Below are 72,089 nucleotides of genomic sequence, written 5' to 3' on the forward strand. Positions count from 1 at the left end.
AATTTTGTGTAGTTTTTGATTTGAATGTGTGATTTCTTACTTTCTTTCCAGAATTTTAAAGTTTAAACTTTGAGAATATGTCAATAATCTCATTGCCACATAACAGAACATTAGTCTAGTTTTTGAATCTAAACTAAGCTTGTGGATTTCATAGGTTGTGATAGAAAATTGATTTTTTGAATCATGAATGTAAGTAATCATTGTTTGAGGGTAACGACTGTAGATGGGAGTCTTTTAGACTCTCTATGATATATTTTTTGGGGTCATAGAGGGTTATGTATTTAAATTTTATGCTCTCCTTTGTATTTGCTTTTTAGGTTGTTTCTATTTGTGTCCGTGTGGAAGACAATTCATGTTTACAATGAATATCTTCATGTATTCATCGATGTGTTAAAATCACATAGCTAATATGTGATAATGGTAAAGGTTGGCTTGAACAATGATGTTGTAGATTTTGTTAATGATAGAGAATGCCATGATCGATGTTTGGTCTATGATCATGTTCTAAAACCATGCATGTAGAAAGGTGGTGTAGATTTCAAACATGGATTAATGTTGCTTGGTCATTAGTTTTTATTTGGTTTGGTTCCTAGTTTTATATTTGAAGTTGATTAATGTTTCCCATGTATTTCAATTTCAATAAAGAAGAATCTAGTTGGTTTAAGTTAAGTCAATGTAGGAGAGTCAATGTTGCTATAGGAAGTTGAATGGGTTCCTGTCGCACATCTGCACATTAGTTGGTACTAAGAGATTCATATAGATATTAATTTGACTTAAGTGGAATAATCGATCCTGAAGGTGCACAAACCCCTTTAAGTAGACTTAGTTGAGTGATTGATTTCCTCCTGAGTTTTCCAAGGTGAGGCTATGCATCACATAGCCTTTATTTTCTTCTTCCTTGGAGAGTCAGGTGATTCTTGTTTCACCTCTGCAAGTCTTATTGCCTTCCTCTTAATGTCAACAATTTCTACCTCCTTAGACTCCTTAGAAAGTGGAATAGCAAGAGTGATAGGTACTTTTTGTTGTGAAATTGCTACATAGGGGGCAATAGTTGCTGCAATAGGAGGTGCAACCACTATCATAGTGTCAATTGGTCTTGCTAATGTTAAGGGTGGAACATACACTATCCCTTGTTGACCTATCTATTACATACCAATGAGAGCCTTTCTCACTACACTTGCCTCCTCAAATGTCATCCTAGCTTGTTCAAGTGTCTTCTTCATCACTGCCTCTACCTTCTTCTTTGTAGATTTCTCTAGTTGGGTTTGACTTTCTGATTGCATCAACTCCTCATAGCTTCCAAACCTGTCAAACCCTTCATCTTTATCTACTTTAAGGATAACCTGGACATATCCTTCAATCTTTGCTTTTGTCAACTCATAGCCTAAGGGTTCAACATACATCATTCTAGGTTCAACTGCTTCAATGTAAGTGAAGTTAGTATCAACCACGAAGCAAATCGCTTCCTTATACTTATCTGCCATAAAGGGTGGCACTTTGAATCTCTCCTTCATTTTAGTCTAATCAGTTTTCACTATCAAAATTGGGTTGTCATTCACTTTTTCAATGGAATGTTTGTTGTATATCCCTGAAATCTTTTCCATGGGACATGAATCACTGCTTATCAAAGTTGATGTTTGTGTAAAAGGGAATCTCCTGATTAAATGGAAAACATGTATGTGATCAAAAATCCTTCAACCTGGGAGTAGCAGGGAGGCTTTGATACCATGTAGAAGTTGATGAAAGCCAACTTCACAGCTTGCCAAGATCACCTACATGCAAATAACCTATCAAAGTGAAACCAAAGAAGGAAGAGGTGGAGCTTGGAAAAACTAAATGGATTAAGAGAGAAGATATTGCAAAAAAAGAAAAAAGTATTACTATTAAAAATGAGATGTGAGTTGAGAAAATACAATGAGAGAGCCCGAATATAAAGGCCTCAAGGAAGCTTGTAAAACAAGCTAGAAGGTGATAGAAGATAAGGTTGACAACTAAGCATACGTCTATAAAAGGTGGAATATCCTCGATCAAGGTGAGGAGATAAGTATGACTTAGATGGGAATAAACTTATGTGTTGTCAACAACTCCTAGACTACAACTATTAGCTAAATGCATTAACCTAAGTAAACTTAAGTAAAAGAATAAATAATTATTTACTCTAACACCCCCTCCCCCCCCTTAAGTGCAACTTAGGAGAATGCCTTAAGCTCACAAAAACTAAGATGAAATGCAAAATGGGTCCCGGCAACGAGGCCATGTTAGGTACCCATGTACAATGCAAAGAAATACAACCTCTAAAAACAGGGAAAGAGGAAAAACCTCATGGGAAAAACCCTCCCCCAAAAAGAGGTAAGAAAACCTAGTGAGGGACTGAAGAAGCCTCCAACTAGTGGAATGTCCGTGAAAATAGGAAGAAAAAGAAGATCATGAAGAGCATCACTAAACCATGAAGAAGCCGCAAATTTTGTCATAAAAAAGAAACTACTAATCTAAAGAACTTTCATGGAAGAAGAAGGTACAAATTGAGTGTTTCTATATGGTAGATGATCCATCTCACTGAAATGCATAAGTAGCCAGCCACTGCAATCACCTAGTATATAAGATCAACCACTGAATACATAACTCACACTATCAAACCATCGAACCAAGGAAGCATTAGAACAACAGAATAACCCCCCCTTAATGTATACAAGGTGAGATGACAGGAAACTAAAAAGGTGGGCCAAAATCCTTACCAAGAATAATGAGAGAGTTGAAGAGGTACAAACACCTATAAAGGCATTGTCACCGACATTGCATGGGGCTAATGTTGTGGAAGGGACACTCATTTGACAAAGGAACAGGGCACAAAAATGGCAACTACTATCCCCCCCATGGTGCTTTATAAAATAGTGCAAGTACAACTATCTCAAAACAACCTTCATGAACCCGAAATGCAAGAGTGGCACTTTATCTCAGTGTGTTTACATAAAGATGTTTACAAATGATAGTTACAATGATTAGAAAAGGAAAAAAGTTGATACAAAAGATAGCACAACCCAAAACAAAAGATCCCATGCCATGAAAATGATCCTCGGACTCAGAACACCCAAGATATCCACCATAGAGAAAAAAATGCAAAAAACATGATAAAAAGAGCATGGGGTAGAATCTAAAGGAAATTATAGCATTTATGAAAAGATGACAAAACTAGCTTTCCAAAAATATAATGTTTTTAAAAAACAGAGATGGGACGCAAAAGATATGCTTATCGGAGTGAAAAATAGAACTTCAAACTTTGACTAAAAAAATGAGCAACAAAACTACATCAAAATTTTAAAATGCCTACACCAATGTCCCTATCTCAAAACCAACTTTCTAATGCTTCTTTCAGATCAAAAAAATACCTTTGCATGCTCAAGTTATGGCCAAAAAATTGCGAGTAGGTCAAAAAGGGACTTGGAGTGCTGGCAGGGGTGTTGATGTAGGATGACATCATGCTAATGTCAGCAAATAACTATGTTAAAATTGATGGCCTCGCAGTCATCGCAGCAAAAAAAGGGCCATGTGGCATGACACATGGTAGTTTCATGTGGCAGCCACATGGTAAGAAGCTGATGTAGCAGGTGACGTAGCAAGGGCCAAGTGGGAGATGCCAACGTGGCACCCATGCCACGTGTCACCTCCAAACTGGTGCCAAATGTCTGAAAAAAGTCCACGCAGCAAATGTGTTGGTAGGGCCATGGGTGGGCAAAGCAGAGGTGACAGATCCTGACAGAGGTAGCAACAGTAGGAGGCATGGTCGGTGGCATTTTTGTCAAAGCAGAGCAGGAGTGGTCGCAGAGTCGATGAAGATAGGGGGTGTCGTTGGGAGGGCGGTGGGCCAATCGAGTGATGGCAGTCGCACAATGGCTGCCCCACAATTGCCTTGCTAATGACAGTGATGTCTGGGCAGCATGCAAGCAGGGTCATGATGGCCATCGGGAAGCCCTATGGTTGCACAATTTTTTTTTTAAATGCCCAAAAAATCGTCCGTACGACCTCCCAGACAATTTTTTTTGCCTCCTGGAGCTCTTGTCACCAAAATTGACAAATTTTATATAGATCTTGACTATAATGGGCCTTTTGAACTCAATGGTAGTGTTCGTTTAGGCCCAAAGTGCTCCAAAAGAATGCTCTTCCCCACGATTGAAGAAAAATGCACAAACAAACTAGGGTTTGTGTCTTTGAATCATGGCTTCAAAAATCCTTCAGCTTGGAAGCAACATGGAGGCTCTGATACCATGTATAAGTTGATAAAAGCCAACTTCAAAACTCATCAAGATCACCTACATGCAAATAACCTGTCAAAGGGAAACCAAAGAAGGAAGAGGTGGAGCTTGGAAAAACTAAACAAACTCAGAGAGAAGATATTGCAAACAAAGAAAAAAGTATTGTTATTGAAAATGAGATATTAGTTGAGAAAATACAATGAGAGAGCCCGAATATAAAGGCCTCAAGGAAGCTTGTAGAACAAGTTGGAAGGTGCTAGAAGATAAGGTTGACAACTAAGCATACGTCCACCAAAGGTGGAATATCCTCGATCAAGGTGAGGAGATAAGTATGACTTAGATGGGAACAAACTCTCATGTTGTCAACAACTCCTTGACTAAAACTATTAACTAAATGCATTAACCTAAGTAAACTTAAGTAAAAGAAAAAATAATTAATAAATAATTATTTACTCTAACTGGACATACAACCCATCCAAGCTACATTAAAATGAAAGAACATTATTCATTCATTCCCAAAATTTTAGATATATGAAAAAGGAGACAAGATTTAGAGACACAGATGTTTGCAAAGCATTCCTTTGTATTTATTCTCCTTGAAAATAATACAAATTACCGGTGTCAACTCAAACTAACTCAAAACTAGACACTTAATGCTTCAATGTTCTATGTATTCTTAGATTTGCAAAGATGAATACATCACAAAAATTTACACACAGACTATTGGACCGATTGCAAATAGCATAATACTAAAATTGTACAGAATTCAAACCCTTCCTCTAGCCTCGAGATCTCATTTATATAGTATGAGATGCAACAAGCTATAGGCATAGAGGAAAAGGGCAGATGTCCTTACAAAAAGATTTACAAAAGGGCCAAAACTATCACTATCATAAAAGACAAAAAAAAGGCTCATTTGTAATTTTTTAATAGAATGTCTTTCTCACTAATCATTTTGTGGTGGAACCACTTTTGTTGTAACAATTTGTTGCTGAGTTGCTTCACTTGATGATTTGCCAGGTTGTATTTATTGTCCTTTGAACTATGGGACCATCTGATTTGCACTTGATGTATTAGGTTATGATATCTGAAAATTAATTACAACTCATTGCTCTCCCTCTAGATCATCAAATTGAATTGACATGTCCACAGCCACAATTAGTTGTTCTCTTGTCAAATCACAAGTTTGAGTAGCCATTTCTACTGTTGCAGTTAGTTGCTCCTCTTTTCTTTCCTCTATTTGAACAGGTGCATCAATTATCTGTACTTCATCCTAGTCGACATCATTTTCTTCAACCCCTTTTGGTAATGACTGGTTTTTTTGAGCATATTCTGCCATCCACTTGTTGAAAAGTGTATCATCTGGCCAATTGAAATTCAATACCTCTTATTGTTTCTTCAAGATATCTTCTCCTAATTTCTCCATCTCAGCAAAATCTTTCTTGAAAGAATCAAATAAAATATGCATCTGCACAACTTCCTCAGTTGTTTTGGCAAACCATATGTAATAATTTTCATTTATGACCTTATTGAGTCTAATGCTTATCAACTCATCTAACTCCTTAGCCCATTCTTCTTTATCCTTTAATTTACCTATAGCCTTGAGTGCATGAGGAAGAAGCCCAAAAATTTTACCAAGATATTTTGAAAAAAAATTACTAATTCTCCTTTGTAACATATTCCTCTTATTATCAAAATCAGACAGGTCATTACTCATATCAAATGTTTTCTCTACTTGTTCACAAGTAAGACTAATAATTGAACAACATAAAATAGTAACATCACTGTCCCTACTGCTCCATTTTCTCACAATTGGCCTCAAAGTTGCCTCATTATTCGTCAACTCATTCTACACATCTATTAATTTTGACAATTACAAATAAAATGCAGGCCAACCTACTCTATCCACTAGATACATAATTGTATCCCTTATCTTGTTTTCACATTGAACACCTTATTCCACATGCATTGACCATAATTTAGTCTTTTTTTCTTCAAGATCTTCAATAGTATACAATTGAGGCTCTTGTGAAGTACTTGGGATTTATATAATTGGAACTCTATTGAAAGGTGGTACTAGAAGACGAGGAGGATAAGTAATCCTGAGCTGACTGGATTCTACACCTACTTTCCTTTTCCCCAATTGTTTCTCCATTTGAGCAATCACACCTTCCAGCTGGTGTACCTTCCTTCCCCTTTCTTCATATGCTTCCAACACCCTTTCAAATTTATTATTTAATTTCAAAAAAGAAAATCTTATCCTTGGCAGCAACTACTACTCCAAAATTAGTCATTTCTTTGGTCATCTGAGCAACTCTATCGCTATCTACCTCATCTACCCTGTAGACCATAAGACTACATGTATGCTCAGAATCTGAAACCTCTTGAATTCTGGCTTTATCTCTTTTTTGAATGGACCATATTACCAAGTCTTGATGGTCATCACTATACCTTAACCCCTTATGGGATTGTAAGACTTCTTTCTCAGTCTTAAACTAGGTTTCTTTTGCCTTCCTTACTATGTCAAATATCATTGCATTGGAAATGTCCCATTTGGGTAATATCATAACCCCTAAATCCTTCAGCAGTTGCCTACCCCCTTCAAGGGATAACTAAGAAAATTCTTCTAGGAGTTAGCTTTGACCTGTTCCTCAATTTTAGAGTCCTGCCTATCAGGTTGCTCTATTTTAATCCTTTTGCATTTAGCCTCAAAATTGTTAATGTTTCTTCTCCACAAAAATTGAGTAAATGCTCTTGACTTTACAAAGCTTTCATCATCTAACCACAGGATCAATTTCTTTACCTTGATAGTCTCCTACGACAAGGGCTAATGTTGGCATAGGGGGCTCTTTGGGCACTCCTATATCTTCTGTAGTTATAACAATATCCTTTCTCATCCCATTTGTTTCAGTTGCTCCATTAAGGAGTCCTCATCATCTATACAGATTGGGGTTTGTGTAGGAGAATACTCCTCAACCCTAGAAGAGGAACCCTACTCTACTTTTTGCTTCTTTGCAACAGGTTCTACAAGTAGGCTTTTAGACAATTGTCTTTTATAAAGAGGTGCAGGTTATACACTCTTGGCCACAACATACCCAACCCTTTTTTATAATGTATATTAGCTTGGTGATATGATTGCTCTATTAGCCAACCTAGTTTCTACCTCAGTTGCCTTGTTTGGATAAGTTTGGGTTAGGATTGTTTTCTTTTCATTCAAGGTTTGCATAAAACCAACCAAATTGTTCGTAAGAAAATCCATTTTGGCACCTCAATATTTCTTATCAGCAAGGGGACTATACTTTGGCTCAAAAACATTGACAAATTTAAGCACTTTACTATACACCTTCCACTTTTCTTTCCTAACCTCTTGTTCTTGCAATGAGAATTGATTTCTGATTACATCATCTGGGAAGTAAATAATATGTTCATGAGATTTGACTCTTGTTCTCATCTTGAACAAATCATAAAAGCCCTCAAGATCTATGAACCGAGAATGGGAATGGGTCATCTGATATTTATCTAGAAACTTTCCTAAATGCCTCTAGCCCTTTTTGACAAAAACAAAATTATGAACAATACTAATCTGAGGAAAAAAGGTACCTTTAGATCTGTCAATCAGCTCCTTTTCTTCTAACACTCCTATCTTCCATAAGAGATTTGCAATCCCCACTTTTAAATATGACAGTACATGTAGTTTTCCAAGGAAACCATATACTTTGAAATTAGTAGATATTGCATATGGGATAATTTCCCCCCAATTATGGCTTACCTTCAGTCCTTTAGCATGATCCTTTGGTCTAATTAATTCCAATAAGGACTAAGGTATCCTAGGGTTATCTTTAGTCAGTAGAATTCTGAGCTTGGAAGCAAAATACCTATCAAATCTAATGAAGCTAGCATCAGTGACCTCCCATGTCATGTCTACGCTCCATAACTGAACATGGAGCTTTTCTCCATCTTTCTCTAACTCCAGCTTCATTTCCTTGGAGAACAAGGTGACACCCTTGTATAGACACATGTACATCAACATAGAATACTAGCAAAAAGGTTTTTCTATTTTTCCCTTATTGATACCTATCAATCCACCATGAATTTCTTTCGCTAAATATGTGGAAAAGTCAAAAAATGAATTCATGCCATATTGTAATGTCTAAGCAATGGGAAACACAATAGATCCTTGGATGTGCGCTTGCTCATCCATCCCAAATATCTTACAAAGGGAAAAACAGAGTGCCCGAGCCCTGGGATTCAAATACTTTCTTAATAATGGCTCTGGAGTACTTGTTGTTACTAATGACAACTATCCTATCTTGACAAAATGTTCTTGCAATGGCCCATCTCTTAGGTGTATTTTTTTGAGTATCATACCTAGCTTGCAAGTCTTCCAAGTCAATCTTCTCATGAATTGCATGGTTAGGGTTCAAATTGAAGACCTCCTTAATTACTTATGGTGAAACTTTGAAAAAGTTATCTCCAACATGATTTTTTACTATCCTTGAAATAGGGTCATACATCTTCACTATCATGGCCAATAAATCATCATTGAAGAAAACCCCTGGGACAACCAACTTGCCAATATCAAACTCCAACACATTACTTAAAGGAGTATCATGTTTTCTTTCTGAAAACCACTTATGAAAAAACCCTAAACCCTTGGAAAATGTTTTAGCACCCCTTAACCAATTTTCTTTGTTGTAGGAACCCTCATTCACCAATAACCTAGGTTTCTTTTGAATTAATTCTTTTCCTTTGGAGAATTCATTAGTAGATTATGGCAATTGTTCCAATAAATCATCATGCGCAACCCTTAGTTGGCAATATACATTTCTTGAGAAATCCCTTCATGGAGGCATCTTTTTTATATTATCTCAATATAACTACAATTTCTCAATTAACCAGAAGTATTATTACTTACCCAATTTTCATGTTTGCTTCACTGAAAAATCTGTTTGCAACAATTCATGACTTTTAGAAAATGCCCTTTGAGCTCTGAATATTTCCACTCTTTAAGAATTTTGTAGCCTGGTATTCAATAATGAGAAAGATCATAAATTCTATTGCAATTGGTCTATCTGAAGTCACATTGATCAAAATTAATTCTCTAATAGTCACAGTTCAGGCCACGCCGCAAAATTTGAAACCCAGTCATTGATCTACATCAAATCGGATGATCTAGCTTTTAAACCAAAAAGGTTGCATTATCTTTTGTGGAAATATGACACATGTGGAAACCTTGCTTCCCCACTTTTCTTAAAGTTTGATCAATTTAATAATGCGGGGAAGCAACGATCGTCGATCTCCAAATGATCGACGATCATGAAAGATTCTAATTATTAATGTATTTGCCTTAAGAATTTGAGCCCGTTAAGCCAACTCAATGTCCACCTTCACATACACATAATACCCCTGGCAAATCAGGATAAGACATTTGGTACATAATCCATCTCAACATTACCTAGCAACCTTTGAAACAAATGACCCCACCGTGTCCACGTGTCACAACCGTGCTTCCCCTCTTTTGTTTAAGTTCTTACATTTTTAGAATGCGGGGAAGAGACAACCATCGATCTCCAAATGATCACCAGCTCTGCAAGATCTTCTTTACTTTGATGTAGTCACCAATTGCATCCAATGAGGTAATGCCAATTTGCCAACTTTTTTTGACAACTTTGCAACTATTCTGACTTTTTTTTTTTGCGGCCCATAAAAGAAATGACCTCACCAACTCCATGTAGCATCACCATGCTTCCCTACTTTTGTTAAAGTTCTATCATCTCTGTAATCTGGGGAAGCACCAACTGTTGATCTTCTCAAGATCTGATAGTTAGGAAATTTTCTCAATCTACATTGTTTCAAAAGACTAAATGGGACCCGCAAGGACAAGTGTCACGACTACGCTTGCTCGCTTTGCTTAAAGTTTTGACAATTTCATAATGAGGGGATACACCCATCATTGATCTTTTTTAGATCAACGACCAGGAACTAAACTCCATAAAGGTTAAGCCTTTTCAAAATAACACTGCGTCAGTTAACTTAAAGTACAAACCCATGGTTAAAAAGAAAGACACATTGAGGTAAAAATATTTTCGAGAAAGAATTAAAAGATTTGCGCAAAAATTATGAAATAAAGTTTTTTCAAGGGCATTTAGGGATCACAAAATGTTTCCGTGCACTTTTGAAAATTCTAACAAATGCAACCCTATTTTTGAAACTTAGGGCACAAACAACATTAGGATATCACAAAATTAAAGGTTTTACTTAGTGCAAACAACAATTTGAAACATAAACTTTAATCACTAAAGGAAACTATATTTTTACAATAATTTTCAAGAAATTTTTAGAAGGTAAAAAACCAAGCCAACAAATCTGGCATAGTATTTCTAGCGACTAGATTATTTTCTGGTTGGGGTCAATTTTTTAGGCATTTTTCTTGCCTTGACAACCATTTGGCCATCAAATTTATGTTCATCACATGTTGACATCAACATTGCATTATCATTTATGTTTGCCCTTCTGGCTTTGTTTGGAACTACTTTCACATTTTTTCTCATATCTCGAGCATACAAACTCTATTTTTCGCAAATGAGATATCATCGAAAAGCTAGTTCTGAGCCCGACACAGTGGTACACATAATTTTTAGTTTTGATGCTTTTTTGGTGGCTTTTTCTATTGTCAAAGTTAATGGTATAGTTTTGCACTCTAGGAGACATATCTTGAGCATTCAATCTCTGATTTGAGAATTCTTTATATTGTTGGAAAGGTCTTTTAGATCTCTTTCTAGTGATATTGGTTGTTTATTCAGATTCTTCTCAAGACACGTTCTATTTAGTTTTTTGAATTTTTGCATTTTGGTGGATATCTTGGTTGTTTCAAGTTTGGGGATCAATTTTGTTGCTTCAAATGATTCGTCATGGTTTGTACTATCTATTGTATTAGCCCTATGTCTCTTCTAGTCTATTTAGACATCATTTGTATTCATTTTTGTAAACACACTAAGATAAAGTGACATATTGCATTTGTATTTTCATTGAAGTAGTTTTGCCTTCTGATTGAAGTAATGTCATTTGATGACACTCATACAAATTGTTGTATTCTTGGGATTCACCATATCTTGTGCCTTATTGTACATGCACCACTCTAATTAAAGTGTCATGGGGGATTGATGGTTTGCCTTTGTTTGCCATCTTAATTTGTCCAATGAGTGTCTCTTATATGACATTAGCCTCAGGACATCTCTAAGATTGATCAGTATTCTTTTTTGTGCATCTTGATTGTGGTTCTTTTACATGCAGTTATTTTGGCCCACTTTTCCAGTTGCTTGTCACCTCACCCTTGTCTGCATTAGGGGGGAGTTCTTCTATTGTTTCTCATGCTTCTGTAATGTCCACTTTTTTATTTTTATATCATATTTACATTCTCTAATCAAAATTTTAAATTAATCAAACAACACTCCGAAAGATTGTATAATTTCTCAAATAAACCCAAATCGTGTAATGCTTGAAATAGTGTCGAAAAACTTCACAGCTTCGCATACTATTTCATAAATCTAAAAGTAGAAATTTTTACAAAAAAATTGCCTACATAATGGCCTACAAAATGATGTTTCTAGATCTGCAAAGAGTTTACACAACAATTCCAAAATAGAGGACAAATACAATGCTCATCAGGCCCCCGAAAATAACACAAAATAGCCTTAAAACACCATAAAATACTATAAATCTATCAAAGAAGTAGAATCATGACCCAAGAAATATATTTAGATCTATTTTAATAGTAAAAAGGCTACAATACAATAGAAAACCAAACTGATATGAAAAACTCCACTGGAAACACCAAACCCTTACAAGAAACACACCTGGAGACTCACAAATCTGCACTGTTTAGCACAAGAGAAAACTCTGCATAAGCTTGCACATGGAAGAGCCTTAAAATATCATTCTTATCCTTCCTAGAAACCTAAAAAATCTCATCTTTAGGTCTCTTTCTCCACAGGTTTGGCAAACTCTGAAGAACAACAAAGAAATGAACAAAAATCAAGTTCTAGAATGAGCCTGAAATGTCTCCAAACCCATTTAAAGAGGGCATAACCCTAACTCACGACCAAGAGGGGTGAATAAGATATTATTTTATAATATTTAACATTTATTAATCCACCAATTTCCAAATATTAGCTCCTTGTCCTGAAACTTTTCTTTTGACCCCACCAGCCTTAGCAAAAATTATTAATTTTTTAATTATTTTGAAAAGGGGACATGACAAGCCCTCCCTTCCAAATATTGCTTGTACTCAAGTAATGAAGGTTGGAATGCTCAAGAATATGTGTTCCTTCCTAAGTGGCATCCTCCAATGGTAGTCTTTTCCATTTGACCAAATGCTCTATGATGCTCCTATTTCTCAATCTTTTTTCTCTTGTATCCAAAATCTCTTCTGGTACTAAAACTAATTTACCTTCACCATCAAGAGGTGGTAATTTTATAGATACCATGGTTTGTTGGCCTAGAACCTTCTTTAGGCAAGAGACATGGAAAACATTATGTATTTTTCTATTTGGTGGGAGTTCCAATTCGCAAGCTACCTCTCCTATCTTCCTAATAATCTTATAAGGCCCATAAAACCTTGGCTTGAGCTTCTCTGCCCCACTCCTCTTTAAGGTGCTTGCTTATATGGCTACAATCTAACAAATACCAAGTCCCCTACCTCAAAATATCTTTCAGCCCTTTTCCTATCATCATACAACTTCTACTGGTTTTGTGCATGTTGTAGATTATCCTTGAGGGACTTTAATATGTCTTGGCTTTGCTTAATGAAATCACCTGCTACAGATACTTTGCTATCTAAAAGAACTAGATTAGCAAAGGAAAAGGCATCATAACCATAGAGAGCACAAAGAGGAGGCATACCAATAAACATGTGATGAGATGTATTGTAATAATACTCCCCTAGGTGCAACCATTTCACCCAAGCGTGTTGTTGATTTGAAACATGGTTCCTCAAATATCCCTCAATCCATTTATTAACTATCTCTATTTTTCCATCTATTTGAAGGTGATAGCTAGTACTAAAAGTGAGTTCAAATCCTACCAAATGAAAGAGCTCCTTCCAAAAAGAGCTAAGGAATCTATTGTCTCAATCATTGACAATGTTTCTAGGCAAGCCATGTAGCCTGAAAATTTTCTTGAAGAATAATTTTGACACTTGTGATGCCTTGAAATTAGATGCAATGGGAAAGAAATGTGCATACTTATTTAGTCTATCTACCACCACATATATTCAATCCTTACCTTAAACCTTGGGCAACCCAGTGATGAAGTCCATGGAAATACTTTTCCATTTTTGTCAAGGAATAGGAAGTGGCTGCAACAACCCTGTAGGAAAAAAATTGCTCACTCTTGTTTTGTTGGCATACCATGCATTCCTTAATGTGTTTAAGGACATCCTCCTTCATACCCTTCCATGCAAACTGCTCACGAAATTGCCTGTATGTCTTGAAGTATCATTGATGACCAACCAAAGGTGTGTCATGAAAGGCCCTCAAAATCCTTTACTTAGTCTTTGACCCTGGCACTAAGAATATCATGTTCTTATAATAAATCATCTCATCAACAACCTTATACCTATTATCATCCACTAAATTATCCAAAATCTTGGTGGCAAAGGAATCTTTAGCATATTTAAAGATTATGGAGGCTTTCCAATCAACAATGATAGATGTTAAGGAACACAAGGTGGGCTTCCTTGAGAGAGCATCATCAACCACATTATTCTTTCCTTTCACATATTCAATATCAAAATCATAAGCTTGCAATTTTCTTACCCATTTTTGTTGATGACCATTCAAATCCTTTTGGTTCAAGAAGAACTTGAGGCTATTATGGTTTGTCTTTACAATAAATATCCCACATACCAAATATTGTCTAAATTTATAAAGTGCATGCATGATTGCCAACATTTCCTTATCATAGATGGAATAACTTTTCTTTGATTGATTTAATTTTCTACTCTTAAGTACTATTGGATGTCCCTTTTGAGTTAGGACAACCCCTATACCTTCTCCAGAAGCATCACATTCAATAACAAAAGGTAAAGAGAAATCTAGAATTGCAAGCATAGGGCATGAGCTCATTACCTCTTTAAGTTTATCAAATTGTTTTTGTGCCTCTTCTATCAAAATAAAGGTTCCTTTCTTTGTAAAATCATTCAAGGGGGCAGCAAGCTAAGAAAATCCTTCAGCAAATCTTTTGTACTAGCTACACAAACTGAAGAAGCCTCTCAACTGTGTAAGATTGGTAGGTGGAGGAAAATTTAAAATTACCTAAATTTTTTGTTGATCAACTTGTACTCTTTTAGAGCTTATTACATGTCCCAAATATAGGATCTCAGTCAAACCAAACTCACATTTAGATAACTTAGCATAGAAGGATTGTTGCTCCAAAATTCCCAAAATAGTGTCTATATGTTCTAGATGCTCTTTCCATGTTTTACTGTAAATCAAGATATCATCAAAGAACACCAAAAAAAAAATTCAAAGATGTTTGTTGAATACCTTATTCATACAAGATTTGAATGTTTCTAGTGCATTAGTGAGGCAAAATGGCATAACAATAAATTCAAAGTGCCCATAGTGACATCTAAAAGTAGTCTTTTCCACATCTTCCTTCCTCGTGCAGATTTGATGGTAGCCTGATCTTAAGTCAATTTTTGAAAAGTATACAACACCATGTAACTCATCAATGAGTTCATCTATGTGCCGTATGAGATACCTATTTTTTATGGTCTTCTTGTTTAGATCCCTGTAGTCTATACACATTCTCAATGTGCCATCCTTTTTCTTGACAAGCACTACAGATGATGCAAATGGATTAGAGCTAGGCCTTATGAATCCCATGTCTAGGAGTTCCTTAAGAGTCTTTTCTATTTACTCCTCATCTCCTCTTGGATGGTGATATGTAGTAGTTATAACAAGTTTGAAACCCTGCTCTATCTCGATTACATGCTCAAAACCTCTATCTGGTGGCAATCCTAGAGGCAAATCATTGAAAACTACACTATGCTTATCAAGAATATTTTAAATTTCAAAATGGAAATTACCTTGATTCTTTGGAGAGCTTGTTGGGTGGATTATGACTCCTATTGCCCAAGCTACTTGTCCTCTTCGAAAATTCCTCTCCATCCTCTTTGCAATGACCACCCTAGGTGCTCCATTCGATAAGCCTCTCAATAAGACTTCTTTCCCATTGGAATGAAATTTGAACTCCATGATTTTATGGTTCGTGTAGTACCCTCCAATAGAGTGCAACCATTGAACACCTAATACAAGATATGTTTCCCTAATGCCAACAATATAGAAGTCATCACATAACTCATAATCTCCTAAAGTCATCCTGAGTTGTTTCATGACTCATGTGCAAGGCATTGTGAGTCCATCAACTACAGTAACATTGAATCCCTCAAAATCCTTTTCTTTAAGCCCTCTTTTCATGACAAATCCCTCATCAATAAAATTGTGATTTGCCCCACTATCAAGAAGAACTGTCAACCTTTGCCCTGCTAGTACCCCTCGAATTAGAAAGGGATGGTATCTTGGGACTCCTGATAATGCTGCTAAAGTGCCATCCTTGTTGATTCCCTTTACTTTCTCTTCTTCTTCCTCCTCCTTAGTGTCATGAAATTCCTCATGCTCATCTAAATCAAATTATGAAGCAACCTCAATATAATGTAATTGACCTTTCCCCAAACATCTATGTCTTGGAACCCATGGCTCTCTACAAGTGAAACAAAGCTTTTTCCTTCGTAGTTCACTCCTAGTCTCTTCATCTACCTTCTTTTTTGCTAAATTTATCACATTCTTTGGTGGTGGTTCTGGAAAAGTATTCTTTTGAAAATTTCCTTTATGTTTCCAAAGATTTGGCATTTTTTGATTAGTGACTGGTTTCATAGGCACACAAGTTTCAAGCAACAAACTTCTTTTGATAGCTTCCTATAAGGTTGAAGGTGAGAAAGCCTTAACCAAGCCCTTAATAGAATCTTCCAAACCATCAAGAAAAAGATAAATAATCCTCTTTTCACTCATATCAAGTACCATAACAACCACCTTTTGAAATTTTTCTACATACGCATTAACTAATTTGGTTTGTCTCATTTTGACAATTCTTTAAAATACTCTTCATCATCCTTGAGATCAAATCTATCTATCACTCTTTGACTAAAATCATCAAATATAGTTACGTGATCATGACCTTGAGTAGCATTCCATGATACCACCATCATAGGCTACCTCTTCCAAGTGTAGACTTGCAAATTGAATGGCGTCACTCTCCTTCATGGGATTAAGTGCGAAGAAGGTTTGTAATTTTTGTAGCCATGCTCTAGCAAAAATTTTATTTGTTCTATCAAAAGTAGGTGATGTAAACTTGCTTATTTTATTTTTGAGCTCTCTTCCACTTATGTCCTGCTCCCTCCTATACTCCTTTCGCATCAAAGTGTTCATCATATCCACATATTCTCTAAAAGGTACCGAACTGTGAAAGTTATCATCTAAGCCATTGTAAGTAGCCCTTAATGCAACCAAGTTACCTATAACCTCTTCCATAGGATTAAGAGATGGATTTGGTATCAATGGCTCATCTACAGATAAGAAAATAGTCTTTGTTGATTTAGAGGGTGTGGGGTTCAAATTTTGTGGCTCCTTTGAAGTGCTCCCTCTCTCATTAGTAGATACAACTCCTTGGAGTTTTTTTGTCAACAACTGCAAAGCCTCTCTAGTTCCTACTAGACTATCCACTGTTTGCTTTTGAGTGTTCTAGATGTCCTGGAAGAATTTTTTTGCCATCTCATCTGGGTCAGCCGTACTTGTTCCTTCCTTGGGTTTTGTACTTTTATTATCAACTGGAGGTTTGATCAAAATTTCTTTATTCCTTTCTCGCTACAAATATCTCTTTTCTCTATCACTTAGTTGCATGCAACTTCTACAAACCCTTAGGATGGCAAGATCATAGCTCTGATACCACTGTAATGTCCACTTTCTAGTTTTTACATAATATTTGCATTCTCTAATAAATTTTTTAAATTAATCAAACAACACTTTGAAAGAGTATATAATTTCTCAAATAAACCCAAATTGGGTATGCCCGAAATAGTGCCAAAAAACTTCACAGCTTCACATATTATTGATAAATCTGAAAGTAGACATTTTTACAAAAATTTTGCCTACATAATAGCCTAAAAATGACATTTCTAGATCTGCAAAGAGTTTAAACAACAAATCCAAAATGGAGAACAAATACAATGCTCATTGGGCCCCTGAAAACAACAAAAAATAGCTCGAAAACACCATAAAACACTAGCAATCTATCACAGAAGTAGAATTATGAACCAATAAATATATTTAGCTCTATTTTAATATTAAAAAGGCTGCAATACAGTAGCAAACCAAACTGATATTAAAAACTCAATCGGAAACACCGAACTCTTATAAGAAGCAAACCCAGAGACTCACAAATCTACACTATTCAGCACAAGGGAAAACTCTGCATGAGATTGCACATGGAATAGTCTGAAACTCCCATCCTTAGCCTTCTTGGAAACATGCAAACTCTTGTCTTTATGTCTCCTTCTCCACAAGTTTGGCTGCCTTTGAAGAACAACAAAGCAATGAGCAAAAATCAAGTTCTAGAATGAACCTGAAATGTCTCCAAACCCCTTTAAAGAGGGCATAACCCTAACTCACGACCAAGAGGGTTGAATAAGATATATTTTAATAATATTTAACATTTATTAATCCACCAATTTCCAAATATTATCCCCTTGTCCCAAAACTTTTCTTTTGACCCCACCAGCCTTAGCAAAAATTATTAATTATTTAATTATTTTGAAAAGGAGACATGACAACTTCCTTGGTTCGATGGAGTGAGCTATGTATTTAGCATTTGTTCCTATGTACTAGTTAGATGTAGTGGTTGGGTACCTGTGCCTTCTAGTGAGATGGATTATTTACCATATAAACACTTTTCTTTTCGTTCCTACTTTGGTTGTAGCCTTCCATGTTCGATTGATCGACTCTTTAGACTTTGGTGTTTCATGTCATCTGTATCTTTGAGTTTAGTTGTTTTCTTTTGTGTGCCTCCTAATTTGATGCAGATTATGGCATTCTCTTCCTGGCTAAGTTCTATTTTAATGGAGGTTCTTCAAATCAATAGTTACTTGTAATAGAGCTTTGCAACTTATACATTCTTCAGTGGTGTTCTACATGATCATTCTTTTGTTCTCATCTTCTGGGACATTTCCCACCTTGGAGGCTTCTTCAATCCTTCACTAATTCTTTCAGCATTATTTCTATCTCTTTTTGGAGTAGGATTTTTCTCATGTGGTTTTCTCTATTTCTCCTCTTTTCAGAGATTTGGCTGTGTTTGGGTACCTCATCAAGTTTTGTTGTCAGGACCCAAATTTACTTTCAGTAGTAGTTTATAAGTTTTTAGCTACTTCCTAAGTTTATTTGTGGGTGGGGGGTGTTAGAGTAATAAGGTATTTTTCTTATTAATTAAACCATATTGATTTAATTATTAAGTCAATTATTATCTCTAGTTTGCTTAAGCTAGACTTTGAGTATATAATAATTGATTCTTTTATTAATTTTTATCCAACAATCTAGATTTTACCTTTTAGGGTTTTGATCTCCTTTATAAAGATTGATTTCTTTATAACTCATCAATTCACTTTTGATAATAACAATTTATCTTTTTGTTCATCAAGAATGTCTCATCTATGGATCTGATAATTTCAGCCTCCATAGCTCTTGTTCTATCTTTTTGTGACATGTGTTTGCATGCAAGTGATTCTTGGGAGTTGTGGGGTTGATGTTTCATCAACTTCAATAATTTTTTTTGACAACAAAACATGTAACTGACATTTTATACACTTTCTTTTATTTTGTAAAACTTCATTTATATTATCAAGTCAAACACCTATCGACATATCCCTTGCACCTCCTTTGATTGCAAGTGCTAGTTTATAGAGCTTAGAAGGGATGGATGGATGATTGAGACAAAATACTTGTGAAGGTTTAAGATACATTTTGAGGAAAACACATGGATTATGCTTCTTTGAACTCATAGAATGGTGACAAATATCGCCATGTTATAGCTTGAGAAGACTTGAGGGGATGGAGAAGATATAAAAGGATTTTCTTGTCTCACATCCCAAAGATCAAAGTTTCGACATATAACCATGTTGAAAAATGTGGAGAGGTTGCATAGGATAAGGAGAAGGAATTAAAAATCTTTTCATGAAGACATGTGTCTAAGAGATCCATGAGATTGATTGAATTGATAAAAATAATTAAATGTATTTGTTTTGATTAACAAGAAGATGAGGATTAATTAATTAAAAGCTATGGACTACCATTGAAATTGATTAGAATATAGCTAATTAATCAAATTAATTTGACTAGAAAACTATTATTAATACATAATTGTTTATTTTTTAAAAATAGATAAGATGACAAATTAAAATTCAAACTATGAATCAAATTTAAGATTCTAATAGACATTTTGTAACTTCAAATTCACAAAACTATATTAAAAAAAGTATAATTTTTATAAATTTTCAATGACAAAATTAAATATAATTTTTAATCTCTTCAACAACACGCTAAAACTTGATTTTTAAACTCTTTTTTTTAATAAATACAAGCAAGAGCCTACAACACAATGGTAAATTGTGAGCTTCTTATCGAAGAGGTCTAGAGTTTGAATCTACTTACGTTTAATAAATAATAATATTAATAATTTATCACAATACATAATAATTAATCTTGACTTCAGCCTTTTATCGATCCAAAAAAAAACAAAAAAAAACTTGATTTTAAAACTCAAAATGTTAAATAATAAAAAATGACTTTTAATCTTCTTCTTTTTTTCCTATATAATTTAGCCAATAGGCTATTTGTGGGAACTTTGTTCACATAGTTTGTGTATGCACCCTAAAATGGACGCCTAGACTATAAGCTCCCATTATTCAATTTATCAATTTATCAAATTTCTTGAATCAATGGTTTGCAATATTTTATTAAATCAATTTAAATCAGTTTCCTTGATCAAATTCGATTATTTCAATATTTCCTAAGGTTGATCATTTTATCCTAAGTCTTATTTAATTAAAAGAAAATCTCCCTTTTAATTAAATAAAATATGTCCCCATTTAATTAAAAGAAAATCTCTCTTTTAATTAAATTCATCCACATTTAATTAATTAAGAGAAAAATCCCTCTTTTAATTTAATTAAATATTTCTTATTTAATTAAAAGAACTTGCTCCCTTTTAATTAAATAAATCCCCACTTAAAAAAGAAATGAAACAAATGAAAATTAAATAAATTCTTTTTTTTTTCCTTCCCTCATTTAATTCTTCTCCTCTTTTCTTAGTGGTGGGATTTTGTTTCATATGGATCAAACTCTATTATCTCATATTGGTTGTGAGAAGCTTCCCACCTCCACATTTTTCTTTATAAAGGAGAGCCCTCTCCTCATTTTTGACATTCATTATTATGTTATTATTATGCTGTAGGTTTGAAGAGCAATTTTTGAAAAAGTTTGAATACTAAAGTTTTTTGTGGAGAACATACATCTTATTGTCTTCTTTTCTCATGCATCCATAGCTTCCATCATGAGATTTCATCCTTCTATTTTTATATTAGCTTAGATCTTGTATTGATAGATTAGATCTTGCTTTCATAGATTAAATCTTGCATTGTTTTGCATTGTTATCATATAGATTAGTTTGCATCTTCACTTGCATTCATATTAGATCTTTGAATCTCTCATTTTATGATGTACTTGCATGGACACAAATTAGGTCAAACTGAGGGCCTCCATTACAAACCTTTGCACTCCATAGAGCTGTGAGTCGCCATTTGATACCTCATTCTTGAGCAATCTTGGATATAATGACTCATAAAAGTGTGCCCACATTTTAGGCATACATTTTTTGTGCCCACCATGGGGCAACCCACCTTTACTTACTAGTTTTGGACATTTTTAGATCTAACTGCAGTTGTTCTGATTTGTTTGGAGACAAAAATCCTAAATCTGAAAGATTTGATCATATCTCTCAAACGGCTAGGTATTTTAATTTGATTTTTTTTTTGCAAGGTGGTGACATATCAAAAAAGCTTTAGTCCAATTTGCAATTTTTTGAGATATTTTTAATTTTTTATAATTTTTTCTTTATTTTTAATGAAAAATCATTTTAAGGAGAAAATTAGCGATTTTTTTTTAAAAAAGTCTACATTTTTGGAAAGCTCTCTGAATTCTAAATAGAGTTGGTTCTTTGTGTTTTGATTTTAAAAATCATATTAGAGCTCAATAATTCGATTTGCAAAGACTGATCTATTTTGACAAAATAGCTCCCTAGGGCACAAATTAAAAGATCTTTTCAAAATGTTGACATTTTTTGAAAGCTCTCTAATTTTTTTATAGGGGTCACTTTTTTGCATTTAGAGTTTTGGATTCAATTTCATATCATATAGGTCCAATCTTGATAACTAGGTCAAAAATCAATTTTAAAAGGACATTTAATGAATAGCTTGTATTTAATTTTTACAATGGATCAATGCATGGTGAGAGCTTTCATTTGGATTTTTTTGCTAATTATTATCACTCTTAAAAATCAAATTTTCAGATCTAACCCTAGTTTTGCATAAGTTGGATAAATATTGCATATCTTGTGTTTGCTTATTTTGCTTGTTACTTTATTCATTGTAAGCAAGCATTCAAGCGTAAACGAAAAATACAACAAAGAAAAGACACGTTGCGAGGATTACCAAGTATTTTGTTGGATCTCTATAACATTTGGATTTGTAAGTAAAATGAATTCTCTCATGTGTTTGGCTTGAGTGTTTTTACATGCTTTTATAGATTCACACTTCATTTGGTGCTCTAAAATTGGATCTAGAATTGATTTTACGCATATGTATTCCACATGGTAATTAGGTCCTATGAACACTATTTGAAAAATTTTGAGAGATTGAGCTTTATTCGCTTGCTTTACGTTCGAAGCTCCTCTTGACGACGAATCTCCTTGTAAGTAGGGAAGGATATTTATTATTATCTCACTATCCTGCTTGGATTTGTCCTCAACATCCATTAGTTATTTCTCTTTTGAGATTGGTGGTGTTTGTTATTGGATTTTCCAAAAAGTTGGTGGGGTGATTTAAAATTAGCATGTCAAAAAATCTTGTTTGCTATGTTTGGGTAAGGTGAAGAGGCTAGAGGAGTATGCTCTGTTCCCTTTTGGGCACATCAAAAACTTAGAACCCTTGAATCCAAACCAAGTTCTCATGTGGTACAACTTTGTGAGTCTTCCTTGATTAGAGAGGGTTAAACTATAGTGGACATTCCCTTTATTGGGTCAACCACGTGGATGGTACCTTAAGCGATAATAGCCATTTTTGACATAGTAGTAACAACCGCTATATAAATGTCCTTATGGGAGAAATCCTCATAGGTGTAGTCTTTTGTTGGGCTATCAAATCTCCTCGATATCTTTGATTGATTAAATTCTTGAAATATGTCAAAACCCTGGTGCACTAGGATTAGATTTCGCCCACTCTAAATTGCAAAAGTTGTAGAGTTGAACATTACCAAGAACCATAGTGCTGCCAATTTTTTTCTTCTAGGACTATGTGTGTGATTGGAAATTATTTTAAGAACATACACAAGAGTGGTTCTATGGATTAGATTGATACTACGACACTATTATTGGTCATATACAAGGTTGCTTTGTCCTTTGCTCATTTTTAGAAGACATTTACTTGAAATCTCTAATTGTTGTCTTGTGTGCTTGGTTCATGGTTAAAAATCTATTGATACACCTAGTTGGATATTTAAAATGACCAAAATTTGAGTTCTTGAGTCGAGACTTTACAATCAAACTACTTTGTTGTCCTATTATTTCCAATCTCCCTAGGTTGATCCAGGCTACTTACCTCATTGTTAGAAGATTGTTTGCACCTTGGGTTATTGTGCTTTGACATCTTGAATTAGTAATCATTGATTTCACAAGAGACCTTGTTTGGAGTTGGTGAGTTAGAGATCGTCCTTGTTGAGAAAGATATACCTTTGGATTCTTTGATATTATGCTTGGAGAGTCTTAGTAATTTCTTGTCCATCCACTTTCATAAAAATTCAATTTTAATTATTTATAATTTGGATAAATCATCTTCCTAGTCCATATGTGCTAGGGTATTCACCCAAAGTTGTGGGCAGACAAGTGAGTATTTTTTTAATCGTAATTTGGTACCAACGTTTCTTAGGGTTATCCTATCAACTAGTACCTTTTCTTTCATGTTGGTTACAAGTGCTATTACATGTTGCTCAACATTCAAATGAACTCAAATGGTATCAAATTTCTCAAAATGACTCTTGGTCTTCTTTCTTCTTCATCTTTCATGTCTTTCTAGTCCCCCATTTTTATTCTTCCTCTTCTTCATGTCTTCTTGATTCTTTTCCACCTAATATCAGATAGTCTACCTTCTTCTATTCATCGTTTTCTCTTCTTCCATGCTTGATTCTTCTTCTTCTTGAACCATGGATCTTGAATATCTTGTTAGGGATCCTCGTTTGAGCTCAACTGAACTTGACCTCCTTGTTGAATTTAAAAAGTGTTATTACTACAATAGATATATGGATGCTAACCTTATGACAAAATTGATTGAAAAAGGGGAGAAATCAGATGTTCTTGCTAGGATCATACACAATATTAGATCACAATATCCTTCTTCCAAATATTCCTCACCTTCGAAGTCTTATCACGATTCTTATAAATATCATTCACATTCTTCACCTTCCAAGTCTTATCATGGTTCTTCTAAATGTCATTCACATTCTTCATCTTCTAAGTCTTATCACGATTCTTCTAAATGTCATTCACATTCTTCATTTTTTAAGTCTTATCATGATTCTTCTAAATATCATTCACATTCTTCATCTTTTAAGTCTTATGATGATTCTTCTAAATATCATTCACATTCTTCATAGTCCAAGTCTTACCATGATTCTTCTGAATATCATTCGTGTAGGTCTTCACCTATCTCTTCTTCACAACATCATTCTTCTTCTACTTCTATCAAGAGTCCTATTCCTCTTATTGAGACATACCATAATGAATAACATGAAAAGTCTTGTGATATGCTTATCTATAATGCCTATAGTGACAATGATTATGATGACGATGACTATTATATTCCTATGAATCCCAAAAGTCCTCCTAGTCCTATGCTTGTGCTTAAAGGGGATGAGTCACAGATATATATTAATAGTAATCCATATGACTCGAATTTTGAAAACAACATTGATAAATTTTGAAAACAATACCTAAATGATAAATTTGCATTTTTTGAGGAAGAGAAAGAATTTTTTTTTTCACTAAAATAAAAGATCAATGGCATAAGAGTTCCTCTTCAAGAACACTCATGTTGAAAATAAAGATTACACTCTTGAGCGAGATCATGTTAATGTTGAACATTTGTCTTTTGATGCTTCCCTTCCATCTTCTACTTCCTCCCCTATCCATACATCTCTTAAAGATTCTGAGTCTCTTAAATCTTCTATCAATCCTTCATCTAACAAAGATCCTAATACTTTTCATGCAGTTCCCTATAGTTATCCTCAAAGGTTGCCTCTTAAAGAAACTCAAGCTAACCTTCACTTGGCTGCAAATACTTGTGATAATGCTAAACCTAAAGGGCCTAAGCCTTCATCTACTATAATGTCTACTTCAGCTAGTCCTTCATCATCTATTCCAAAGTCTTCCATAGAATTCCAACATGCTTACTTTTCCTTAGGAGTAGCTTCATGTCAAGAGGATTCTAAAAATGATAAAGAAAAGAATATAAAGAAAGATCAAGATCAATGACCCTCCATGTCATCCAATTATTTTCATAATGTCTCTGATCCATTTCATGGTTCTTTTGATCCTTTGTGCCCTTCCTCATTCATTCCACCATGTCTTAAGTCTTCTCCTAAGCAAGATCAAGCTACTACTTACACTATTGAGCTTATTGACAATCAAAATGACCTTAATACACTTGCGCCTTCCAAAAATGATATTTCCATTAAGGTTATTAAAAATAGTGTTGTTACTTCCAATGTTGAGCATATTGAAAATCAAGAGGAAAACTCTAAACTTATGCTATCCAAAGATCCTCGTCAAGATCAAAGTCTTCCATCTTCTTGTTCTACCACTCCATGTTCCCTTCCACTTTATACTCTTCCTAAGTCTTCTCAAGCCTCAAGTACTCTTGTCAAAGAAGTTGATGCTATTCAAGATGTTCATGATTCTATTGAAAATCATAATGCTAACTCTAAAGATGTTGATGTCCTTGATTGTAATATAGATGTTGATGAACTTATTGATTACCCTTTTGCATCTTCCACATCCATCCTTGGACCTCCCCCACTATATTAAATGCTTCACATCTTCCTTCCATCTTGGGTCCTTATGTCCCTTCACTTTCTCCTCCCAACTCTCCTAATTCATCATCCATCTTGGGTCCTTACGTCCCTCTCTCTCCTATCTTTCCTCAAGATCAACGTAGATGCATATCCTTGAATCCTTTTCATCCACCCACTTACCTAAACCAGTCATATCATCCTTCTTATTCCATGAGTCCTAAGTCTTTTGGAAGTAACATGAATGTTCAATACAAGAGAAAGAAGCAATTTAAGAATCCATATAAAAATGAGGATCACCATGTCTCCTTTAATCGACATGTGAGAATAAAGTCAAAAGAGATATCTAAGAAAAAAAATATAAGACAAGTATGGGTTCCAAAATCCATCATTGAAGATATTATCTCTAAATCATCAGAAGAAAATGAAAAGAGGCCTATAGTTATATGGATTCCAAAGTCTCTCTTAATAGAGTCTAATGTTGAACAACAATTGAAGTTGACATTCAAGCTTCCAAAGGATTCCACTTCATCTTCTTCCAGAAGCATTCTTCCATTCCATGCACCTAAACCACAACCTCTTCTATTCACTCACAATATTCCTTCACGTATTCCTTCATTCACATTTTCTCCATCCACTTGCCACCCTTCAAGGTGTGTGTTGACATTGATTTTGCCTTCATTTCCATCTTCCAATCTCACTCGCTTTGCATGAAGCCATATCCTCCATTTTTGTCTTCCATCTTCCTTTCCCTATCAACATCTTTGAGCATATCATTTCAACTCCTTTTCATGTCATGGTTTAAAATTTTCAAGGAGCATTATCTAAAAAGCTTGACTTCTTCCAAAAAATTTTTTAAAAAAAATGAAAAAAAAAAAAAAAAAAAGAAAAGAAAAAGAAGAAAAATTTGAAAATGTGTCATGGTGAAAACTTGGTAATCAAGCACCTTGGTAGCAAAAGTAAAGAGAAATAAATTCGTCCTATGGTGAAAACCACTTCCTTGTGGCGCCTTAGATAAGTACCATGATGAAAACCTGACAATCAGGCATCATGCGTAGTTCTTCTACATCTTTCATCCATTCTGTCTTCTCTTTTTGATCTTGACAATGTTGACCTATACACAAACATTTGGCTATCTTGTGAGCTATCTTATAATGATCTTGTTTTCATTCCTTTCATGTTTAGCCTTCATATCTATTTTTCTCCATTTATTCTAGTCTTTCACTATCTTTTTCCCATTTACCCCTTTGGTCTTGATCTAATAAAAAAAGAGTAAGATACGATGCTATGAAGCCTTTTGACATGTCTACTCCTTTGGATTGCATCTTTCTCACTTTTACATTATGCTTTTGTGAATATCCTATGTTGGCCTTTCATTTCTCGTTCAAATGTGCTTTACATGACAATTTTTCCCTAGCTTGGGTACTCTTGAAGAGTCAGTCCTTGAAGATCACTTTCCCTTGCTTCATACACTCCTTGCTTATTCATCATATCCAACAGCTTCCTCCACCTTGCTAGACATTGAGACTGCACGATGTGATCTTTCTTGAGAGTTTGGTCCTTGTTTCTGTCTAGGGGCATTGTATATTATTTGTATATATTTATTGATCTTGAAAAAATATTTTAAAAATGATATATTTCAAAAATCCAAAAAAATGATATATTGTGAAAATTCTAAAAATTGGAAAATGTCCTGAAAAAATGAAATCATTTTAGTGAAAACCTAGCAATAGCGCTTTGATGTATCTTCAATAAAAATTATATATTCCAAAAATACAAAGAAAAAATTAAAAAAATTCAAAAATTCACAAAAAAAGAAAAAGAAAAAGTGCCTTGGTGAAAACTTGGAAACAGGTGTCTTGGTAGCAAAAATACAAAAAAATTATAAAAAGTCCTAAAAAATAAAATAAAAAAAATTCAAGTGGTGAAAACTTGGAAATGGGCGCTACTTGAGGTCTTCACACCCCTGTTTCTTAGCGCGTGTCCTCGACACTTGGCCTTTCTCCATCATGCCTTGTCCTTGTTGCCTTGGTTTGGAATTGGTCTTGATTTAGGGGGCATAACTGTGTTAGCTTCGGTCTCTTGGATGTGTTAGTCTTTAGGACACCACACAAATGCTTCAACTGTATTTTTCAATACAATCCTTGGCATCGAGTGTTTTTTAACACTTATCAGTTTGGTCTTACCCAGTTTCGGCGTGCGATCTTACTTGCTTGGAAACATTTGATCCTTATCCTCAAAACTCAATATCAGTTAACACACTTAAATTTTAAACACAACACTTAATGGTTGACTTATGTCATGATCTTTTCTTTGTGTGCTGCCTGTTATTGATTTTTGTTGAGTGTCATTGTCTGATAAGTCTCTTCGGGATACATAGCTAGAGGACTTGGGGCATGAGACATGTTTTTATTTATTTTCTGCTTGTGGGTGTGGTCTTGAACTTTAGAGTGTCTCTTGTTGTCCCCTTGAAACACTTAAGAGATTTGAGGCATCATCTTTGACTATTTTTGCACAACCATTCTTTTGGTCATTTTGGCATCTATGCCTTGATGTGAGCATGGTTTTGCTACATTAAATTGGGTAAGCTAACATTGAAGTCATTTTGACCTTTATGTCTTTGATGCTTATGTTAGAATCTTTCCACATTCCAATCTGATATAAATCACATTCATTTTTTCATAGTTGCGCTTGTGACTAGTGATGATTGTGTGATTTTTCAATGTTTGTTAATAATGGCCCAATGATGAGAATAAGTTCCTTTACATTCTCTAATGAATAATGAACGCAAAATCCTATGTTATAGTTGCTCTTTTGCAAGTACACCATTGCATTTTCATGTAGCTTTCATTATTAGACTTCATGTTAGTTTGCATTTTTAGGCTGCATTATGACTTTGAGAGGGTTTTTCCCTTCATCTTTCTTGTGAACTTTTAATCAACTGTGGTCATGTTTTGATCTTCATTTCCTTATCTTAATTCGTGATCTCAATCGAAATTTCTATCTTAAACTGTTGATTGATTTTGGAGCATTCTATTTTATATGAAAAAGTTTCTTTTCTTCTTTCTATTTCTTTTCATCTCTTCCAAACTTCTGTCTTTCATTTTCTTTTACCCCACTTCTTTTCTTCTAAATCACTTTTGGGGCATAATATTTCACGCTTGATGATCTACCTTATTCTATGATTCTTATATCTTTCATCTTACATCAAGAACTTTATCTTTTGTTCGATTTGATCAAATTTATCAATTTGCGGTTTCTCCTCTATCTCATTTTGATATCGATCACGAGGGGGCAGTACTTATCAACTTCAATCCTTGATTCAGTTTTATTAATTTTATTCTCAACTTTTTTAAGTCAAAATTTATTTGTATTTTTTGTCTCGATGTGTTGCCGAATCAACCACACATTTGGGTTGTTTTGTGATCCCAAATCGATCTCACACTTCAATTTTTTTTTTGACTACATGTGTTCCCAAATTGATCACACATTAGTCAAAGAGGGGCAAATGTATGCACCCTAAGATGGTTGCCTAGACTATGGACCCCCATTATTCAATTTATCAATTTATCAATTTTTTTGAATCAATTATTTGCAATATTTTATTAAATCAATTTAAATAAGTTTCTTTAATCAAATTCGATTATTTCAATATTTCCTAAGGTTGATCATTTTATCTTAAGTCTTATTTAATTAAAAGAAAATTTCTCTTTTAATTAAATAAATCCCACTTAAAAAAAAATGAAACAAATGAAAATTAAATAAATTCTTTTTTTTTCTTCCCTCATTTAATTCTTCTCCTCTTTTCTCAGTGGTGAAATTTTGTCTCACATGGATCAAACTTTATTATCCTATATTGGTTGTGAGAAGCTTCCCACCTCCACATTTTTCTTTATAAGGGAGAGCCCTCTTCTCATTTTTAACATCCATTATTATGCTATTGTTATGCTGTAGGTTTGAAGAGCAATTTTTGAAGGAGTTTGAATACTAAAATTTTTTGTGGAGAACTTCTATTTTCTTGTCTTCTTCTCTCATGCATCCATGGCTTCCATCATGAGGTTTTATCTTTGTATTTTCACATTAGTTTAGATCTTACATTGATAGATTAGATCTTGCTTTCATAGATTATATCTTGCATTGTAATCATATAGATTAGTTTGCATCTTCATTTGCATTCATATTAGACCTTTGAATCTCTCATTTTATGGTGTACTTGTATGAACACAAACTAGGTCAAACTGAGGGCCTCCATTACATACCCATTCGATACCTCATTTGTGAGCAATTTTGGATATAATGACTCATAGAACTGTGCTCATATTTTAGGCATAACAGTTTGAAATTTTGATAGAAAAGTTGTGAGTTGGCCGAAAAATTGTAAATCATTTCTGGTAATTATTTACTGATAAGTTTTTATCTCACTCCACTTTTAACTCTTGTTTTGATATTTATTAATTATTATTTCCACTTAACTATTGTTTTTCTTTTTCTATTTATTTTAAAAATAATTACTTGTTATGTTCACATTAGCTCATGTTGTGATCTCTATTTATTTAACCTTTGACTTTTAAAATTATTTTAATTTATGTTATATTAGTTTAGTTTTTTCTTTAAATATTATTTTTTAGTTTTTATAATTTATTTAGTCAATAGAATATTTATTAGAGACAACGTTATTTTCCATATATATATTTTTGTATTTCTCTTATTAATTTTTCATAATAGAATTTTTTTATGAAATTTTTTTAAATGATTTTTTTTTAATATTTGATAAATTGAATTTAAATAAATAATATTTATTAATATATTTATAAGATTTTAGTAGATATTATGTTATGTAAATTAAAAATTATTAATAATCAAATTTATTCACATAAAATTATATTTTAAATCTCCACTTTTAACTATTATTTTTCTTTTCCTATTTATTAAAAATAAATAACTTGTGATCTCCACATTAGTTTATGTTGTGATCTTTATTTTGATTTAGGTTTTAGTTTTTAAATTATTTAATTTTTTTTATTAGTTTATTTTTTTCTTTAAATATTGGTTTTTAGTTTCTATAATTTATTTAGTCAATTGAATATTTGTTTGAGACGTCATTATTATTTTATATATATTTTTTGTATTTCTCTTATTAATTTTTCATAATAGATTTTTTGATGAATTTTTTAATTTTTTTTAATATTTAATAAATTAAATTCAAATAAATAATATTTGTTAATTTATTTAAAATATTTTAATAAATATTATGTTATTTAAATTGAAAATTAATAATAATCTAATTTGTTCACATAAGAATATATTTTTAAAAAATAATTTTATTATGGAACACCTATGCATTACAAGCACAAAAGAAAATAGGTTTTGATGCACGTTGAACATGTCCCATCATGGAGGTGGCTGAATTAGCAAGGGTTGACATAGATTAGATAGCTTGGCTGACAGCTGGGCATTAACCAAGGTGGCATTTTAAGCTCCTGACGTGGCACCCATTCTTCGTATGTGGCCATCTTCCAAATTAGGGTTTAACCGAGAAAGAGATTCCCCAGTGGCAGTTACTATACTCAATCCTAAACCTAAATCTATGTATACAAAACTTTCCCTGCTTGAAAGATCTTACAACTGGATTTTTAGGGGATTAAAGACTGTATCTCCTCTATTTGCGCCATTTTGGTGGGTTCGTCTGTTGTTCCTTCTTTTACAACTATGGTAAGCAAACCCTTTGATCCCAATTAAAATGTGTTTTTGTTTCTGTAAAACAATTATCCGGCGCAGTTTTCAAGTGGTTTCGCGTAGCATTGTGTTTATGGTGTGACTGCATTGTATACGATGTGTAGAAAAATGAATTCTTTGTGTTTTTGCAGGCGGACGCAGATTTGGATGTGGATGTGGCTGCTGCGCAGCCGAAGAAGAGAACGTTTAAGAAGTTTACCTTCAGAGGTGTTGATCTCGATGCACTTTTGGACATGTCATCTGATGATCTCGTCAAGCTCTTTCATGCCCGTGCTCGACGAAGGTACCCACAAAATTATATTTTGCAGCTAAGTTGCATATGCAAAATGCTGTTATCATGGCTCCGATCAGACCGTTGGTTTAGGGTCTTATGTTGTTTTACTAGCTTAAGGTCTATGGCTGACTGTGTTTTCATGGACTTTTTATTGAAGGTTCCAGCGAGGTTTGAAGAGGAAGCCAATGGCCCTGATCAAGAAACTTCGCAAAGCGGTAAGTGTTGTCGTTTTGAAGAAATTTAGGGTGGGGTTGTGATGTGCCCTTCCTAAATTGTCCTAGAGGTTGTCGTAAATAACAATTGTCGCAGATTAGTGCTAGAGGTTACCAAATAAATGGTTTGTAATGTGATCTGTAAGTTGAATCCCGTATCCACAATATAAACAGTTTCTTCGGAAAGAGGGACAGGGAAACAGGTGTTGGGATGGATTTTTCCCCCAAAGCAGGGGATGTTAGTAGGGACAGCTACATATAACAATATAGAAATTTCAAAATATATAAACAAATCTGAAATTTCAAATATTTTCAGATGATATAACATTGATAGATATAAAACCATTCATCATATAACATAACGGCTGAGTTGAAACTTGAACAAATCTGAAACAGGCTTTTGGGATGGATTTTCTTTCCAAAGCAGGGGACGACAGTGGGACAGCTGCATATGACAATAGGGAAATTTCAAAATTTATAAACAAATTTGAAATTTCAAAATTTATAAACAAATTTGAAATTTCAAATATTTTCAGATGATATAACATTGATCAAGTTAAAATCATTCACAATATAACATAGCAACTGAGTTGAAACATGAAATGAGAGTTCAAGAATTCAAACAAGAGTTCAAATTTCAATTTTTCACATTCATAAATTTTGACACATTAATATGTGTGTATATATATATATATATTATACTCATTGAGTCTGGAATCAAAATGCCCAAAGACTGCAAGTTTATAAGATTAAATCTACTTTTAAGGACCAGTCTCTTCAGAACTAAATACATTATGAACTTGGTTTGATTGCAAAGAACATTTTCTAAGATTATAAATGGCATATTGAGAGTCATATTTTTAATTTATTGATGCTCTTGTGTCTATTGTCCCATCGTTAATGTCTATGGCTGTTAAGAGGAGTTATTATTTGCAATTCTTGATGCAATCATTTATCAACAGTTCCAAAGGGTTTTGTTCTAACAAATGATTTTCTCAACTTAAAATTGAAAACTATTGCAATTCATTGTAATCTTTTGAAATTTTGATTGTGCAATTTACCTCATGTTCCCATGTGGCTGCTTAAGTGTCATTTCTGCTTAAATTTAAGCAGCAGAAGTGTTCCCGTGTAAATTTTTAATTCCAAGAAAGGGAAAAATTGGAATCTTTTCCTACCTAAGTGGAGCAGCTATTATTTAGGAATTGAAAATAAGCTATGGGAGAAAAGGGGAGGCTTAAAATAAGCAGCAGCTGCTTATTGAAAAAAGCTAGAAGTGACTTCATAAAAAAGAGTTATCTTGTTTTTCATTGGCCTAACATTTTGCATCTATATTTAATTTACAACAAATAATATTAATTTTTTATTCAAAAAATATATTTAAGAGTAATGCTAAAAAGTAAGCAAAAAAAATTGTTTTCATAGGGCCATCAGCTCTACAATATTACTCCTAAAAATATTGAGCAGCTACTGTTAGCCAAGATAAGCTTAGCAGCAGCATGAGAACATGCTCTTATTGTTTAAGTTGTGCTGAAACATTTTTTGTAATTTTCATCTAACTATAGCTAATTACCTAAGTTACCATATTTGTCCGCCTAAGCCCAAAGTTGGAAGTCGGTTCGTTGGGCATTCAAAGTCTATTCAAAATTGACCAAAAGTCATTTGCAGGCTGTCAAATTTGGTGGAAAGTCGTCAAAAGGGACTTTGGACGACTTGGGAGAAAATGAGTGTGAATGTTTGTCAACCTGGGCGAGCCCAAAAAGACTTTCCAACGACTATGTGACGACTTTCGCTCACTGGCTGAAAAGTCACATAAAAATAATGTTTTATATTAAATTCTTTAACTTTTAAAAAGTTACTTTGCACACGACAAGTCACACCTAAATGCTAAAGTTTAATTTGATAAACCTAAATGCAAAAAAATTGTTTGTACATGACGCCACTAGAAAGCATTCCACACACAACTTTGGGAAACATTGATGAGAGGCATTCTGGGGAACATTTTGGGTTTGGCAACAACAAGCAACACAACATTCTTTAGAGGAAACAACAAAGGCAACAATAATAGACAATAGTTATGAGTTTGGTGAAGTTTAAAACAACCACTTTCTCCTCTAAAACTGTAGGAGTGCTACCATTCTTATAGTTTGAGCAACCATACAAGCAACTGTTGCAGTTTTGTCTCCATAGATAAGTTTTGTTTCATACAAAATGAAAGATTTGTTGTTTAGTAAGCGTCTGTTGTTTAGAAGCAAACAAAACTTTCGTCTACATCTGCCAATTATTTTGTAAAGTTCTGTTTGTTTTTGGTTGTTTGGCATAAAAACAAATGAATTTTTTTCATTTTGTTTTTGTTTTGTGTTCTTTGTAGATAAAAAAAAAAACTGCAAGTGCTTCTAGTGCCATTAACCTCGACTTCAAAATAGACAGATGCTCCCCATTGTGGAATTATGTGGAAATAGTTCGACCAATGCGAGGTGGAGGAGGTAATGTGTGAATTTGCAATCATTGTAAAGAGGAATCCAGTAGCTCTTATAGTAGAGTGAAAGCACATTTTTCTTTATTCCTCCTAAAGGCATTAAATTCTGGACGAAGAAGCCAAAGTGCCTACCTAAAGCCTCCTTCCAAACCACATTTTGATAAAATACATTCAAGAAAAAAAAAAAGCAGACAAAGTTGTTGGGAGGGCAAATTCTCACACGTTGCGGAATGCTAGGAAAAATGGAAAAAATCATCCATGGCTTCAACTACCACTCCCAATGAACCACTCGCTAAGGGCCATCCATTGTTGCATTCTCAAGAACTAGTTGCAAGTAAGAGAGCAATGGGGCCCTTGGAAATATCATTTCAAAATGAAGCTAGAGATATTGCCGAGCAAGCCATTATGAGATGCGTCTATGCAAATGGATTGTCATTTAATGTTTGCTCACATTATTGGAAAAAAATGTTGAGAGCAATTAATGAGTCTCCAAAGGGGTTTAAGACCCCTGGTTATGAGAAGGTAGACACCACTTTATCGGATAAAGAGGTGTCCAGTGTAGAGGATTCAATGCAACTCATCAAGGATCCATGGATTGAAATAGGTGTGACAGTGGTATCTGATGGATGGAAAGATGTGAGAAATCATCCTTTGGTGAATGTTATTGCAATGTTTCTAAAAGTTGTGGATTGTAAAAGAGAGGTGAAGGACGGTCCTTTCATTGCAAACATCCTCATTCTAGCCATTGAGCAAATTGACCTTTAGAATGTTGTTTATGTAGTAACTGACAATGCCAAGAATTGTAGGGCTTATTGGTTGAGGAGTGCTTTGAACACATTTTTTGGACACCTTGTGTGTGCACTCACTAAATCTAATGCTGCCTAAAATTGGCACTAAAATTGAGTGGATTAAAAAAGTATGAAGAGGCATAGGAGATTCAAATGTTTTTCGCAAACCACCATACGAGACAAGCCATTTTTAGACAATTCTCAAAATTGGAGCTCTTGAAGGTAAGTTCAATTGTTTAAAATTTATACATGTTTTAGAAATACAATCACTTTAGCTTAGTAAACTTTGTATGTTTTAAAATTTAAATTTTAATCTTGATTTTACTTTATTATTGTTTTGATCTTAAAATAGGTCATTGAGACTCGCTTTGCCTCCACCACTATTGTTTTGAGACGCCTTGTCAAGGTTAAAGAGTCATTGTCTAGAATGGTAATCAATGCTAATTGGAGCATATGGAGGCAGTCTAATAGTGCCAAGGTAGTTGCGATTAAGGCTTTGTTACTAGATGACTCTTGGTGGAATTGTGCTAAGTACCTTCTGAAGTTCACTGAGTATATATTGAGCGTGATTCGATACATTAACATGGATAGGTTTGCTTGGGTGAGGTTAATGGTGGCATTGTGTCCATGTTCAATGATATTAGAAATATCATAAATGAGAGAGAGGAAGGTCTTGATGTGTAACATCCACCTTTTCCAGGCCTTAGTTATCAACCAACATCTCAATGAAATACAATACTAATTTGCATTCACGTACATGAGAAGGTAGTTACAATCAATTAATTGTAAATTTCATAACTAACAATTGAAGACACCATCAATGAATTTAGCAAGGAACATAAAATCTACATACCATAGAACTCAAAACCAAAATTCCTCTAGGGATGCTTTTGCAAAACCTAGGTTAGTCCATAAATACTGCTTAAGGAATAAATTGCTATAGCACTTTATCGTAAATACAAATACCACTACATCATCTAGGGCATCAAATACCGTTGTATCATTTAGGGCGTCAAATACCACTGTATCATTTAGGGCATCAAATATCACTGTATCATTTAGGGCGTCAAATACCACTGTATCATTTAGGACACTCAAATATCATTGTATCATTTAGGGCATCAAATACTACTGTATCATTCTTTTTCTTTCTATTGCTAACTATGGCAACATCATATTGTTAGAAGGTACACTCATATTCATTATTCAAATAAATGAAAGACAAAAAATAACAATCCATCAGATAAACCTATCTCTTGCATATAGTTATATTTCATGTTCAGTTGAAAGTTCAATCGATCTAACTGGTTACCAATTACATCGACGAAAAGTTGCATTCATTAAAGGAATAACTGAATCAATGATATAAATCAATCCATCATATCTTCTACTCGTATAAACATCATAAAAGTAAAATACCTATTTTCGACAAATGTTTGAATGCATAACTTATCTTTGTCTGGTGCATGTTCTGACATCTTGTGGAGAGGGGAAACATTGTTCTGGGCTTAACCTTCCAACCACGGACCTTAAACTTAGCCCCACACTTTCTCTAACGAGAAAGGTCCTCCCTACCCAGAAATAGATATGGAACACCTTGAACAGCCACTGAGCATCCTGGTACTAGGGTATCATTCCCACCGCTTGACTAAGCATAAAGATTTGAATATGGACTACCATGAGCCAACTCTTGTTAATTAATATGTCTTTTCTTTTGAGCTTGCAATTACTATTATTAATGGTTCATTTGTTTTCATGCAGGAAATAGTTCTATGGTTCAATGATTTTCAACTAACCCTTCATCTCAGCCAAGATGGCCCTCTTGGATGGATTTTTTGGGTGTAAGCTTAAGTGTTCTTTTTGAGTTATAGTCACAATCAATTTCTTATGTCCCTTCTGGACTCATCACAGAATCAAGAAGTATACTTGACTTGCATCTTCTTATGCTTCTTGTCCTTAACTCATAGACTAAAGAGTAGATGTCCCTATATAAAAGTGTATTTCACAAATTTGACTAAGCAAAATCATATATTGTTAGGAGATTAAAATTTAATTCTAAATGGAAATTACCAGCAATAAGTTGTAATTCTTTATTCACACTCATAGATGTACCCTCTTGTGGATATTAGTTGGATATGAATCAAAGTTTGCCATCAGATTGGCATCTTGATTCGATATTAGAGCTTAAAGAAAAGAGGCCTTATTCACTTACATACTCACCCACCGGGTGGCTGATTATACTGCATGAGCCATGGAATGGCTTCAAGTTTAGATGCACATATTTCAAAACTCTCATCAAGATTCAAACATGAGATGCAAAACAAGACTTGGGATGTGCTCTGCCTGGAGTCGGTTCATACAACTTGCTACCGTGTTCAGTCAATCTAAGGTGCACGACAATCACCACTTTCCAATGACTCTACTCGGAATCTATATGAACTCAGAATGTAGGAAGAATTTGTGTCTAGCATTTGTAAGAACTCCGGCTATAGTTTTGAGAAATAATAATGCAAAACATAGAAGGTAATCCATGCTCCGAAGCTTTGTGCCTTCCAAAAACAAATATAACTCGGACAATTGCGAGAGGAAGAGGCCCGCTTCCTAGGCAGCGGGGAGAATAATAAAGAACAAATCATCTGCACGTTATCTTGGTTACAAGAAGAGGGTGTTGGTGAGAATTACAAATGCAAACAAGAAGTTACCGACACAAGTATTTAAATTGGCCATCTCAACTTATAAGGCGTGATGGAAAATAATAGAAATATGAAAGGTAGCCTCACATGAAATAATATGAAACCATAACCATGGTGAAAGAAATAATAATAATATTGTCTTAATATATAACATCATGGTATCTATAGATACCTATATATGTATGCATGCATATACGTGTACATGTGTAAACCCCAACCATATATTTCTTACGTATACACCAAATATCAAGTATGCGTATAGGTCCTTATATATATAAAGTTGGTTTACGTATGTACACATACATGTATGTATGTGTATAGATATGTAGGTATCATGATGTCGATATGATAAGACATGATTATACATCAGGAGGGTCCAACCAACAACACAATTACAGAGGTACAAATTTGCTCAAATTTCAATTCATGCTTAGTGATCTCTTTTACTATTAAATGATGTGTAATTTAACAGTTTAGCTCATGGTCGTCCAATGTGCACTCTTGCTTGCCTAGTCGTTTACCCTTAGCCATGGTGATTCAAGGCTCGTACCTATTTGCCCAGTGATGGTGGTGCCTATGTGCCCAATTCTTTTATGACAATGCTTCCACCACTTTGACGTGTTCCCTACAAGGAAATTCTCCACAATTAAATCATATCCCTCAATATAATAATAATTACCAAATCAGGTTATTAATCATAACTAGTCACAACGGCTAACCGCCTTTTCACTTCCCATGATAAATAACCAACATTCTAAGATAGCTTTAAAATATCATCATAACGGTTAACTAGCATGTCATCTTCATTTGAAATTACAACGATCAACCATCTTACCATTTCACATGATTATAACAAATTTTAACTATTAACTGACTTCATGTGAAACCTCAACGGCTATATGAACATTTTAAATTGGGTAAAAAATTGGGAGGTAACATGATGAAAAGTTCTTCAAGGAGCTACAGGTAATCATGGTAGAGATGAACAAAATGATTACCCCTTTGCATCTACTTGCCTTTGAATTGAGCCCTTGGTTCTATAGGGGAGTACCTTGAGAGTTGCCCCGTATAGACATCTTGAAGTTGCTCAAGGGTACAAGGGAACCCTTAAAAGGTTTTTTCTTGAGCAATATTGATGCTCATAATTGGCGGTACTTTCGTGGACAAATGTACCAACATTTGCAACCCACTGCCATCATATTTTTATCACAAGTAGGTTCTTTAATCTTAAGATTCTAATTTCTAAATTCTTGTTGATGAATATTCAAAACTGTTAACTCTCTAATTTCAAAATTGTACATCTTGATAGATTGCTAGTTCATCATCATTTGAGAGGAATTGTAGCACATACTCCATCCACTCAATAAAACACATCTGGCTAAACTCCAAGAAGGTAGATAACTTGGTCTTTGTGTATTCAAACTTGAGGCTCACAACGCTCAAAGAGAATACTTCCAAAAAGGGGAGACAAAACATTGGGATGTTCAACAAGAGTACACAGAGTAGGAATCTCATTTTGACGCACTTGCAATTGATGATGTTGATCTTGCGAGAAATTTGGTGATGTTGAAGCTGATCTTGAGGTTGCTAGTATTGATGCTAGTGGCACTATTTGTGCCTCTAATTTGCAACAACATAATGATGATGATTTGTTTGATGTTTTCTCTCTAGCAACCATTAAGGTCTAGTTCAATTTTGTACAAAACTTGGTCCTTGTCAAATTCTCCCCAAATTTGCCTACAGAGCCACAAATTCATTGCAAATTCTGTCAGAGGAACCCAAGCATAATTTTAAGAATTTGTTGCCCAAAGACTGAACCTGGGCCAAATTTAGTCTCAAAACTATTTTGTTTACCATTTTAAAGTGTTTTTTTTGGCCTAATTTGGTCTATTCGATCCTTCCAACCTCAAAAGTGACCACTAAAAAAGCCAAAAAGGATGGTTTATATGTCATTTATGCATTTGTGAATGAAAATGAAAAATTGCTTGTAGAGGAATTTTAAATCGACAATAGGTGAAATCCAAATTGAAAATTATAGAGGAATTTCTTTAAAAAACAATGAAATCTTTGAATCCAGGGCTTAAAATTTGAATCTCAACTTCTGATCTAGCCTTGTTAAAATCTTCTAACTAATACAAGATAAAAAGTCAGATAATTGCACTTATCTTCTGATGATTCCTTTCATTCTCAAATTGTCCCCTTGATATGGAAATATGTCCCATGCATGTGACCAACCAAGTTTATTATGTTGTATGTAAAATTATGTATGGCAAATGATGCAATTAATATCCTATTGAACCAAACCATAAATATGGTGGTGCATTTTGCTATGTTGCTTTACTATTAGCATAGTGTTGTATGGACTTATTTGTTGTTGCATATATGCACACATTTTTTTAAAAACATATGTTTTTGTATGGATGAACCCAAAATGAATCCGAACCCAGCCCCATAAAAACTTGGACGAATTTCTAACCCAAATCTTGAACCCGCATCTGTACCAGAATCCAAACTGACGTCTTAGATTTTTGATGATGTTTGATTAGTAATGTTGACATTGTTTTTGCACTGAAACATTGATACACATTTTGTTATGTCATTCAAACTAAATTGTTGATATATGTGGTGGTGTATTTTGCTAAGTTGCTTTACTATTAGCGTAGTGGTGTATGAATGTGTTCTTGCAGAATATATATATATATATATATATATATATATATATATATATATATATATATATATATAACATTTTAATTTAAAATTCTTGTACGAATGAACCCAAAACGAACCCGAACTAATTTATTATTGAGCAAATGTTGAACCTAAATCTTGAATCCATAGTCAAGCCAGAATCCGAACCGACAACTTAATTACTCATAAAGATTTGCTAATTCTAAATGTGTAGGATTACTAATTAGATTAAATCTGCCAAAAAGAACCAAAAAAGTATAAATAAATCAAAGATTGCCATACATTTTAGTTGCTGCTACTTAGGACTGACGACAGTCCCTAGGATGGTTGGGGGAGGTCTTGGATGTCCCTAGCTGAATGAGGGATTTTTTCGAATGTATTTGATACCTAGGTTGACCATCCCCAAGTTTTGGAAACCATTTCTAATTTTCTCGCTTGTCTAGGGGTGGCTTGGAAATGTTTTCGACCATCTCCAAGTCACCAAAAATGTTTCTGTTTTTAGTAGCTATGGATTTTTGGTAGAAACACATCTCGAGGTAATTAATTTTTAAGATTAACCATAATATAAGCATTATTCATAAATAAATCAAAGGTTAGAATAAGAGAATATATTTTCATCATTATGTAGTATTGAAGTCTTATGTAAATTACAATTATAGAAGAAGTAGAATAAGGAGGCATATTGGGTGCATTGAGACAATGTTCTCCCTCAATGCAACTCTCCTCCATTCTTCAATGGTTGGAGTTAACTATGATTTAGTAATAGCCCCCTAATGTAGGATTTGGAAATGTACTTGCGATAGGGTGCCCTTAGTTGTTCTTCCTCTCACAGTGTACTAACTTGTCCTCATAGTTGTTCTCCCTTAATTGTAGACTCTTTTCAACTATCTTCTGAGAGACTATTGTAGGATTGGATTTATATATATTTTATTAACATTAGATAGAGATGCATTATAAATGTTAGAGTTTAGGTGACTCCACAACACACACAAGATCAAATGAAAGACCAAGATAACTTCCACAAGAGATTGACTAGACAATTGCATTAAGCTGCAAGAATGATATTATTGATAATGGACATCGATGGATTATTGGACATTACATTAATTCAATGGATTAAAATGTACATAACAAGCCCCCTTATATGGTAAAGGCCATAAGAGACAATGGTACAAAGAAGATGACCTATCACTACATAAAGTAGAATCGCATGTCCACCAAAGGTGGATCATCCTCCATTATACAGTGAAACATGTGCAATGATGAGGATGGTAATGTGATATGTGCACTAAAGGTGGATTGAGATAAATATCACCACCTAGAGTAGAATTCTTTAATACCATGTGCAAAATTGAGGTGTATACCCTTGGGTGTCTCAAAGACAAACTACTATGCAATGCATTATCCTAAGTAAGCTCAAGTAAAGTGTAATTAGTGAATATTTATTTACACTGACAATAAATATATATTAATATGCTAATCATTGTTTCTTCATTACCGATAATAGACTAATAAAATACCCTAGACTTGACTTAGATTGTTGTTATTTTGTACCATGTATTTGAAATATCTCAAACTAGGATATTGTTTCAAAACGGTTCCGGGTTTTCAAATTTTGCCACGTTTTGCTTCATTTCTTTGCAAAATATCAACATGCAAACTAAACATGCAAAAGGAAACAATACAAATTTCCAAGGAAATAAGCAATTACAAACATAAATCTACTGATAATGATTCTGATATAAAACATGCATGGTTGTTACATCAAATATACTATTATTACAATGCTAGGACATGCATAAATTTTCCTCCAAAACCTATTTTAAACGATGTGAATCTGCTCAATGGTGAACCCTGAGTGAGCCCACCTCTCAATTAGTGTTGGGTTTTTGTCTGACCTATGAGTATGCAAGGGTTTTTTCGTCCTCAGCTATGGCTGCTATTATCAAACCAGCAATACTAATGAAATTATCAAGTATCAAATCAACATATCTTAATAGAATTAGACTCCAAACCTCAATCAAACCTTTTACAGAAATCCCCAGCCAAAAAGCTATCGCTTTCATTCTTCTAATTCTTTCGTCTAGCAACTTAGGAAAATTATGATAATATTTGCCTCACATTTAATAATTCACCTCCATGGCCTAGGAAGGACTTCAGTCATAACTTAAGTTGGCCCCTTTTAATAATTGCTAATGAATGATTAAATTCATATTAGCAATAACTATAACTTTTTTCCTCCTTTTATTTAATTAAACACTTAACCCCCTTTATTAACTTATGGTCTGGCATTATTATTTCTAGATAATAGTTAGCATTTTTATTTATTAATCTACTGACATGCTAGGCAAAAAGGGGACATTATAGTCCTCTCTTCCCAGAGATTGCTTGCCCTCAAGCAATCCACTTGTGCATTCACATTTGTGGATACCATATCAACTTCAGGAATATCACTTTTTGACCTTCTTGATAGTGAATACTGCAATCCTATCTGACCCATGGCTGTAATCATACGGTCATGTAACTGCTGTAGCATTTGCTGTTGTTGTTGGGCAAAAGTAGTAAAAAAATCATTAAGCTGATTGTTTACGTTCCTAGGTAGATTTTCAGCTCTCCTCACTCATTTCTTCAACAATGGGATTATCCTCAACATACCTGTTGATGTGTGTTTTATGACTCACCAAACAGTAGAACAAAATACTGAAATATCTTATCCTCTCTTGAATAAAGTCTTGTGTATGCTAAGATTGCTAGAAGATCATACAGTGACTTCAAGGTTCTTTTAATGCTAGGTCTTGACTGTGGATAAGATCGGTGGTTGATGTGATTTGCTGATGATCACAAGGGGGCTTGCGTGTTTATTTATATTCATTTCAAGCCATACTAGATGTGGGAGCTATCTTAAGGTTTTGCAATGAAGTGCTTTTGGAATTTTCACAAAATATGCAGAAATTAAATAAGATGGGGTTCAGGAATTCTATTCTAATCCTAAGGGTAATGAGAACAACAAATAGTACTCTAGTGGACAAATTCTTCAATTTACTGAATTCCGCTTCGCCGAGTTATACTACAACTAAGTGTGAACTAGTGCAATCTTCAAGGGTTATGCCAAAGATTTTCATATCACCGCATACGCCATCATAACGAACAATGTATACAAATGATAGAAGTTAAGCATATGCATGAAAGGGGTTCAAGCTAACTTTACACAACGAATTAGAATCACTAAAATGTCAAAAGTATGAACCAAAGGAATTCATCAATACACCATCATATTCTCCATTGTAATCACCACACATTGACTATGCTAAACTTAATCTAATTGAAGAAATTTAGGAGAACAAGCAAGCACTAAGACACGTCAAGTATTCACCAAACTCCAATGAAAACTTTATTATCACAGCAACTCATAGCAACAATCTCATAAAAATCTCCCTTACAAATGAGAAATGAGGCCTTTATATAGGCCATCGATTACAATAGGTGGCTCGGATGATCACAATAACCGATGGCCAAGATCATGCCACATCAGCCCTAATTGGGTGTGGTCTAATAACTTCTCCTTCTAGAACTACAATTGCTCTTTCTGCTTTTCCCAAGCTTTCATCCCAATCTGGTAGTAAGTCCTTAGTAGTGTGCATTGTATTTGAGAAGATGGAGAAGTTCTCAAAATCATCTCTTACATATACATTTAGCTGAAAGAATTCCTCTAACTTGACTTTCAAATTATTAGTTGTCATTTCTTCTTCCCCCAATCTTTGTGATAACAAGGATGCAATTGCATTTGATATTCCTTGCTTGATGTTATCAACAATCTTTTTCCATCGACTAGATTCCCTGGTAAAGCTCTCAAACATTTCCTTAGCCATGATCACTCCACTGTACCATCGAATAAAATCATAGACATCCCCCTTACTGATAACTCGACCATCAATCAATTCTTGCTTTGGGGTATCCATCAGATTCTGAATGTCGGTAATCACCTCTTCTTGGTAAATATGCTCATCCACCCATGATTCCTCCGTGCACTGGATCCTAGAGACTGCAGCCAATGCCCTATTGTGCACTTGCACTAATTCTTCTACATGTTTGAAGGCTACCTCTTGAATTCCTTCGATCCAAATCTTTGCACCCTGAGCAATCCGCTTGATTCTGTCAATATCACCTACCACTTACTGGAAACACTTGTTGGAGGGACATATGATGGACCTTCCTCTCTTACTAGATGAGGCAAGTTATTGATGTACTGACATAAGGCCCGAATTTCTCTTTTCTGCTTTTCATACCCTTCTTCTACTTTCTTCAGCCTATCCTTCAAAGCCTGTGTGGAGTCATCAAATTTTTCCAATATTTGCTCTTGGGAGGCCCGACCAAGATTTACTTCTGTAACATGATATTCATCTGGAGCAATCTGGTTTTTCCCTTTGTCAACTGTGGGAGTCGCAATCTGCAAGATTCTAGATCCTGATTCTCCTCTGATGAATTTAGTATATCTTTTTGCTTTCTCTTGTTCTTCTGATCGGTTTGATCGGTCCAAAATTTCATGTAATTCAATTGCTGGATCAACCTCCCTTTGTTGGCGCAATTGAATTCGTTGCCTCAACCATTCCGGAATGGGTATACTTTGGTTCCGCGGAATTACCAATTGTTCTTTCCTTTGGACCGCTCGAATGTCAATCTCCTCTTCACCTCCTGGACTATCCATTGTAACCTCAGGAACTACGGCTTCAGCACTTGGAAGATGTATTGCTACTTTTGGAGTTTCTTCCTCTAGTGGACCATCTCCATCATTAATCATTTCTCGCTCTAAGATCGTAGCAAGACTTTCCTCTGTAGCCATATCTTGATCTCTCCCTCTTTCTTGCATGGACTTTTTATAAGCATTTATACTCAACCTATCATGAATTGGCCTATCCAAATTCTCTTCTTGCTCAAATCTCTTTATACTTGTCCCTACATCCTGCCTTTCAAAAGTTTCTATCTCTTGGACACTTGGAGTTCGACTTGGAGAACAGGGAGCATCTCCATGTTTTTGCTTCTTATTTTGAGATTCTTGGATAACCTCCTCAATCCTAGGATGCTTTTCTCGAGGTACCTCCTTTACTTTCTTTGTTCCCACATCTTCGGATGGAGTTCCTCTTTCCTCAATAGTCCCTTCAGATATTTGTCCTGATCTTTCATCCCTAAGTGGCCTACGGCCAAGCAACCTATATGTGAATCCATTAGCTGGTGCAACTAATTTTTCAAGCTTACGCTCAATCCACCACTTTGTAAAATCTAAGACTGGTTTTGAAAGGGCTTCAAGATCTGTAATTTCTTTCTTCTTCCAATCAAATGGTTGAACTGTCATTTCTGGATTGAATCCTTTTCGCATCACGTTTGGGTCCTCCTCCATTTGATCAGGAACCTTGAATATGTTGCATGTTCTAATAATGTTCAATGGTAGTTTTGAATGCAATCTTTTTCTAATCTCGTTCTCGTCTGCTGCATTTGCCCAAAAGTCTTCAAGGTGAACTTTGTGTTGGTGCTTTGATCCTCCTACTGATGAGATCTTGTTGTAAGGATCAAAATCATTCTTCTTTGGATAAAGCGGAAGGCGGAAGAAGTGGAGCTCATCTAATGATTTCTCTGTGGCTTTTAGACATGGGCATACTTCAGTTTTCCCTTCTCTTATGGAAATTGGAAACTGCAATCCCAACTTCTTCTTCCCCTGCAGAATTGTATAGGTAGTTTATCGAGATAAGGAGACTTTTATGATATTGTTGCTATGAGCTACTGAGATAATAAAGTTTCCATTGGAGTTTGGTGAATACTTGACGTGTCTTAGTGCTTGCTTGTTCTCCTAAATTTCTTCAATTAGATTAAGTTTAGCATAGTCAATGTGTGATGATTACAATGGAGAATATGATGGTGTATTGGTAAATTCCTTTCGTTCATACTTTTGACGTTTTAGTGATTCTAATTCGTTGTGTAAAGTTAGCCTGAACCCCTTTCATGCATATGCTCAACTTCTATCATTCATATACATTGTTCTTTATGATGGTGTATACGGTGATATGAAAATCTTTGGCATAACCCTTGAAGATTGCAGTGGTTCACGCTTAGTTGTAGTATAACTTGGCGAAGCGGAATTCAGTAAATTGAGGAATTTGTCCACTAGAATACTATTTGTTGTTGTCACTACCCTTAAGATTAGAATAGAATTCCAGAACCCTACCTTATTGAATTTCTGCATATTTTGTGAAAATTCCAAAAAGCACTTCATTGCAAAACCTTAAGATAGCTCCCACATCCAGTATGGCTTGAAATGAATATGAATAAACACGTAAGACCCCCTTGTGATCATCAGCAAATCACATCAACCACTGATCTTATCCACAGTCAAGACCTGACATTAAAGGAACCTTGAAGTCATTGTATGATCTTCTAGCAATCTTAGCATACACAAGACTTTATTCAAAAGAGGATAAGATATTTCGGTATTTTGTTCTACTGTTTGGTGAGTCATAAAACACGCATCAACAATACCTAACCTGCTTCTGGTATAACTTTTGTGCAATTCTAACACTCTAGAGCGCATAGAATGAATTCAAATTTTGACTTGCAATAACCCACTTTCACCGAGTGATCAAAGTACCATGCAACCTTTTGAGTATACACCAAACTAACATGCAACACAAATCCACTATCCAGGATTGTTCAGAAATAACATGCATTGTTAACCCTCTTCTTAAATTACTTCTAAATGCAAGAACAGGTAGCTCACATGCAACTGAAAATCTTGACATGCAACAGAAAAAGCTAACATGCAATTGAAAAATATGACATGCAACTGAAATCTCTGTCATGCATTGTTAACCCTCTTCTTAAATTGCTTCTAAATGCAAGAACAGCTAACTCACATGCAACTGAAAATCTTGACATGCAACAGAAAAAGCTAACATGCAATTGAAAAATATGACATGCAACTGAAATCGCTGTCATGCGTTGATAAATCCCATAGACTAGCAAGATTTGGGGCTTTGATACCACTGAAATATCTCAAAGTAGGATATTGTTTTAAAACTGATTTGGGTTTTCAAAATTTGCCACGTTTTGCTTCATTTCATTGCAAAATATCAACATGCAAAAATGCAAACCAAACATGCAAATGAAACAATATAGATTTCAAAGGAAATAAGCAATTGCAAACACAAATCTATCGATAATGTTTCTGATATAAAACATGCATGGCTGTTACATCAAATTTACTGTTATTACAATGCTAGAACATGCATAAATTTCCCTCCAAAACCTATTTGAAGTGATGCAAATCTGCTCAATGATGAACCTTTAGTGAGCCCACCTCTCAAATAGTGTTGGGTTTACCTCCATACCTATGAATATTTAAGGGTTTCCGTCCTCAGATATGGCTGCTACTGTCAAACCAGTAACAATAGACAAATTATAAGCTATGGATGCTACAGTCAAACCAGCATCAATAAAGAAATTAGCAATTATCAAACCAGCACATCATAATAGAATGAGTAAATCTGCTCAATGATAAACCCTGAGTGAGCCCACCTCTCAAATAGTGTTGGGTTTATGTCCATACCTATGAATATCCAAGGGTTTCCGTCCTCAGATATGGCCGCTACCATTAAACCAGTAACAATAGAGAAATTATAAGCCATGGATGCTACTGTCAAACCAGCAATAATGGAGAGATTATCAATTATCAAATCAACATTATCTATAATAATTTAATATTCCAAACCCCAATCAAACTTTTTACAAAAATTCCCAGCCAAAAGGCTATCAATTTCCTTCTTCTAATTCTTTTATTTAGCCACTTAGAAAAATAACGGTAATATTTGCCTTGCATTTAATAATTCACCATCATGTCCTAGGAAAGACTTAAGTCATAGCTTAAAGTGGCCCCTTTTTAATAAATTGCTAATGAATAATTAAATTCATATTAGCAAGAAACTATAGCTTTTCCATCATTTTATTTAATTAAACAGTTAACCCCCTTAATTAACTTAATGCTTTGACATTGTAATTTATAGATAATAGGTTAGCATTAATTATTTGGTTATTGATGTGCTTGGCAAAAAGGGGACTACAGTATTGGAGATTTGATCTACCAAAACATTTATGTTCTTGTAATTCAATGTTTTGTTTCTTCTTCTATTTCATACCTCCATCAATGATGATGTTGTCCCTTTATATTTTGGGAGGAAGGAAAAGATGCTTCTCTTAAGCTGATACTGAAGAGAGGCTTCTGTTCTAAATGGATCACACTCACTGGAATATGTGTCTTTTGGCGTCCGGTAGTTTAGTGTTTGATTTGAAACAGTCATTGTCTAACAATACTTGTTCGTTCTTTTTGGATATCAATCAAACTCTTCCTTTTTTGTAGATGTCGGGGACAAGCAATCCTATTACTCTATCGTTTGGAAATGACACTTAAAAACTATTTATTCCTGTGCCATGTGAACTGTTCAATAATTTGACTCCAGGTGTGAGTTGCTTCCATCCTGCTGATAGGAATCTTGTCCGTGCCTGTTCATTTGAATATCCTTCTGGCATTGGCTGGGGAGCTATATTCAAGATAGTGGCTAGTCTTATGTGAATGTTTTGAGTACTCTCATATCAGTGAAGAGTGAAGTGACATCCAAAATCCTTCTGAGTGTATTCGATATGGTTCCAGTACATAATCATGGAGATGCAGTGACCAACAGATGATCTCTATTTCTCAAATGAATGGCCAGCCAATAGTTTGGCGTTAATATTGAATTGATGTCTTAATATATTAATTAAACTTTACTATCATTGTTTTCATTTTGTGTTATCTAGTTACAAGGGTTGTACTTTGACCGGGGCAAGGGTTGTGTCTAATTGCTATAGAAGCTGCTATTGATATCAGCTGTGCATGGCAGGGGTCCCATGAAGGGGACAAAAATTTAGTGGAGCTGCTGAGATTTTTAGGACTATTTTAAAGAATGGTCCCATTAGTTTATAGCTCAATATATGCTTAAAAATTTAAGATCCAAATTTTATGGAAGTTGGTTGTCGCATGGATTTTATTTTGTAGCATGTTGAGTAATAAATAGAAAAAAATAAAAAAAGTGAATTGGGTCCCATGGAGGTGTTAGTTTGTGGTGACTGATCAGGGAAGTACTGTACATACTTAATAATATTTTATTGGTAATTTTGGGCCGACATATTGTAATTAACTATAACCCTAAAGCGGCAAAAATACATGTATAAAAGGACTTAGGGTTAGAGATTTTTTCAATAAGTTGTGATGCAAAAATTGCTTCTTGCGGCGGTATTGAGTTATAAGGGATTACGGATTGTAATCAGGTTGTAACCACTGGATCTTAATAATATTGGACTTGCTGTTTGGTGGACTTAGCCCAGGGATTGGGCGAACTACGTTAAATCTTGGTGTCTTGTGTTATCTTTTGTGTGATTTATTATTTCCTGATATTGTTTATATTTGCATGTAATTGTTATTTTTGTCTGAGGTTAATCCTAACAGGAGGTTGCCTAAGAAAATTGGTGGGTACTGCTGAGATTTTTTTGGATTATTTTGAAGTAGATGGTCCCATAAGCTTAAAAAATTAAGCTCCAAAATTTATGGAAGCTGGTGGTCTCATGGATTATATTATTCTGCATGTTGAGTAATCAATAGAAAATAATAAAAATGTGAATTGGAAAAACTTCAGATGATTGACAATTGGCAGGGAAAAAGCCTAAGTTGGTGGGGCAATTTCTAGCCCCCCACTTTTCAACCTGCATAAATTTGCAGTCCTAAAGAGTAGAGGCTGCTATTTTTGAGGAAAGATTCTGATAATCCTGTAGCAATTTTTATTTTTGTTCCATGGAACCTCTACTCCTTAGCCATAGATCTTGAAGCCCCTCCATGGGACCCCACCCTTAGCTTTCAACTTTTAACCCAAAAAATGTAGGTAATCATCATTCATGTTGGTTTGAAAGATATCATATTTCTCAGATCCCAATTTACTTTCCTTTAGGAAGTTTCTATATGTATGGTAAATTTTCTAAAGAAAGTTGAGATATAATGTTTTATCACAAATTATGTTTAACTGATAACAACTTCATACGTTCATTTGAAAGATATAAGAATTTGACCTGTTTTTATTAATGTATGCTCCACCATATGGAAGCAGTTTTTTCTTTAATTGGTAATTGCTTTCAATTCCAATTCATCTTAGAAAATGCCTGGTATGGATATTGTTTATATCAAGGCACAAGATTACTCATCGGTTTGGTCGTTACATTTGGCTGGACTATTTTGATTTTTTGGAATTGAATTAGGGGTCATTGAGTGATCCAATTTGTTGATGTAAAAAATGTTACATGATTTTACTATAGAAGCATTTACTTTTTTATTGATTCAAGAAATTAAATATAGGATAGCAATAAAGAGATTGCATTGGTGTGCCTGAATAAATAAATCAATGTGATACATGCTGATGAAAATGTGGGTATGGTCATATCGTAATATTGATGATAGATAAAGAAATATGCTCAAGTATTTTAATTTATGTATTGGAGAATATTGTAATAATACATTTCCAACAGATGGTCATTATGTGTTGCTGTTCTTTGTAGCAGAAGCGTGAAGCTCTTCCAGGTGAAAAGCCAGAACCTGTTAAAACTCACCTGCGAAACATGATTATTATGCCTGAAATGATTGGAAGCATCATTGGTGTATACAATGGGAAGACCTTCAACCAAGTTGAAATCAAGGTAATATTTGCTTTCTTCTTTATTCGAATGGACAATGTTTTGTCTCATCAGTCCTGTTCCTTGGATCACATAAAAACAGTGAATAATAAGATTGTTTCTTGTGTTTTTTTATTTCAGCCTGAAATGATAGGACATTATCTGGCAGAGTTTTCTATTTCATACAAGCCAGTGAAGCATGGAAGGCCTGGTATTGGTGCCACCCACTCCTCTAGGTTCATTCCTCTGAAATAGGTTACATCTGTCTAGTTTATGTAGAAGTGCAGAGAGGACGATTTAAATATTTTTGGTTTAGGTATGGATTAGCTATTGTGTATCTTAGCTTGTACGAGTAACTGTTTCTTATGAGAATGAGTGGTTTGAAGGGTTTTGTTTTCTTGTGTCTACTGAGTGCATTCCATGGTTTGGGATTTCTTTGATCAGGCTAGTGTAGAGGCTTGCTATACATGTCTAAACTGGTGCTTTATGCAAAGAGACATTTCTAATAAACATTGTTATCATTGTGAGTCTGGGTGTTCTTTTTTTCAATGAAATTTTATAATTGTATATTTTAATTTAAAAAATTATTATTTTGAGATTTCTCTTTTTATTGAAGATTGCAATTGATTCTACTTTTACAGCTATCAGGTGTTATGATATGATCTGTCTAAAAGAGTAAAACTTTTTACTGTTAAGAACTTAATACCAGAATGGAAATGTTTGATTTTGGCTTTTTTGATTCTTAGGTGGGTTTGATCCTGGACCCTCCTAAATCAAATGAGCTTAATTATATTATGGTTATTAACTGACTACTGCAAATTCATAGCTATCTTAGCTATAGGATTGACCTAACCTCCTAAACAAGCTCAGAGGGCTACTGCTAACACCATATGAACTAAAATGTTACAAATTTGAAAAAGTTCAAAAGCAATTTGCTGATCTAGCTGTGTACTTCCAAGTAGTATCATTGCATCCACCACCACACATGGTCACTTGCGCAATTGTGTAATATACCCAAATGTTATTTCTTTAGTAACATAGTGAAAATTATTCAAATTTGCTTAGTGACGATTTCTGTGTGAGATCACTCTCAAGGAATTGTGCATTTTCATTCAACTCTAGAGCTATTTTTTTGTCGTTAGCTTGATTGAACCAAAGCTCCATGCTCCAACAAGGAGTAGAAATCAGATACTAGAATGGTTTTTCAATATGCCTCCTCATTGCTTGGCCTCTCTTAAATAGCTTTTTCCTCCATGAGTCTGAACTCTTTAAATACTCCTTGATTATCTCTTTAGTTACATACTGAAAATTAATCAAATCTGCAAAATGACGATTTCTGTGTGAAATCACTCTTAAGAAATTGTGGGTTTTTATTCAACTCTAGAGCTAGTTTTTTGTCATTAGCTTGATTGGACGGGAGCCCCATGCTCTAACAAGGAGTAGAAATCAAATAATAGATTGGTTTTTCAATATGCCTCCTGCTTTGCTTGGCCTCTCTTAAATAGCTTTTTTCTCCACGCATCTGAACTCTTAAATGTTCCTTGATTGATATTATTAAAATGAGCATTAATTATAGCTTTATAGTTTACTTAACCATTGATGTGGGAATTTGTATTTTCCTTGTATTGATGACCTGCCAGGTGTGTTGTCATGTGCCTAATATAATAGTTGCCTTCCGATCATTTTTGTCGAGTGTTATGTGTGCTCCCACAAGGCTTGTAGTTTGATGATATTATTTTCGTACTTGGAAGCTACATAGGTCTGACATGTGATGCCCCAAACATGTTCAAACTTTGCATGGCTGATCTTTTGCTGTGATACACATTATTTGAGGCAACAGAAAAATATATCTGTTCTTACACAATTAGGTCTTCATCTCTTGGGAAGTGGTAATAACAGCCGTCTTTGGATGTTCTTTCTCCTCTTTTTAATTTAATTGTATGATAATTTGAAAGAGGGGATTTTATGGTGCGCCCTTCCAAAGATCATTTGTCCTCAAGCAGTTGCAACGGCGATGCTACAAAATCTTTTCTCCACTTGACAATTACTAGGATCGCACCAACTTGCAAAATTTATTTTTCTATCCACCTGATGTGCTTTCTCTGAAAGACAATTTCAAACATAACCTCTTCAAATAGTCTCTCTTGTTGTGTACAAATATATTTAGTTCCAAGTTAATGATACATATATTAATAAATAATCTTAATTTGCAAAAGTGTACCAAAGTTAAATACATAATTGAGGAAACAGCTGATATTTGATGATTCAGCATGTTTAGTCACACCAAAATTGAAGAAAAACCAAAATTATTTCTACAAGGACATTACTTGCAATCAGGATTGTTTAGCAAATTGAAAGTATAAATGGAACTCAATTACTAGAGAAAAACTTGTGAAAACAATGCTGTTTTCCATCTAGTGCTGCTCTAAACAATTTTCTTCGTTTGTGTTTTAGAACTCGAGCAGGAATCTAGGGGAAAGCCTCCGGCGGAGTTGAGAGGCAGTATGTCTAATGGTGTCTTGGTGTCATGCTGCTGCCAAAAATTATGATTGCAGAATTATTAATGTCTGCTTTAAAATTGGGCGAAGGAAATGAAAGGGCAGCAATTCATTAGTAAGGTTGAGTAGCATTAGTGAAATACTATTAGGTAACGATTCCTCAAGAGATAAGATAAATATGATAAGGCAGTGCTTGGTTATGAGAAGGTGCAACGCTTGTAAAGGCAATAGTTGGAATGAAATTGCACGAGTCCTTCCAATTTTGAAGATATCAAAGGGAGAAGAAATTATTTTTGGAAAGGCATAATCGATGACATCTATTGGGAATAGAAATCAACAAGGAATTGAAAGTATTCATAAATCTATTGAAGAATAAATTAGAAATATAAGTTGAGGGCAGCAATAAATAATATATATGAAATTAAGTAATTGCAGTGATTTGAGGATAAATCTATTAATCTATCAAGATGCATTCAATTAGCAATCATTTAACAAATTCGTAAACAATGAGTTTGAATTTGAGGAAGTGTTGTGAATAAGGATGGCACCCTTTTGAAGTCCACGAGACATGAGAGGATAGGCCCTCTTTCATACTCTTTTCAAGTTGGCCAAGAGTTGGAAAGATGGCCTACCTTCCTTACTCTAGAGCTCGATCAAGGAGGTTGGCCTCCCTTCCAAGGTAAACTAGGAATTGTAAGGATAGCCCCCTTCCAAGTCCATGAGAGATGAGAGGATAGGCCCTTCATACTCTTATCAAGTTGGCCAAGAGTTGGAAAGATGGCATACCTTACTCTTGAGCTTGATCAAGAGGTTGGCATCCCCTCCAAGATTAAGTGGGAGTTGTAAGGGTACACCCCTAAGATGTTCTTAGTAAAATTGAGGGTGACCCACCATAATATTGCTATTTCAAGTATTCATAAGAAACTCTCTTTGTGGTTGTTTGAGTGTTGTACGACAATGCGTTGAATTGAATATTCTTTGCTCTAATGATGTATTGAACATTAATAATACTGTGCTCTGAAAATTATTCAAATTTCTTGTTTGCAAGTCAAAAAATAAAGAATGTTCCCAAGGGGGACATTACACTTAAGACATGCTCCTTGGATGCTTGTGTGGGGTTGAAGCCCTTGTCAACAAGTCCTAGTTTACACGAAATGTTTTCACAATTTAATAACTTTTGACTAAGCTGCAAATCCTTCAAAATACACACCAATTTGTTTATTAGAATTCTTATGTGTTTTATAGGAATTTTGCACATTCTTCTAGGGTTTTCTTAAGGTGTAGCCCACAATGAATGATAGGGTTTGAACTAGATTGGGATTAGAGCTTAGCTTGGCTTGGATTGGTCCGGATTAGTTTAAGGTTCATGGTGAATTTGGTAACATAGATTATTAATTATTGGTTTGGAATTGAGTGCCAAAATCAAAATGCTGATTATGTGATTCAATGGGCTTGGTTCTCCTATTCGCATGGGAGATGGAGCTCCAGTAGAAGCAATTGAAATTGGGAAGGTAGAGCTTGGAATTGGAAGTTTCAAGAATATCTTACACATTCCAAAGCTTTCTGTAAATCTTGTTTCTATCTATCAAATGACATACACTGGCATCGAGATGAGTTGAATTCACACTAGATTCAGTGACCATCTATGACATGCAAGACAACTCCAAAATTGTTATTGGTAAGGTGAATCATCAATCTCATTTGTACACTTTCTCTGATTTTGTTGCCAAATCAAATTGTACTTTACTTCTAACACATGCAAATCATGAAAGTAGAATTTGGCACGAAAGATTTGGACACTTGAATTTTAGATACATGCAACAACTCAACAAACAAGGGATGGTCAAAGGCTTGCCTAACATAGAATTCTTTGATGGAGTTTGTGAAGGTTGTGCTCTTGGCAAACATCAATAAGATAAGTTTCCCAACGGAATTTCATGGAGAGCCTCCTCTCTTCTAGAGCTTGTTCACAATGATTTAATGGGTCCTTTTCTCGAGCCCTCCATGATCAAATCCATATGTCTTTACATTCATTGATGATTACTCAAGGTATATATTGGTGTATTTTCTCAAATACAAGTCTGAAGTGGTTAAGAATCTTAAGCTTTTCAGAAAAGCAATCTGGAAAATTGGTCAAGATCTTCCATACAAACAATGGGAGGGAGTATGTCAACAATGATGTCCACAATCTCTGTGATGAAGAAGAAATACAATTGCAGAATATAGTTACATATACTCCACAACAGAATGGGGTAGCTGAGAGGAAGAACTGATCTTTGAAGGAGATGGCTAGTTGCATGTTACATGCTAGGTCCCTTCCCTCAAAATTGTGGGCTGAAGTAATCAATTGTGCTTCATATATTCAAAACAGATCTCTTCGCAAATATGTTAAAGGAAAAACTCATTTTCAAGCATGAACGAGCATGCAACTAGAGGCCACACATTTTTTCGTATTTTTGGATCTTGTGCATGGGCTTGCATTCCTATGGATAAAAGGAAAGCTTTGGAGCCTCAAAGCAAAGAATGCATCTTTGTTGGATATCCAGATGGTGTGAAGAGTTATAGATTGCTAGATCGTTCTATAGAACAACTCTTCATTGAGAGGAGTGTATATATTTTGATAAAAGTCCCATGCAAGCATCTCAAGAGCTTTCCTATCATGGATCTCGAGGATGACGGAGATACCACAAATATGTTTTTAGATCCATCTGAATATAATTTTGATGAACATGAACATGCATGTGCAGGTACAAATCTCCATGATTCAATATCTCTTATGAAAAGTCAAAGAACACAAATCTTGGTTGATATATATGATGCTCTTCATGCATTTTCAGCTACCGACTCCATCATTCCAATGCATGCTTATGTGATTCAAGCATAAGATCCTCAAACTTATGTAGAAGCTCCAGAGAATCCTCACTAGGACGTTGCCATGGACGGGGAGTACAATTTTCTATTTGTGAACCAAACTTGGGAGCTAGTTCCACTTCCATCCAATCACAAGCTTGTAAGATGTAAGTGGATCTATTGAACAAAGAAATCTGCAGATGGTCAAGTGAGTAGATACAAAGCAAAGTTGGTAGGTAAAGGTTTTCAACAAGTTCAAGGCATTGATTATGATGAGACTTTTGCTCCAAGGCAAAAATGGATTTCATTTGACTCTTGTTGTTGCAACAACAAAAAGGTGGGAAATTCAACATATGGATACGAAGAATGTTTTTCTTCATGGTGATCTTGAGGTGGATATCTACATAGAGCAACCACAAGGGTATGTGCATGATTCGTCCTTAGTATGCAAGCTCAAGAAATCACTCTATGGCCTCAAACATGGACCTTGTGCTTGGTATCTAAAATGGATTCTTATCTTTTCTTTCAAAATTCTAGGAGATGTAAATCTGATCCAAATGTTTATATGTTGGGAACATTTGACCCTTTGTTGCTCATAGTACTATATGAAGATGATCTACTAATCACAGATGATTCAAGCACAACCATTGCAGCAACCAAGGCAACCCTACATAATACCTTTTCTATGATAGACACGAGCCTTCTCAATTTCTTTCTTGGTCTTGAAATGAACCAAAATGAATCAGGTGTCACAATTGCTCAATCCAAGTATGCAAGAGATCTCTTGGTTCGATTTCACATGAGTGATTGTAAGCCAACAACCACAACTTTCCTATCAGGGGTCAAGCTTGAAGATGGAAAAGATACACCTTTGGTTGATTGCACACTTTATTGCCCGCTTGTGGGAAATCTTCTTTATCCCACCCATTCTCGTTGAGATCTATCATATGTTGTGAGTGTTGTTTCTAGATACGTGCGGGAACCTCATGAGCTACATTGGAAAGTTGTGAAGTGTATCCTTCATTATGTTCAGGGAACTCTAAGCTATGGGATTCATTATTCAACTAGGTGTACTTTGGATCTCATGGGCTATACTGATTATGATTGGGCTGGTGATAACATTGATCACAAGTCCACTTCAAGATATGTTCTCAATTTGGGTTTTGGTCCCATCTGTTGGTCAAGTGAAAAGCGATCTTCCATTGCTCTCTCATCCACAAAGACTGAATATAGAGATGTTGCCAATGCTACCCTTCGTACTATTTGGCTGCCAAATTTCCTCACTGAGTTGGGTATCTCATTTCATTAATCAAACATCATTTGGTGTGACAAATAAAGTACATTGAAAGTTTGTAGAGATCTAATACAACAACAATGGACAAAGCACATTGAGATATGCACTTCATGCGAGATTTGATCAATGATGACATCATTGATTTACACTATTGTCCTACATCTCATTAGATTGCTGACATCTTCACGAAGACATTCACTAAGAAAAATGTTTTAGCTTCTCCAAGATTTTGCTTGGGGTGAAAAACACTTATCATACGATGGTTTTTTTTTTTGGTCTTGTTAGCATCTATTTTGAGGTCTTGTTTTCTTCTCAAGTTAATTTTAGTTAGAATTAAGTGGGGGTGTTAGTGGAGTTAATTGTAATTCACCGGAGTTAGTTCTAATTCACTGCAGGATGATTAGTTTTTTTTTAGGCGGTGCATGATTAGTTTTAAATCCACCGCTGCTGCGTGTTTTCAACCGGTGCATGGTTTTTTATTTTCTTGTTTTCTCCTCATTTGAGAATAACTAGCATGCATCCTTGATTAGACCACTCATCTTTGCATGCCCCAGTTCAGTTTTAAACTAAAAGTTACTCACCAATTACATATTATTAATTGTAATGTTTTTTGCTCTGATTCGATAATGAATAGAAGGGAATCTTAATCAGATGCTCTATATCATCTCTGTTCTTTCCATTTTAGCTGTTTTTTTTTCCTGTATTATATACAAATTTTTTTTTGATACCTGCAAATTTCATAGTATAATCTCTTCAAGTATTCTACTCATTTAAGAACACCAACATTTTCTTCCTATAAGTATGTATACACTTAAAAATTGTCAAGTCAATTAATTAAATATTTTAATATTTAATTAATAAATTTTCCTCTATTAACTTTAATAAATTATTTAATTTTAATTCACTTTCTACTAATTAATTTTATATTTATTTAATATTATTCTTCTATTAGTATTAATCAACTATTTAATTTATTAAACTAATTCACCTAAGTCAATTACACTATACTAAGTCTTCTAAATAATCCTATTAAGGGATTTAATCCACTCACTTAAATGACTAAGTCTTCTAGTTCACCTAGTTAGTCCATGTCATGCACCACCTCATAGTTACAACAATAATTAATTTTAATTAATTATTAAAAATCTTATTCATCCTCACCCATGTGTCCTATTTTATGGGGCTAAAGAGAATATGGGGCCTTGATTAACTCAACCTTTGAGACACATGTCTCTATAGGGGACTAAGTCCTCTTCCACTTCTACTAACTTGGGATCAGTCAGTCCACCTCATGCAGTCACCAGGGGCTCATGAGACACTTGTCCATGAAGTCTTTCCTCCCAAAGCTACAGTCCTCTCAAGAAGTCTTTATGAGATTTGTGCCAAGTGTCTTTCCTCCCCCTAACTTTGCTCTCACATCTCAACTAAACTCTTGATTTCCTCCATCTCTCCAACCAAGTCAATCTTATCCATCAATGTGTCCTAAATTGTCTCTCCACCATCGGATGTTGTCACCTAGGCTAAGGTCTTCCCATAGTCTATAAAAGGAACCTCTATCTCCTCATACAAACACCTAGAATTTGAGTAAAAGAATTAGACTTTGTGATTTGAATTAGCATAGAGCATTTACAAGCAATTAACCAATCAACTCATAGTTGTTCGTCCGACATCCATTAGAATCTTAATTCTTTCATCATTCATCATTATCTACATTTAGCATTTTAGAATCATTTGATATATCTTGCATTGAAGTTCACAAATCTCCAAAACCTTGAAGCATCTTGAAGAAGGGAGCTGATCATGATCTGAGGGCTCACAAAAATCGGGAATCTCAAGACTAGGACAACGGAGGCATGTTACAGCTAGTAAGGAAAGGGAAAGATTCTATTTTGATCTGTAATCCTTTATTGCATATGCATTTGTTTACTTATATTGATTGTTCATGCATTGTCACATATTTCTATGTACAAAGTGTTTACAGATTTTCCTATCTGTAAATTAGACAAAATATTTCTCTTATTGTTGCTATCAAGGAGATGCATTGTATCATACTTGCTGATTAAGTTCTTAGGATCCACAAGAGTTAATCTCTTCAATTGAATGTATTGCAGGCCCCTCTTGCCTTTTAAAAATATATAGTCTTCGGAAGACAATATCACATTTTATTTGCAGAATGGAATAACTTGAAGTGCTCACATGCTAAATAATAACATCACTGTATTTCTGTTGTGCATAAAATGTGTTATGTATAGGATCTTAATCATATATAAGAATTTCTAAATCCTATCTTGGTGATCATGTAAATGAAAAATAATATCAATAATAAAAATAAGTAAATGGAGGGCTTAATTTAAAAAACCAAGGCTCCATTAGTGGCTCTTGTTGGGGACATACGCCCCTTGCAGGCATAATGAGTATCCCAACTATCTCTGGGTGACGTAGACCTACAAGGAAACAAAACAAAAACAATAATTAATTCATGTAATCATATAAAAAACTTTCAAATAAAAGTATGAAAAGAAATCATAAAAGGGGCAAGAGAACCCCCTGAATGTCCCTGTGAGAAGAATGACTTAAAGTATTCTCCATGGATAGGAAAGTCCTACATGCGTCCATCTGTATCCTACAAAAATAAGAATGTTCTCTTGCATTTTCTAAAATGACAAATGACCCTAACCACAAGGCCTTAAACTTCCCATGGTTTCCCTTCTCCTGATCCTTAGCATTCCACTTTAGAACCCAATCAACCCACTTTAAAAGATTGATTTTGAGCCCTTTTATCGTGGAGAAATTTGACTTGCTTTTTCTTCTTGATGTTTTGTTCTTGCACACACGTTCTGTTCTCATTGAGCTCAACCAACACATTTAACCTTTCTCCAATGAAGTTAATATCTTCCAATTGCTCTTTAGTGATGAATTTATATATTGGCAATATGTTATTCAATGGAAGCCTTGCTTCTTTATCCTAGACTAGATTGAAAGGAGAGAAGCCACTAGACTTCTTAACTATAATCATGTCAGCCCATAATGCCAAGTTTATTTTAGAATCTCAAGCACACTTATTATTTTCCAACATCCTCCTTATAATCTTTAGGATATTCTTATTATTGGATTTGGCTTGTTCTTTTCCCTGGGGGTGATAAGGAGATGAATATGACACATTTATACCATGCTTCCTACATAAATTAGAAAACTCATTAGACCTAAACCACCTACCATTGTCTGCAATAATTTTTCATAGAACTCCAAACCTAGTTAAGATATTTTCCATGAAAATTTAATTACAACTTTTCTTATAGAATGTCGAGTAGGTAGGGCTTCTACCCATTTGGTGAAGTAATTAGTTGCCACCAAAAGCCAACTATGTCCTACACTTGACTTATCGCCGATCTCCTATGAAATCAATCCCCCACAACTAAAAAGGCTCTTCTGCTTGCAAGGTTCTTAGGGGGAGGGCACCATCGAATTTTAGCTTCTCGAAGAACTTTTAACAAGCTTTAAATTTTCTTACATAGGCATGACAATGTTGGGTGATGCGACGCGCTCCCCTGCCCACAGGTGGTTAATTATGTGGTGTTCCATGTTCACTAATAGTCATGGCTTTTGGTGCAACGGCAAATGGGCCCCACAATTGGTATCAGAGCCTGGTTTTGGCCTGGTCATGGGTTCAAATCTCTCCGGTGCCTTCCTGACCCGCATAAGCACCTGGTATGTGCGTCGAGGGGGAGATTGTTGGGTGATGCGATGCGCTCCCCTGCCCATAGGTGGTTAATTATGTGGTGTTCCATGTTCACTAATAGTCATGGCTTTTGGTGCAACGACAAATGGGCCCTACAGACAATCCTTAAAAATCCGTGGCTAATAATACCTAGCATGTAAGATTTTATGCACTGTAGTCTTTGCTGAAAAATGACTCCCACAAACTCCATGCATTTCCTTAAGAATAGTTTTAGATTGACACACATCTAAACAAATTAGAAAAACCCCATCTTGATTCTTCCAATATAAGTCACCTTGAATTAGGACATACTTCACAACCTGAAGTTTAATGGTTCTTTTTTGGTTGCCATTCAAATTATCATTACACTTCATGTGCCTAATATAGTAAACTATATCATTGTACGAAGGGCATCTTTCAATACTAACTTCGGTGTGCTCAAGATCAATTTGGTTTACCTACATAGCTTCCAAATTTGTCTCTACCATGAGTTTACTAAGCCTTCAATACCTTCCAAATTTGTCTCTATCATTGTACGAAGGGCATCTTTCAATACTAACTTCGGTGTGCTCAAGATCAATTTGGTTTACCTACATAGCTTCCAAATTTGTAATTTGAATATCAATGTTAAACTCCTGAATTTGATTTATCCACCTGTATCTTCGTTGAGTAGCTTCTGATTTTTAAAAATATCTTTAATAGCTACATTAGGTACAGAAGCAACTATTTTTGCTCCAAGTAAGTACGGCCTAAAAGAATTGATTGCTTTGACAAGAGCGTAGGCCTTTTTTAAATTAAGTTCAATGGCTTGCAAACTCTTGTTGAAGAATGCAATCGACTGCTCATGACCTTCGTAGTTCTTTTGTAACATAAGTGCAACTATTGTATGATACAAAGCAAAAGACAAAATATGGAAAAACTTCTTGAGGTGAGGGGATTTGAGCATAGGAGCTTCTTCAATATCTTTCTTTATTGTTGTGAATGCTTCATAGGCTTCATTGTTACATGACATCTTAGCCCATTTTTTCAACATCTTAGCCATTGGTTTAATGATTTATGCGTAGTTAGAAATGAACCTTCTTACAAAATTGATTTGCCCAAAAAATGATTGGATAGCCTTAACCACTTTAGGTATTTGAATATTATCAATGGCAACAACTCTCTCTAGATCTACCCTTCCATTACATGACTGTAAAGTGACACTTTTTGGGATTGAGTGAAATTCCATATTCAAGGGCTCTTACAAAGATTTTCTGTAGATGTTGACATTGGTCTTCTATTTTCTTAGAGTAAGCCTGTAAGATCGTTTTGATACACCACTAAAATGAAATCAATTAATTTGTCAAATGCAACATCCATTGCTCTCTAAAAAGTAGCCCTTGCATTAGTCAAACCAAAGGGCATTTTTTGCATAGACGTAAGTCCCCCAAGGAGTAGTAAATGTTGTCTTGTATTGTTCATATTCCTTAACTTTAACTTGGTCTTGGGAGCATGTTTAATTCCAAGATTAATTTCCTCAACATCATTCTGAAATTTAGTAGACTTGTTGTTTTTAAAACTCCCTTGCTCATCATTTTTTCTTCTTCTAAAGCTACTATACCTTTAGGAATCTTATTTATTTTAAGCTAAACTATCTCTTTACAAAATAAGACTTCCTTACCATCTTGTTCTTTCATGTACCCATTCCAATCAATGTTTTGATCTTCATAATTTTCTTCGTAAGTGAGGAACCTGAGGAGATATTTATCGTCTTCGAACACTTGCCAATTTTGCACATTATAAGTTATTAATGACCTATTATTCATCTTCACTTCCATAATTTTATCAAGTGGACAATCCATTTGTCTATTAGGAAGGTTAGCTATTACATTAGCAAGTAAATTACTAGATCTATCCATCCATTTAATGGAAAATGCATCAAAATATTCTATTAAATCCTAAACGTAATTTCTATACTATTTAAACTTGAGATTTCTATTTGTAAACTTGTTTATGATTTGAGATACAATTAAATCTAAATCTCCTAGAATAAAAAACAATTTAATCCCATGTGCGTTTGCAAGATTTAGACTAATGATCAATGCTTCGTATTCAAAGATATTATTTGTGCATTCAAAATTTAGTAAAAATGAATATTTGAAGGTCTTACTTGACGATGAAACAAAGATGACACCAACCCCATTACCTTCTTTGTTGCATGCCCCATCAAAATACATTCACGATATGTTACCATGATTTTCTTGCACATGTACTTCAATAAGGTCAACAACATTCAAAACTAGTTTAGTTATATACACATGAAAGTTATCCATATCAAATTGGCAAAAATTGACTTTAGAATCAAGATTAAAAATTTCAAATAAGTAATATGATCTTGGATCACTTTTGTTTCTGATTTCTTTACCACCCATTGGAATAGTATCATAAGATAAATCCAGTTGAAGATGTCCTACTAGGTTGGACCATTGTCGAGATAGTAACATGCCATATTTTCTTGGGATTTCTACAACAAAAATGTTAGTCCTATATGAAATTTGAGGAAATGCAGGATATAAATTCAACATTCTTTATAATAATGGCTGCAAGAACATATCTATTATCCATAACATAACATTTTTCATAAGGAGTATCAAATTTGAGACCAATTTCTTTCATAACATCAACGAACATTATGTTAATTGTTGCTCTAGAATCAATGATGTGGTTTTTAACTAACCTATTATTAATCAACAATATTAAATAAAAATGACCCGCTTGATTATGATTTTTATTTAATGTAGTCCCTTAATATGCAATAGGGGTTTCTTCATTATCTCTTTTATCATTTTCATCATTTACTTCTTCTATGCTGGATATGATCTTCACAGTCTCCTTCTTGTAATCAAGAAATTTCATCATTTTGATTAGAGGGACATTGATTTTTAATGGAGACAATGCATGATTCATAAAGTAGTGATAGTTAGAAACCCACTTACCACTATCCTTCTTGGTCGATTGTTCCCTTGATTTAGGAGGCTGGAATGTATTTACTTGTTTACCTTGATTTTGGCTACTACTCTTCCTTGACGTATCTCCTTGTTGTGGGGCTTTTGCCAATGTGCCAACAAGATTACCTTGATCCATACCAGTGGATTTATTTCTTTTTTGATATGTTTGTTTTTCTTGCTTAATGACTGTAATAGGATATGCTTTTCTTTCCTCATTTGTCAACCTTCTAAGAGTAGGCACTTCCTCCTTGTTGGAAAACACTTTCTGAATATGATGTTGCTGATTACGTCTTCTTGAATATAGATCAAAAGCATGGTCCTCATCATAATACTCTTCATAATCTCTTCCCCATAAAGGTTGAGATGACAAATCATTGTTTATATGTTGATCTTTTGTTTCTTGATTTTCTTCCTCTAAAATATATTGTGCTATACCACAATGATTATATGCATGATGTAATATGCAAATCTCATACCATGATCCATCTTCAACTATCTTAACTTTCCTCAACAAATCGAGAGTATCCTTACCATGATTTGGTCTCTCTAGTTTTCCATCTTTCCAATTTGTATTATATGGCATATCATGTAATCTTGGCTTGTCATTTCTCTGAAATGGTGGTTTTTCATTTATGTTTTGCCTCATCTTTATATCCTTTAGTATATCCATAATCTCTTTCAACTCATCCTTTTTGGGGGCTTTAGGATTATACAACTTTACATCATCCCTCTTGTTTACTTTGTCAGTTGCCTCTCTATCGTTCTCTATTGTAGTAGCTATCGTGAAAGCTTGTGGCAAATAACTAGGCCTATTAGACCTTATCTCATAGCGAGTCTTACTATCAAATGTGCTTGGATAAAAGTCAACCAGAAAAAAATCCACCGACCTAATTTATCTTGGGATTCTGTTTAAAATCTTGTTTAACCTTTTGTTGAATTTTAAGACCGACTTATTCACATTATTTTTAATGCTCATTAATTCATGTAAACAAATGACATATCATTGTGGTTGCCAAATTGCTCTATGAATTGATTGACAAAATTGCACCATTCAGTTATGGACTTGTTAGGAAGATTTCTATACCACTCTGCTACGTCTTTTGTTAAAGATTGCACAAAAAGTTTCATAAAAACATCCTCATGATTTTCTTCCAAATCCTCAATTGTATTTTTTAGATTAATGACATGTTGCTAATCAAATTCAACTCCATTTTCATAAAACTTTGAAATGGTTGTTCTTAACTCATTAGAAATTAGATTGGGATATCCTCTTATCCTATCAAAATTGAGTTGTCTATATCTTTCAATAACCATATATTTTATTACAATATGGTTTCTCATTCCTTGATTTTGCATTCCATAACCTTGGTTATTTTGATTTATACCTCTATTGTTTATATTTCCATGATAAGGTTGCCTTAGTTTGTGTTAGTGTGGAATGCCTCTAGCATGTTGTTCTAAATTTACAACATGTTAGTTGTTGCTATAATGTCTTCCAAAATGCCCATTCTTATTTCTATTTTTCCCATGATCATACAATGGATTCACATGACTAGCGGCATACTGTGGGTGTAAGTATTTCCTATGAGGAGGCTTGTGCTTAGATGTTTTATTTACCTCCTCTTGAACATGTTCTCTTCTTTCTTCTCTCCACCTTTCCTGCCTTTTTTCTTCTTCGTTGTTTACTTTATCTTATGGAGAGACAATATTCTTGTGTATTCTTGCTAATATTGTGTTGCTATCTCTAGATGCTTCAACTATATTTTTAATGATTGCTCATGAAGGTGAAGGTGAAGGTAAGGGGAGCTTGGAAAGTTGAAGGTGCAGGCGTGCAAAAGCAAGTAGGTGTATAAGTAGAACAAGGTCTACGGTATGGATCGAGTGTGCAAGGTAATGCTTATTGGGGTTTAAACTAGTCAAGGGTTCCTTTGAACAAAATAACCAGTCTTCATGATGATTTTTCAAGCATTTTCGCTTCTACACCCATTGTGCAGTTGATTGCAAATGTTTTCGACGATTTTCGATTTCAAAGGTGCCATTTTCGGGAAACTCATCTCTCCAAGGGGAATAAATCAATCTTTCGAGGGAAAGCAGTAGTTTAGCCTGCAAAACCCTTTTTTGTCAATCCTTGCTTTCATTGATCGTCGAGCGAATGGAAAACTTAAGTTTAGCGAGGAAAAATCGATACCTTGGCAAGGACACTCGCAATTTGAAAAGGGGGAGTCGTCAAAATAGGCTACAAAATGCAACACGAAAAATTCACATTTTGAAAAATCATTTCGGTGGTAGGTTAGTAATTTGAAACTTGTAAAATTTTTGCCTTCCAAAGTTGACTAGAGGAATAGGGATTCTCCCATCCACATCAGGGTTGGAAGAATGGTTTGTTTGGTAACAACCACCGTCATCGCAATGAGAAATAACCTATTTTTTGATATTTGTCATAGAACTTTGCTTGGTTCTTCAACCCTTATCACATATTCTCACTCGAGGGACACAGATAAAGGCCCGAGATTGGGAATGGGTAGAGCTATTCATTTATCAGTCAATTTACATGGTTTAGATGGATCAAAATCACAGCCAGAGCCTGTTGTTACAACTTCAGAAGGTTTGGTTTAGGCCCCACCTAGGGTTCCCTTCAATCCAAAAAATTCTCATCAAGTATGGCGAAAAAAGAAAGTCTCTAATGTCGACCCCATTCAGTCTCCTATGCAGCCTTCAGATTGAATGACAATTACACTTCCAAGTCATTTGCTACAAAACTCGATTGACTTTCTTCGACAATATGCCTTGATAGGTAAGTTTTTGTCAGACCTGTTGATTTTTTCTGATGTGAAAGCATGGGCTTTTTCTTCCTAGTCAGGAATTAAAGATATCTTTTATATTGATTTGGAATCTCAATACTTTGTAGCTATATTTGATTCTAAGATATCTAGGGATTTCATTCGCAAGCAAAAAAGTTGGTTTTGTTGTGGGGCGAGTCTTTTCACTATGGTTTGGACTGCTAACTTCAAAGCTCAGCCTGCTGATATTCATTTTTATCATTTCTGGATCTCATTCCCATTACTACCTCTTGAGTGTCGGGACCCCCAAATTATTGAAATTCTTGCTAATAAATTGGGAATCTTTCTTAAACATGACCTAATTCCCTATGATCGTCCACACTTCACTGTTTGAGTTTGCCTGCTACTAGACATGAGGAAATCATTTCCAACACACATTTCTATCAAGTCTGAGTGGGGTTTATGGAATTAGCCCCTTAAGATTCTGGATGAGCAAACGGTTCATAAATTTCAATCAAGATTAGGTCATTTCAATTCTTAATGCCAACATTCAGACCAGGGAGTATAGGTAGTATGTTTAGATCATAGTACAGACCCCAATTTATGTGTGAACAAAGTATTCCCAAAACATGATTTGGCTTCTAAGGATTCACTACATGAACATAATAGCTTGGTCATGAGAAACTCTACAGGAATTAAGTTTTTTCTTTGCTTGAAATCTCTTTTGATTTTCTTTCAAGGCTTCTCTGATCGTCCAAAAGATTTTTATACCGATCTACGATTTAAATTTCCTCTATACAATAAGGACCCGATGTTATTGTAGAGTAAATCATCAAAGATAGAGTCTTCATTGGTCTTGCACAATGCTCGAGATTTGGTTATCAAAGATCAGTATATAGAATGAAAGACACTTCAAATTGATGACCAAATTGTTTCATCAATTGCTTCTAATATTATTTTTGAGATAACAGAGGAAGAAGGATTCAATGTAGGCAATTAGATGCGTTTTGATCTTGATGACCTACTTAAGGAATTTAAGTTTTGGAATAGCTAGGTTGCCCCAAAGAAAGCCAACCACTACAAGATTTTAGATCTTGAAGAGAATGCATGTCAAGTTGATAAAGTGGATCTGTTATTGGATTATTTCACCACTAATGATCCTTTAGGAGTGGAGGATTGTATATATCAAAAAGTAGCTAACAACTCGGTATCTTAGCATGAGGAGACAATTTTGGAGGAGATTGAGGTTTCTAGGGAACGGTTTGATTTACATTCTCAGAATACCTTGAGTTCTTTTGATCACCATCATACTTTTTCAATTGTTCAGTCTCCTCAATGTCAACATACTCTCATGACGCCTAAATCGAGAGGTAGACCTAAAGGTTCAAGAACTAGATTTGAGATCGCTTCAGGGATACAATCAACATTGGATGATAAGTTTTTAGTTACCAAAAGAGTGATGAGGAAAAAAAAGTGTTCTCCTTGTCAGCAATGAAAATTAACTCATGGAATGTTAGAGGCATTAATGCCTCTGACAAAAGAAGTAGGATTCATCAATCAATTGTAAACATGAAAGCTGATATTGTTATGTTACAAGAGACCAAATTATCGCAAGACACATTTGACAAAACCATAGCTAAATGGCCGAAGTGGTCCTCAGTTCACTCCCCTAGTAGTGGAGCTTTTGGTGGTCTAGCTGTTTTATGGAATCCATTAATAATTCAAGGAAAAATAATTCATCAATTTTCGAATTGCCAAGTGTTGAAGATGTCATATTTTGATGTTTCTTTCATTCTGATAAATGTATATGGTCCTACTTCTACTCACGATAAGCTTAAAACTTGGGATAATCTTTCTTAGTTAATTCAGATGCAGAATTCTCATCAAGTTATTTTGGGAGGTGATTTTAACGCAATCTTGAATCATGAAGAGAAGGTTGGTGACATTTGGCCCCCTGTTAAAACTATTCTAGATTTTTCACAATTTGTGGAAAATAATGATCTCATGGATATTAAACCTTTGAATGGTAACTCTACATGGACAATCAAGAGGGTTGGTTTCATGCAAATTGCAGTGCGGTTGGATAGATTTTTGCTTTCCCATGATTGGAAATTGGGTAATTATCATTTTCAGTCAAAAATATTGCCACTTCCAGACTCTGATTATTTTCCAATCTCCCTTATTATTAGTAAACCAGTATTTGTCAATCAGAATCAGCATAAGGATTCTTTTAAGTTTGAAAGAATGTGGTTGCAACATCCACATTTCCTTCCACTTGTAAAACAATGGTGGGTCAGTACTCCTTTTGTCTTAGGCTCTAAGATGCACCAATTTGCCAGTAAACTAAAACATGTTAAGGCTCAGATAAAAAATTGGAATCAAGATGTTTTTAAGAATGTATTCAAGCTGGAGGAAATCTATAATATCATTATTCAGTAGGGGATGAATAATGATACTTATGTCAAGCAAAAATGCCTCCAAGAAGAGTGGGAAGAATTGTGTAGTAGGGAGGAAGAATATTGGTGTCAAAAGTGCAGAAAAGTTTGGTTACAATAGGGAGACAAAAATACAAAATATTTTCATGCGTCAACACAACAAAAAAAAGTAGCTAAAACTGTCTTTCAAATTAAAGAATCAGAATTGGGCATTATTTTATCTAATGCTCAACAAATTAGAGATGAAGGTGTCAAGTTTTTTTTGAACGTTCTAGCCCCAACAGAATACCCAACTCCCCTTCCTTCACAAGTGGATGATCTCCTGCATCCAATCCCAACAATGGTGTCTCTTGATGAGACTATTAAACTTATGGCCCCTTTCATCATTCAAGAATTGAGAGAGGTAGTCTTCTCATTTCCTCTTGATAAAGCTCTAGGTTTGAACGATTTTACTGTACTCTTCTTTTAGAGTTGTTGGGAATTTATTGGTTGGGATTTACTTGTGGCTATTGAAGAATCTTGAAAAACTAGATCTATGCTCAAGTATTTCAATTCTACAAATATTGTTCTCATCCCAAAATTTAAGGAGCCCAAAACCTTTGTCGACTTCCGCCCAATCCCTCTTTGTAATTTGACATACAAGATTATTACCAAAGCTATTTACCTATGCCTTCAACACCTTCTCCCTCACATCATTTCCTCCAAACAAGGAGGTTTTTTCCCATGCAGAGAAACAATGGAGGGAGCAATGGTAGCTCATGAGTTCTCCATTCTATCATCATTAATCAAACTTCCAATTTGTTATCAAGTTGGACATGCAGAAGGCCTATGATAGAGTTTGCTAGTCCTTTCTTTTCCAAGTTCTTCAGAAGATGGGTTTTTCAAAGTGTTGGTGTAAGTGGATTAAAGCATGCATCTCAGGAGCTTGGTTTTTAGTAATTATCAATGGATCTGCTTTAGGTATCTTCTCCTCTACTCAAGGTGTCAGACAAGGAGATGCACTTTCTCTGGCTTTACTCATTATCATGGCAGAAGCATTTAGCATAATTATTAAGCATTATCATTCGATTGATAAGTGGAAATGAGAAAAACTTGGGGGCACATCAATCTCATTCACACATTCTTTGTTTGTTGATGACACTTTACTTTTTGGAGTATCACAAGTCTTAGAGGCTAAGTAGATTAAGAAAACTCTACAGCTTTACTCAATTGTATTGGGGCAAAAAATTAACTCTCTAAAATCTAAGATATTTTTATTAAACACTAATAGAGTCATCTTAGTCAAGATAGTACGGATCTTATGTTTCCCTGAGGATGCTTTTCCATCCACTTATCTAGGTCTTCCTTTTTTTATGGGATGTAATAAGACAAGTTACTGGGATAATGTTCTCCAAAGAATTAAGAACAAAGTGGTGCCCTGGAAAGTTAGATGGCTTTCACTTTCAGGCATAATTCTTCTTATAAAATCAATACTTTCATCAATCCCAAATTACTATTTGGTTGTCTTACAAGCCCGCATTGTAGTCTTAGTTCAAATTCAAAAGTTAATCAGAGGATTCCTTTGGGCAGGAAATATGACAAATGAAAAGAAAATTCCATTGATATCTCTTCAAGATATGGCACATACTCCTACAGTAGGGGGTGCTGGAGTGCATGACTTGGCAATGAGAAATAAAGCTTTTGGCAGTAAGTTGGTATGACATATGTATTGCAAACCACAATCAACATGGTGTCAAATAATGCAACAAAAATATTTAGATAATACTGATCCACACAGAATATTTTCCATGTTAAACCCCCCTACAGGGTCTATTATATGGGATTTTGTGATTGCCTCTAGAGATTTTGTTTTCAAGTTAATTTCTTGGGAATTAAATTGTGGGAATAAGATTAACTTTTGGAGAAACTCTTGGAATGGACAATCCCCACTAATCACACTACCAAATACTCAAGATCTGTTGACAACCTCAGAATCAGCTTGGGGAAGTCTTGTTATTCATTTCATAGATGTAGTCTGTCTCTATTCAAGGAGAGTTATATGGAAATATCCGGATCAACTCCCTTTAGATAACCAAAACAAAGATCTCTTTCGTAAGATACTATCGGAAAGAACAACATTCATATCCAAATATGAGGATCGACTAATATGGATACTAGCAAGAAATGGTAAATATTCAATTAAAGAAGGTTACAAACTACTACAAAGACTTGCATTGGAAAAAATTCC

The 72,089-nt window shown here is 34.6% G+C and overlaps 1 protein-coding gene across 1 annotated transcript; it reads left to right on the plus strand.

Moving 5' to 3' along the window:
- Positions 1-31,314: 31,314 nt before the first annotated feature.
- On the plus strand, positions 31,315-51,898 carry LOC149532371 (small ribosomal subunit protein uS19-like). Its single transcript, XM_089804506.1, has 5 exons — positions 31,315-31,405; positions 31,561-31,712; positions 31,861-31,918; positions 51,190-51,324; positions 51,442-51,898. The coding sequence occupies exons 1-5, from the start codon at positions 31,403-31,405 to the stop codon at positions 51,553-51,555; spliced, it is 462 nt and encodes a 153-aa protein (XP_089660632.1). The 5' UTR covers positions 31,315-31,402; the 3' UTR covers positions 51,556-51,898.
- Positions 51,899-72,089: the final 20,191 nt, after the last annotated feature.

Source organism: Cupressus sempervirens, chromosome 10, assembly GCF_028749045.1.
Source record: "Cupressus sempervirens isolate cs-2001-9-10 chromosome 10, ASM2874904v1, whole genome shotgun sequence".
Classification (NCBI taxonomy): Eukaryota; Viridiplantae; Streptophyta; class Pinopsida; order Cupressales; family Cupressaceae; genus Cupressus; species Cupressus sempervirens.

Excerpts from the sequence above, each read along its gene's own strand:
- LOC149532371 (XM_089804506.1), top strand. Across the intron at positions 31,713-31,860 it reads CATGCCCGTGCTCGACGAAG|GTTCCAGCGAGGTTTGAAGA; the intron begins GTACCCACAAAA and ends TTTTTATTGAAG. Across the intron at positions 31,919-51,189 it reads TCAAGAAACTTCGCAAAGCG|AAGCGTGAAGCTCTTCCAGG; the intron begins GTAAGTGTTGTC and ends TCTTTGTAGCAG.